Here is a 72,089-nt window from a genome sequence, read left to right as displayed (position 1 = left end):
CCATGGGTTCATCATTGTGATGGTGGATTCCAATTGCATCCTTCTTAGAAAAGGCGGTCATGGCTTTCTGGTGCTTTGGTCTCACCTTTGCCTTCGACATCGGGGAGGTCTTCAATACTCACAATTTGGCGAGCTTACCTTCAATATTCATGATGTAGACCCATATACCATTGTAGTGTGACGTCCCTGAAAATGCCAAATAACATCTTGCACTTTAGGGAGTCAGGCGCCACAATGATGTCAATTTGGGTGTTGATGGAGGAAACATGTTTATAAGGATGACACCACCCATCAATGTTAGCCAAAGAGGGAGCTTGAATCCCTCTGGGATAGGTGCTCCCCATATATCATCTTAGAGTGGTTGGGGATTCGTCACATCTATCTCCTATAAGGGATATGACTCTTGTTGGCGATGTCTAATATTGTGGACATTGTCCTCTAATGTCTAGTTTTGACGATGTAGTTTGTCAATGCCAACACGTATCTCCGCCAGGGCATCAACGTAATCGCTATCGTCGGTACCTTCAGGTGTGGAGGATGGAACTCTCATGTTAACCATGGTCGAAGGTGGCTTGGTGTAAGAATGGAAGGCAATAATGAGTAGGGTGATTATGATGAAGAAGGAGTGGCCCATGTTAGTTTTACCAGAGCCACATGGTGGGCGTCATTTCACTTGTCAAAAAGTACAGATGTGCATGTTACCCCTGCAAGGGAAGGGGCACTCAGAGGCCTTATTAGGTGTATAACCATACACGTGAAGGAGAATAGCGATCCAAAAATGCAGCGGAAATTAAAAATTTTCTCCTTTAGTGATCCTTACAAATGGGCATGATCAGTGATAGAATCGTTACCTCTTTTGGCGATTGAAACCTTTGATGCAGATCTTGTTGGTGTAAGCCCTAGAGGCCAATACTTTTGGTACTTGTATTGAATTATTTATTAATAATAAAAGGCTTTTTCTATATTATATTTGTCTAATAAAGTCCCTAGAATATATAGTCCATTTAATGTATCAAGTGTGACTTAATCATGAGATAACATTAAACATAAGGACACTATTCTTACAGCATCCATAGTCGAGCTTTATTATAAAGTGGGATAACATTAAAGCATTAATACTATTATGTATATAGACTGATGATCACATCTCATGGATCATGGATAAGGAGTTATCAAGTCTTAAACATAGGTATGAATATTAAGAGTAATATTTATACTGGATTGACCAGCTGATCAGTGCATTTTGATGCACGTTCTTCCATGTTTGTACTTAAGCATTTCTTTGGTTTGCTTTACTTATTTTTATGTTTTAATGTGTTTTTACAATTTATTTTATTTTTGCACTTATTTGTTTTTCGCATTATATTTTCAGCATTAGCAGCTTTCACGAGAAAAATCATATCTTGAGCTACGAGTATCAGATTGAGGCTTGTGAGTATGCGTTGTGTAGCACCTCAAATTTGCACCTATCATTATACATACATTTTCACATTAGGTCATGGCATATCATGATCCATTGCATAGCATTTTCATTGTCCCTCAGTTGCCTCAAGAGCAAGCAATCAAGAATTAGGTCAAACTAATCTCCTGATCAGTCAACCAAGCAAGCAAAGGAATTTCTCATTGAATCAAGGCCTTGGGGTTTGTCCAACAAGTTCACATGGCTTGGAGGTCTATTTGAAGTATTTTGGTCAAGGGTTAAGGACTCAGAGGTCAGCAGTTCATGCCCAGACAGTCAAAAACCCTAAAAAAGTCAACTGTCAGTCAAAGCAGTGGATGGTGGTCATTCTTGTGGAATTTGGGCACCATGGTCAATAATCAAGAGTTCATACAACTTGGGACATCATTTGAAGTCAAGTCCTCAAGGAATTAGGGTTTGGAAGTCATCAGTCAATGCACAATCAGACAGAAACCCTAAAAGTCAACTGTTGGTCAATTGTCCATTTAATCAGGGACTGGATGATTGGAATTGGTTTGTGAGAGTTCATTCATGTCCAAATAGTCATCATACATCATGCCAAACACCATCATGGAAGAATTTGAAGCCAGATCAAAAATTTCCCAAAACGGAAACTGGGCCTGTAACTGAAACTTACCAAAAATGGAAAGTTTTGATCCTCAAACTTACATCATGATACAAGCCTCAAATGAATTTTTGCCCAACATGAAAGTTGAAGATCTTGTTCTCCCATTTCCAAAAAGTCCTAGAACTCTCAATTCCCATGTGTGGTTGGCAAGTTATGATCGAATCGATTTCAGAAAATCTTGAACTTCAAAGGGCCATATCTCTCAAACCGTTTGGCCAATTTTGGTGGGGTTTTTTCCTACAAGTCACATTTGATCCCCTCTTTCCAAAAATATAAGTTTCATGAGCCAAAACTTCACCAATCAAAATGGCATATTTTGACCTTTTTCATTTAAATGTAAGTTTGACCAAGAGTTGACTTTTTGACTCAAACATTTTTTCAGCATTTGGCCAATTGGGACAGCTCATAAATATCATTTTAAGTGTGTTTGCAAAGTCAAATTATGCAGCACATGTGAATCTATACTTGGTTACTTGAATTGTAAGAAAGGTACAAATGCACCATGCTTGTCCATGCTTTCCACAACCATGCCTTGTACCAGCATCATTATGCAGCATTCTTGATCATTCTTCTGTCACTTTTGAGGCCTTGTAGTGCAGCCATACTCCAATAGTACATGTGGCCATGTTTGCATACTTGAATTTTGGAAGAAAAGTACAAAGCAACCTTCCACTCCATGCTTCAAACAATGCCTTGCACTGTCCATAGCAGATTTTGATCCACCTTTTCTGTCATGAGGACATAGCAGCAACAACACAAGAGAACACACGGCAGACTTCACCCATCCACTTTGCTTTTGCACTTTTGGAAAGACCTATCAAACTCCAAAGAAAAAAAACATTTTGCAGAAAAAAACAACACAAAACAGCAGAGGACAGTCCATATTTTTCTGTCATGTAAAACAGCCATCACACAAACCAAATACACTCATACTCAAAAAACCATTTTTTTTTGGCTATTTGAAAACAAGAGAAAAAACAGTAGATGAGATAAAACACACTTTTCTGTCATGGAGAACACTGCTAGCAGTGATCCAACAGCAAGAGTATAGATTCTCATTTGGCATTTGAAGAATTAAAAATTCTGTCTTGAAACCACTACTGGCCACACAACATAACTGATTTTGGGCATTTCTCAACACTGCACCTTGCTGTTGCAGAACTCATGCCTAAGAACTCCTGTGGTACATTTCCTCATTTTTGCTGTAAAAACAAGCCCTGCAAGCAACTTCCAACAGATTTTTCTTAGCCTCATCTTCCTGTCATGAGGAAGAGGTTGCAGCCACAACACAGCACAAGCAGCTTCTAAAAAAAAACTGCATATAGCACTCTCCCAAAACCTGACCTTGTTATTGGCATCCATCATTTTCTGTCATACACACACACATAGAACAAGCATTCACCCTGCCTGGCAACAAAAGAAATCACATTCATTCGAAACTGGGCCTGCTATTTGCATTCCAAACAGCTGCCACAAACCAACCACACTGCATACAGCATTATCTCAAACCCCACCTGGCCATTTTGCTTTGTACTTCAAAAACCCTGTCACCACATCCAACAGCAAAAAGCCAAAAGACTTCCCTTAACCAAACTGCTCACCCTCCAAACAATAGATAACCCTTGGCTCACTCTCTCATTGAACATGCTTTTCCTCAAAGTTGCAGCAATACAAGACAGCAGGAATGGATTATGGCCTGTCATGTGAAGTCTTATTAGAAAAAAAACTCCAAACCAGCCCACTCTCTAAAAAACTGATTTTGCTGTTTTGGCACAAAGAGATTTTTCTTCTGTCAAAAACAAAAAGCACCAAAACACCTTCACTCATTTTTCCAACCTCATCCTTGCTTGCTATTGGCATTTGATTTTTCTGTCAAAAAACATAGCAAGAGGAACAAAACCACCTTCACTCACTTCCTAAAGAATGGACTTGGCTTGGCCCTTGCTCTCCCACACAAACACATAAAACAGAACTTTCAACCCCCCATTTTTTTCTGTCATAAGAAACCACAACAGCAACTGCTAACAGCAGATTTTAAAACTTCATCTTTTTCCTGTCATGAACAAGTAACAGCCAAACCAGCAAAAAAAAACCTTGGTCCTCTCATTTTCTCTCAAGCCTCACTTTGGCTATTTTTCTAAAACCAACCAAAAGCCTCACTCACCTTTTTTGCATTTTTCAAAACCCTGTCCAAAACACCACAAAACCTAGCCTGGCCCTGCTTGACACCATATCCTCCATCAATTTCCTATCATGAGTAACAACAATCACAGCCACACAAAACCATTTTGGCCAAGGAAGAAAAGCATGGCTCACATTCTAAAAAACTAACCTTGCTTGGCAATTCTAATTTGCTGTCAAGAACCCCTAAGAATCAAACCCTGCAGCATCCAAGAGCAACATCCCACAGCAGGAATTCACCTTGCCTTTGCCTATCAAGAAAACCTGTCAAGGGCTTCCAAGAACCTGAGCCTTGCATTGTGTTTCCAACATCCATTCTATCATTTTCTGTCATTTAACAAGCCTTGCTAGTAACCATCCAACAGTAGAAAACCCTTGGCTCCCACTCTCTCAAAAACACACTTTGCATATTTTCCAAAAAACTCATGATGAACTAAACCTGGCCTTGTTTGTTTTACCATCCTTTCACCATTTGAGTACACTAAGAGCAGCCACACAAACCAACAGAAATTTCACTCATGCCAAAACTCATTCTTGGCCATTTTTCTCAAGATCTTCAAAAACTCAAGTAACCCTAGCAAGTTTTATTGGTTCTTCTCATCCAAGCAACATAAAGCAGCAAATTAAAACTTCATTTCTTGTCAAAAGAAACCAGCAGTAGCAGCCAAAATCACAGAAGTTATTCATCCTAAAAAACTGCATTTTCCTAACTTCTTCCAAAAACTTTCAAGGAACACAGCTTGGCCAGCCTTGTTCCATTATCCAAGCAACCTTGTGAGCTTGATGTCATTATGTTTTTCCCAACTGGAAGCAGCTTTTCCAACACTGTCTCCAAAGAAGCTCAGCCATGGCAGAAGTAGTTAGCATCCAAACCAAGCCATCTCTTCTTCATCATTCATCTTTTGAGGACCTTGGGAGCAACTGTTTCAAGCATTGGACATCAAACAACAACTGCACCACAGCTCTTCTTCAAATTTTGGTAAATTTCGAATCTCTCATTTTCCAAAACCAGGCCATGCTTATTGTAGTTCCTTGTATGCTGATTCTATTGATATTTGAATCGTGTGAAATGGCCTTGTATTGAGTGAGAACTTTGATTCTTAAGTTTCATGTTCAAGTATGTTCTTGGTCATTGCTTGTTATGTAGCTCAAATTAATGAAAATCAAGGCTAGATTCATGTTGTATGTTGTTTGATGATCACAATGGTATAGCCAATTGCAATTTTTAGGCAAGTTTGAAAATCACGATTTGGGATGCCACTGTTCATGAAACCCTAGCTTTGAATTTCCCAGATTTTTCCCCATTTTCGTGCTGCCTGGTTTAAACTCCCTCATCCAATCAAAACATTTCATTTTGTGCCCAAAACGACTGTGTTTGGTTAAGTGAATCATGATATTACAACTTTGCCATTCTTGCTCCATTTATTTCATTGTTATTTCACATTTTATAGCCAATCTTCCAAAAATCATAACTTGCTCATTTTTGATCCAAATTGAATGGGATTTTTTGTGTTGTGTTCATCATGATCTCTACTTTTTTATCATTATTTTTCCAGAATTTTGGATGAATGGTTTTCAAATGGCCTTAGGGTTTGTGACATGTGACCAAATTTTGTACACCTTGCCAAATCAATTGTGAAATGATGAGAATGTATCCAATGGCTCTCAAATTTTTTGTGCTTAAACTAGACACATTCATGGTGATTTTGGTATAAAGTTTGTGAATTTATCATTTGTGGTTTGTGAGATATGATTTTTTGAATTAGGGTGTGACAATTTGTGTCACACCATTGCAATGTCCAACTTCATGATTTTCATTGCCATGTTTCCTTACCTCCAAATGACCCCAAATTTTGCATGAACCTACTCTTGTATGTCTAGTTGACTTGTGAATTTTCTTGGATTTAATTGAACTATTTTCCATTTGTTTGAGATTTTTCTTCCCTGCCTAGTCAAATGTTGACCTTGTGTGCCACTTGTTCCCATTTCATTTGTGAAATTCTCATAATTTATTGGATGGACATGAAATTTTGCATGAGATAACTAGACATCCTCATCTTTGCCATGGCTTTAGTCCCATTCATTTATCATACACCATTCTTGACTTATGATTTTTCTAAGTTGATGCATGTTTGGTTGACTTCTTTGAGCATGTTCAAATGTGCTTTGACTTTCTGATTTTCATTGACTGCCTTCCACTTGTCCAAATGGGATGAAATTTGACATGCTTACCATGCTATGTTTTAGGAGTGACCATGATTTATTTGGTGATTTTTGGAAATGTTTTAGTTTGCTTTTGATGCAAGTCTTTCTATTGACTTCTGTGAGCTTCTGTTTGTCATGTTTTGACCTAAATGGTTCATGAAATGATGATAGTGATTGATATGGATGTGAACCCAATTGGTTGTGTTTTCTAATTGATTGAACATGATTTGGGATGCTTGCCCCTTGCTGTTTGGACTTTTTTATTCACTTTTGACCCTAGGCTTGCCCTAGTGGTCCTGTTACTCACCTTTGAGTTTGTGTTTTTCAGGTTGACCATCAAATGGCCATTGAGACCAATTCTTTTAACTGAGCTTGCTTGAATATTGTTGTCTAACCTCCTTGTTTTGTAGGTGGCTTGGCTCACATGCCTTAAGCCTTGTGCCTTGCACCTTCACTTGCTTGTGTTGACTGGTTGATGTTTGCTTCCTTTTGTTTTGTTTGAAGTTGCATACTAACATCTGCTTGACTGTTTCAGGTGCTTTAGTTGCTTAGTTCCTTGTGAACTTTTTGCTTTGCTTTGCTTGTATAAGCAATTTGCATTGAGGTATGTCTCTCTTACTTCATGTAGTCTGGAAGACCTGGCCTGTTACTTGGCCAGGCAACTGTCTGAAGCCCTCCTTAAGAGGCAATGTTTGTGGATGTTTAACTTTGTCCTTGCATAGAGTCAAAGACCTCAATGAGGCAATTGGTGGAAGGTAGGGATATGCAATCTATCCCCCACTATTCAGTGTGTCATCCGCTTTGCTCACACCACTGTGTTGATGCATTGCAGATACAAACCCAAGATCTTGTACAATTGTACAGTTGAGTCGGTTTTAATGTGTAGAAGGGTTCCCACTTTCTGAACCCACACATTCTTGTCTTGAGCTCTCCCAGGCCAGGGATAAGAGCTGTGAGGACTCATCCTCACTTCATCCTTTCATCTGCTTCACCTTAGCCCCTCAATGGCAAGGTTAAGAGCAACATTCACCCAGTTCCAGAGGTTTGTTTGTTGAGGTTGATATGACCCCTTGACTAAAACCTAACCCTTGTTTGAGCCACTTGTTTGTGTATAGCTTGCTTCCTGTGCAAGTTAGGATAGTTTGACTTGCTTCCTGTGCAAGTTAGGATAGTTTGACTTGCTTCCTGTGCAAGTTAGGATAGTTTGACTTGCTTCCTGTGCAAGTTAGGATTAGTTTAGACTTGCTTCCTGTGCAAGTTAGGTTTTGCTTGGCTTGCTTCCTGTGCAAGTTAAGTGTGTGTGTGGCTTGCTCCCTGTGTGAGCCATACTTAGGATAGGTTGGCCCTTGTGCCATTTAGCTAGAAACCTTAACTTAGGGATGATTTGCATGACAACATCTAGGCTCGAGTCGTAGTCTCCCTAGAGTTGTGTCTCCCTCTGTTATCTGGTTAGGCTAGGTCCTTTATCCCTGCGTAGGGGAACTACATCGCCCTGATCTTCACACCAGATGAAGTATGTAGGCAGGAGATTGAGCTGATCTCTCCGGGCGCCTTTTTCTTTTTTTGTGTGTGTTTGGCAACTATTAGGCTCGAGCTCTAGTCTCCCTATTAGTTTGTCCTTTCAACCTTTGTGTTCCTTCTGACGTCTCAGCGTCTCTTTTTGTTTGCGTGGCAACTATTAGGCTCGAGCTCTAGTCTCCCTTTTAGTTTGTTTGTTCGCCCTTTTTTTCCTTTTTGTGTGTGTTGTTTGACATTTGCTAGGCTCGAGTGCCTGACTCCTTAGCAATTTGCTGTCTGTCCGTTTGTGTGTGTTTGACAGTTATAGGCTGAGTCCCCGACTCCCTATTAACTTGTTGTGGTTGTGAGCTTGGAAGCCGATGTAAGACCATCGAGTGGCATTTGGGTTCCAGTGTGCGTGTGTTGGTTAGGTTCAGATGCTGATGTAAGTCCAGTGATTGGCATTCGGGCTCCACGTTTGCCTTTGTGTGTTTGTTTGTGTGCGTGTCAGCCGAGCTACGAATGCTCTGATTCTTCTCTCGTCCGAGAAGATACGTATGCATAGGATGCGATATCCTAGCGAGCATGTGTCGTTTCCCCAGTCCGAACTACTTCGACTCTGATGTCTATGCCTGATAGACTAAGTAGGCCCAGGATGCGACATCCTGCCGAGTCCAGTTTCAGTCAGTCTCTTTCGTTTCTTTCAGCCAGTGTGTGTGAATATTTGAGCAGTGTTTAGCAACCAATTTTCCTTTCTAGTGTGCGTGGATCCCGTAGAGTACTACGGATGCGTAGGGGTGCTAATACCTTCCCTTCGCGTAACCGACTCCCGAACCCATACTCTTTGGTCGCGAGACCATGTTCTTTCCCAGGTTTACTCTGAGCGTTTCCTTTCCCTCTTTTGGGATAAATAACGCACGGTGGCGGCTCTGTTGTTTCTTTCTTTTCCCGCCGGTTTTTCGCGCGATGCGACAGCTGGCGACTCTGCTGGGGACAAACAGAAGTTGACCTATGCTGGTCCATCTTCCCTGAGCGAGTCTCTCCTAGCGCTCTCTAGGTTAGGATTTTGGTTGCTGTTTGCTGTTGTATTTATTGCATTCATTGTATATATGTGCACTTACTGTTTGCATTTATTACTTGCATTGATGTTTGCATTCATATTCATTATTCATTACTGGCTGGCTGTCTGTTTTTCTCTGTGTGGGGGGGAGTCAGTTGAGGTAAAAGGTCCAATACCCAGACCATGAGTGAAAATCTAGGATGATTAGGAATAGAGTGATTCATGGGAAGCGCGGTGGTATGGCGCCACTTAGCGGAACATTGATATCACGAGCAGTTCAGACCCTGGTGGGATGTTATCGTTACATACTTCGGGTGTGTATATGATGACGTTCTGCGAAAGGTTATTTATGTTCTGCGTTTCTCTCGACCTTACCCTGGCCTAGATGACACCCGTGAGTGGGGAGGGTTTGATCATTACAGGTACAGTTGCTGATTGTTGGTGACTTGTTGGTGACTCTTGATACTGGTGGTGACTGTAAGTTATGGGCATTTATTTCTGGGACGCCAGAGTTCTGTCCATGGTTTATCAGCGGGTTCCGTTTATTTCGGATCCCCGGGCTGAGTTGAGAGTACTTGTTCAGAGGATCCGTTTGTCACCCGTTTAGTGAGTGTTCCTGTAAAGATAAGTGATATAATCTCCGGTTCCGTTTATTTCGGAACCCCCCCAAGTTGGATTTATGGTGACTTGATCCCACAGATTGACTGATTCAGAAAAGCAGAGGGTCTACAGTTGACTTGGTGGCACAAAGGCCTGCATTCATGCATTTGCATCATATCATCTCGCATTCATCTGCATTCAACTCATGTCTGTCCGTACTCAGGGTCCATTATTTTTAAATTAAAAACCCCGGTTGAGAGACATCCAGATGTCAAAATGTTGTTGATGAAATTTTATCTGTCTCGATGAAACCAGAAAAAAGAGGACTGAATATTCCTGGTACGGACAAACATTGCATGTGTGAGTCATACTAACCCATTTGCTGTTTTGTAGGTTTCAGTATTCAACCGGTGCGCATAGCTCGTCTGTTCAGATAACCTGCTGGGGGTCAACAAATCCAAGCTGATGGATCTTCTCAACGCTGACGTCCTTGAGCTGAAAGGGATGATGAGGGAGTTGTTCAGCGTTGTGCAAGGGCTTGCCTCGGGGCAGAAAGCCATGTCCGAAAGACTGGAAAGGATTGAGAAACGGTTGATAATGGAGAAAGTTCAGGAGAAGGCTCTGTCCTCCGAGGTGAACAAACCTTCTGGTACTGTAGCAGGGAAACCCTCCGACAGTGGTCCATTCAAGAAGAAAGTTGAGCCAGTTGGTGTGCCTGCAAAGAAAGAACATAGCAAAGATCGTTATCATCCTTATGCTGCCACTCCTGTCAGCAATCCCCCTGCTCAACAGCAACAACCGCCACCTCAGCAGAAGACACCAGGAGCTAAGAGCCAGGTGAAGAAAAAGAACGAGGACCGTCAGTTTGAGGAACCACCGGTGACTTACGCCCTTCTGTTCCAAAGGTTGATGGATCTTGCTTTAGTACGGCCGAGGATTTTGATTCCTGTAGAACAGCAGCGGAGGCCTGCCAACTATGATGAGAGTGCCAAGTGCGAGTTTCACTCTGGGGCACCCGGGCACAGCATTGAAGGTTGCAGAGCTTTTAAGCATATCGTCCAAGATCTGGTGGACTCCAAGGCTATTAGCTTGGCCCAGATAATGAACGAGGATGTCAACCCCGCACTCAGGCAGAGACCAGCAAAAGTCAAGATGGTGAAGAAGGCCAAGAAAGGAGTAGAAATGATTGAAAAGGGTCAGCTAAAAGGTCCAAAGGCTATGTTTCCAAAACTTCTGCTACAGGATGGAGCCTTACCTGCTGTTGATAATGCTTATGCCGCCGTCACTACAGAAGAGTGCGTATTGATGAAAGACACGACCCAGAAGATGAAGAAAGTAGAAATGGACGGTGTAAGATGTAAAGCACCCAGTCTGGCAGTTGAAACCGTCCAGGTGGAGAATGTCCGTGCCACTGAGAAAGAGAAGAAGCTGTCCATTTCTTCTTATAAACAAGCTCTGGAAGCGGTGAGGAACAAAGAGGCCCAAGGCTGGGGAAGGATCATTGACATCGTGGTAAAAGCAGACATGTTTGGAGTCGGTTATCATCCGGATTTAGAGTCGTCTAGACCAAATAGAGGATGTCGCCCACCATACACCTTCGTCAGTGCAGGGATGTTGGATCCTGGTCATGCCCGTTCAGTGGGTGAAGATGTTGACAGCAACCGCGAGCTTGAGGCGTGGATAAAGTCGTGCGTACCAGGCAACTGGAAGGCCTCCAAAAGCATCACTGTCACTCATTCTGGAGAGTAGTATTTCTGTGTTTTAATTTTGTTTGCATGAAAGCCATACGTGTTGCCCGACACGTAATGGTCCATTGTAAGGGCCATCTCATGTGTTTCATTATGCAACATTTTGCATCAGTAATGAATGGATGTTTTTGTAGTTAAAAGCAGTGTTCCCTGTTTTTCATTTAATTTTGCAATTTAAAAAAGAAAAAAAAAACAAATAAAAATGGCAACGTTTTTTCATTCTCTTTCCTTTTGATTTTGTCTCGTTCCAAAGTGATTACTCTCCTGATCTCACCGATAACGATTTGGTTACACCTCTGTATGGCTTCGACAATTCGACCTATCATGCCAAAAAAAGGGGCGAAGAAGATTGTGATTTGTTGGAATTAGCCAGGTCATTGAAACAAGAGGAGAAGGTGATCCAACCGCACGAGGAGCGATTCAAGATTGTTACCCCAACTCCGCCGAGGTTAGAAAGCAAAAGCTGAGGCCGACAAAGGATGAGAAAGAGAGAAGGTGTGAATGGACTATCAAGATGCGAGTAGAGCTAATCAGAAAGATGGATTCCCGGTACATCACAATGAGGTATTGGTTGATCATATAGCTCAGGTCTCAGTGTTTATCTTCATGGATGGCTTCTTGGCCAAGACCAGATTGAATTGTTTCCAGATGATATGAAGTAAACCAGGTCCATCACACGAGGGGTACCTTCTTGGTCTAAGTTGATGTCGTTCCGTCACATGAGGCCGGTCCCACGTATCAGAGGTCTACGGTGACTTTGTTTCATGATATGATTCATCGTGAAAGCAAATGCCATGTTGATGACATGATGACAAAGTCCCAAGCAGAACAGGGGCATCCAGTAGACTTGGGGCAAGTCGTTTGACCGTTTGAGACAACTCATACTGTTGAGTCTGAAGCAGTGCACTTATGGAGTGTTGTCCGTCAAGCTACCGAGGCTTGTTGAGAGCGAATCAGAGGAATCGAGGTCGATCCTGCTAAAAAAAAAAAAAAAAAAAAAAAAAAAAAAAAAAAAAAAAAAATTGCAGGAACCTCTGATTCTGATACCTCAGTGAAAGAGATAAATGTTAATCCGGTACTTGATAACCCTCGGGGGGTCTACGAGGTGCGTATTGAGTCAGCATGACTAGTCTTGTCGAAAAGAGTATGCAATTTACCCAAGCAAAAGGTTTATCGACCGTGAAACAATACACTCACTGTTCGAAAAGACTTGATGTACTTTGGCATAGGCTGCTCGCCGACTGAGACAGTATATGCTGATTCATACCACTTTGTGGATGTCCAAAATGGATCTGATCAGAGATGTGTTTGAAGAAGCTAGTAGCAACCCATGGAAAGGTTATCAACCAAGGAAGTTTGAGGTCCCTGATGAGGACATCTCGAGGTACTCCAATCGAAAGATTGAGAGTGACTGATCCCGGAGGAGGGGCCTGGCCTTGAATCCGAACGGATTCTGATGTCTGATGGGGAAGATGAGGTGAATAAGGTAGTGCTTCCCGGATCACAGTTGGTTGCACCAACAATGGTGGCTGAACATAAAGTCTGTATCTTGGATATTGGACCTAGGGATGTGTATCTACCTGGGGCAGTGTCTTCCTCGGGAAATATGAGAAATCAGAGAAGCCTGAATGGATAAGGACTCAGAATGACGCGTTGAGTCCAACTGAGGAAGAGGGCTGACAATTACTTGCTATGGGACGGTTGTACCCAGGGAATGAAACGTGTTGTTGACCGAGAAGTGTGACCTCGTGCATACTATATGAGAGAATTGGTTGAAAAGGATCCTTCCTCCTCAAGACGATTGTGGGGCAAATGGACAAACAGTTATAAATGTCCATTCGTGGTCAAGACGGTTTCCTCTGATAAAACCTTGTTACTGACGACCACGGATGATGACGATTTTTCATCCCCTGTGAATGCGGACGCAATTAGAAAATACTTCGTGAAAGAAACCCGCTGGACAAAAAAAAAATAAAGAGTCCAGGCAAAAAATGGGCATCCCGGCGAACCAAGAAAAAAGAGAAAAGGTTCGGGCAAAAGTTAGGGATAATAAAAGAAAAGAACTGTACACCCGGCAAGTCGAAAACCCGCGAGGGCGACTTGGGCAAAAAAGGGTATCCCGGTGGACTGAAACCCGAAAGGGCGGTCCAGGCAAAAGAGGGAATGAAACGAACAACTGCGTCCAGCATGACCGTGTGTGCTCTTGATGACTTGGCTAATCTCCGACAGAGACCGATCAGAAGCGTCTTGTTCAGAAGACAGAAGGTGCGGAAAGTCCTGAGGACATATGAGGTGTAACTGAGTTGGAACCCGATGAGATCGCAGTTTCACGTTGCCGTTAGGATAGATTTTTCTTTTATGTGCAGTCACCTCTTTCCAGGGTTTGCTTCCTGTGTTGCTCAATTGTGAGCCATCTTTTATTCCAGTCAAATAAAGCGTGTGTGTTCGGTCAAATAAATTTTGTTTTCGTGTCATTACTGTTTTGATTACGAAAACATCTATTCATTTTGATAAGAATATTTGCATTTTGAAACATAGAGGTCTCTTCCAATGCATGCTTGTGTGATTGAAATCTGGGAATCTTACTTGGAAGTCTGAGTGACCTAAGTGTTGACATATCAAAACACCTGGGGCATACCTGGGGCACGTTGTATCTGACGATCTTGTGCAGGTGCTGTTAGACATCTTCATTCACTTGCTAGTTGTAATATGAACCTTTTTGACAAAGAGATCCCCTCAGAGTCCAACCAGGGCAAGGGATGGATGAACCGTGAAAAGACAGTGAAGGATTACTACGACGATCCTGGAAATTTAATCAAGAAGACTCTTCAAAGTCTGATGATTGGAAAGTATGTATGAATACCAGGAGCTCGATCCCCGTGGAGTACGGACGAGATTTGGAATACAAGATGATGGAGCAGAAAAGTCCAGAAGAGTCTGGGAGTTCTTAAAAGTGGAAAGTCAACACTATGGGTGGATGATGAGTCGACCGACATCCCCGTCCAACAAGATGTATCTCCCCAGAGGATTGAGAGTGTAATCTCCCTGGTAGATTCAAGATCGTTGTCTCCTCAGCAAGCCTGAAGGTCATCACGTCCCCAGCCCAGGCCAGTATTGAAGCTATCAGAGTTATTTCCCCTGCAGAGATACCAGTGGACAGTACCTTCTTTCCCCAACAGATCTAAGGATTGTTTTTCCCCAGCAGGCATGTGCTTGCAGATTTCCCCAGTTGAGAATCCCCGCTGAGCGCCTGGCAGTTATTTTCCCCGGGAGTCCCCTAGTGGAGTTTATCAGTAGACTGTTGGTGTGTTCCCCAACAATTGGTCTTGTGATGCTATTATCCCCAGTATGGCCGTGAGTGCCTATCCCAAGCAGGTTTGTGGGAATTCATCTCCAGTATGATATGACGTGTCATCATCCTCAACAGAGTTGTTACTCTCACCACTATGGTTTTTCTCTCCAGCAGAATGGTGTGGTTTTTCCTCAGCAAGTTCCCCGAGTGGAGCGGGTCTCATGAAATACATCTCCAGCAGTGATTCTCCTACATATGGATTGGTTGGGTTTCTGTAGTAGACTGATATCTGTATCCCCAGCGGAGTTTACCTTTTCCCAGCAGCAGTGCTATTCTTCATGAGTGTGAAGTTGCTTTACCATTCCTCAAGCAGAGCTCCCCGCAGAATATTTCCCCAAGAGGAGTCTCCCCACGGAGTCAGAGTATCTGATCATTTTGGCTCCCTGGCCAGGGTTCATTTGCATTTTGCATGTAGTAATCATTGCATCTTCAAAAATCGCGTAGCATTTCCATTCCTAAATGGGGCATTACGCCATAGAAAAATTCAAACATATGCATTCATGTGTTCGAAACCCCATCAAACCGTATTCCCTGCAGAGACGGATTTTTGTTCAACCTGTACAACGCATTGGCTACAGTTACTCCAGTCAACATTTGGTGTTTATAATCCCCACAGAGGTTTATTTCCTCACCTGTTGGTGACAGAAAGTTTGTTTCTCCCTAGTAAGGCCCCCTGCAAGTGTTCAGCCTAGCCCTGTCATCTTGAGGATGTCAGTATACCCTGTCAGCACCCGTGTCTGGTCTTCTTTGGTGTCGGTAAACACCATCTTTCGGTGATTTCCAGTCATGCGTAAGTGTCTGGTCTTCTTTTGATGTCGGTAAACATCCTCTTTCGATGTTCGTAACGTCGCTATCCCTTCCCTAGTGAAGATTACTCCTCTCCGTTAGTGTCGATAAACGTCGAGTTTTTCCTAGTTATCCGGTGATGTCTAGTTGTACCCTCCCCATGTGGACTTACCTCTCCGTTGGTTTCGATAAACGACGAGTTTTTCCCAGTCGTCCGTCGACGTCTGGTTGTGTTTCTCTTATTCCCATTCATCTGTAAATGTCTGGTCGATCTTTTTGGTGTCTGTAAACATCATCTTTCGATGTCTGTAAAGGTCGAGTCTTCCCATTCATCTGTAAATGTCTGGTCGATCTTTTTGGTGTCTGTAAACATCATCTTTCGATGTCTGTAAACGTCGAGTATTCCCATTCATCTGTAAATGTCTGGTCGATCTTTTTGGTGTCTGTAAACATCATCTTTCGATGTCTGTAAACGTCGAGTATTCCCATTCATCTGTAAATGTCTGGTCGATCTTTTTGGTGTCTGTAAACATCATCTTTCGATGTCTGTAAACGTCGAGTCTTCCCATTCATCTGTAAATGTCTGGTCGATCTTTTTGGTGTCTGTAAACATCATCTTTCGATGTCTGTAAACGTCGAGTATTCCCATTCATCTGTAAATGTCTGGTCGATCTTTTGGTGTCTGTAAACATCATCTTTCGATGTCTGTAAACGTCGAGTCTTCCCATTCATCTGTAAATGTCTGGTCGATCTTTTTGGTGTCTGTAAACATCATCTTTCGATGTCTGTAAACGTCGAGTCTTCCCATTCATCTGTAAATGTCTGGTCGATCCTTTTGGTGTCTGTAAACATCATCTTCCGATGTCTGTAAACGTCGAGTTTTCTCCCATTCATCCGTTGATGTCTGGTCGAGTCTCCCCAGTCATTCATTAATGTCTGGTTACCTCTCCGTTGGTTTCGATAAACGTCGAGTTTTTCCTGGTCGTCCCCAGTTGGTTACCTCTCCGTTGGTCTTGGTAAACGTTGAGTTTTTCCCATTTCGTCCGTTGACGTATGGTTGTATCCCTTCCATTCATTCATTAATGTTTGGTTACCTCTCCGTTGGTTTCGATAAACGTCGAGTTTTTCCTGGTCGTCCCCAGTTGGTTACCTCTCCGTTGGTTTCGATAAACGTCGAGTTTTTCCTGGTCGTCCCCAGTTGGTTACCTCTCCGTTGGTTTCGATAAACGTCGAGTTTTTCCTGGTCGTCCCCAGTTGGTTACCTCTCCGTTGGTCTTGGTAAACGTTAAGTTTTTCCCATTTCGTCCGTTGGCGTATGGTTGTATCTCTTCCAGTCATTCATTTGGTTACCTCTCCGTTGGTCCTGATAAACGTCGAGTTTTTCCTAGTTGTCCGTTGGCATCTAGTTGTGATTTCTTTTCCCATTCACCGTCGTTGTGATGTCTGGATGTAGCCGTACCCTTTGAAAACAAAACCAAAAACAAAATACCCAGTAATAAATATCAAATCCCAGTGGACGTTTCCATTGGTGGACCCCTGTATTGTGCAAATTCTACGGTTCTTGGTATTCAATCCCTGTTTACCCTGAAAGTCTGACAGCCGTAGCTCTCATCCATTCGGGTTCCCAGCTGATTGAATAGGGGCAGCTGTAGCACCTCAAATTTGCACCTATCATTATACATACATTTTCACATTAGGTCATGGCATATCATGATCCATTGCATAGCATTTTCATTGTCCCTCAGTTGCCTCAAGAGCAAGCAATCAAGAATTAGGTCAAACTAATCTCCTGATCAGTCAACCAAGCAAGCAAAGGAATTTCTCATTGAATCAAGGCCTTGGGGTTTGTCCAACAAGTTCACATGGCTTGGAGGTCTATTTGAAGTATTTTGGTCAAGGGTTAAGGACTCAGAGGTCAGCAGTTCATGCCCAGACAGTCAAAAACCCTAAAAAAGTCAACTGTCAGTCAAAGCAGTAGATGGTGGTCATTCTTGTGGAATTTGGGCACCATGGTCAATAATCAAGAGTTCATACAACTTGGGACATCATTTGAAGTCAAGTCCTCAAGGAATTAGGGTTTGGAAGTCATCAGTCAATGCACAATCAGACAGAAACCCTAAAAGTCAACTGTTGGTCAATTGTCCATTTAATCAGGGACTGGATGATTGGAATTGGTTTGTGAGAGTTCATTCATGTCCAAATAGTCATCATACATCATGCCAAACACCATCATGGAAGAATTTGAAGCCAGATCAAAAATTTCCCAAAACGGAAACTGGGCCTGTAACTGAAACTTACCAAAAATGGAAAGTTTTGATCCTCAAACTTACATCATGATACAAGCCTCAAATGAATTTTTGCCCAACATGAAAGTTGAAGATCTTGTTCTCCCATTTCCAAAAAGTCCTAGAACTCTCAATTCCCATGTGTGGTTGGCAAGTTATGATCGAATCGATTTCAGAAAATCTTGAACTTCAAAGGGCCATATCTCTCAAACCGTTTGGCCAATTTTGGTGGGGTTTTTCCTACAAGTCAAATTTGATCCCCTCTTTCCAAAATATAAGTTTCATGAGCCAAAACTTCACCAATCAAAATGGCATATTTTGACCTTTTTCATTTAAATGTAAGTTTGACCAAGAGTTGACTTTTTGACTCAAACATTTTTTCAGCATTTGGCCAATTGGGACAGCTCATAAATATCATTTTAAGTGTGTTTGCAAAGTCAAATTATGCAGCACATGTGAATCTATACTTGGTTACTTGAATTGTAAGAAAGGTACAAATGCACCATGCTTGTCCATGCTTTCCACAACCATGCCTTGTACCAGCATCATTATGCAGCATTCTTGATCATTCTTCTGTCACTTTTGAGGCCTTGTAGTGCAGCCATACTCCAATAGTACATGTGGCCATGTTTGCATACTTGAATTTTGGAAGAAAAGTACAAAGCAACCTTCCACTCCATGCTTCAAACAATGCCTTGCACTGTCCATAGCAGATTTTGATCCACCTTTTCTGTCATGAGGACATAGCAGCAACAACACAAGAGAACACACGGCAGACTTCACCCATCCACTTTGCTTTTGCACTTTTGCAAAGACCTATCAAACTCCAAAGAAAAAAAACATTTTGCAGAAAAAAACAACACAAAACAGCAGAGGACAGTCCATATTTTTCTGTCATGTAAAACAGCCATCACACAAACCAAATACACTCATACTCAAAAAACCATTTTTTTTTGGCTATTTGAAAACAAGAGAAAAAACAGTAGATGAGATAAAACACACTTTTCTGTCATGGAGAACACTGCTAGCAGTGATCCAACAGCAAGAGTATAGATTCTCATTTGGCATTTGAAGAATTAAAAATTCTGTCTTGAAACCACTACTGGCCACACAACATAACTGATTTTGGGCATTTCTCAACACTGCACCCTGCTGTTGCAGAACTCATGCCTAAGAACTCCTGTGGTACATTTCCTCATTTTTGCTGTAAAAACAAGCCCTGCAAGCAACTTCCAACAGATTTTTCTTAGCCTCATCTTCCTGTCATGAGGAAGAGGTTGCAGCCACAACACAGCACAAGCAGCTTCTAAAAAAAAAACTGCATATAGCACTCTCCCAAAACCTGACCTTGTTATTGGCATCCATCATTTTCTGTCATACACACACACATAGAACAAGCATTCACCCTGCCTGGCAACAAAAGAAATCACATTCATTCGAAACTGGGCCTGCTATTTGCATTCCAAACAGCTGCCACAAACCAACCACACTGCATACAGCATTATCTCAAACCCCACCTGGCCATTTTGCTTTGTACTTCAAAAACCCTGTCACCACATCCAACAGCAAAAAGCCAAAAGACTTCCCTTAACCAAACTGCTCACCCTCCAAACAATAGATAACCTTGGCTCACTCTCTCATTGAACATGCTTTTCCTCAAAGTTGCAGCAATACAAGACAGCAGGAATGGATTATGGCCTGTCATGTGAAGTCTTATTAGAAAAAAAACTCCAAACCAGCCCACTCTCTAAAAAACTGATTTTGCTGTTTTGGCACAAAGAGATTTTTCTTCTGTCAAAAACAAAAAGCACCAAAACACCTTCACTCATTTTTCCAACCTCATCCTTGCTTGCTATTGGCATTTGATTTTTCTGTCAAAAAACATAGCAAGAGGAACAAAACCACCTTCACTCACTTCCTAAAGAATGGACTTGGCTTGGCCCTTGCTCTCCCACACAAACACATAAAACAGAACTTTCAACCCCCCATTTTTTTCTGTCATAAGAAACCACAACAGCAACTGCTAACAGCAGATTTTAAAACTTCATCTTTTTCCTGTCATGAACAAGTAACAGCCAAACCAGCAAAAAAAAACCTTGGTCCTCTCATTTTCTCTCAAGCCTCACTTTGGCTATTTTTCTAAAACCAACCAAAAGCCTCACTCACCTTTTTTGCATTTTTCAAAACCCTGTCCAAAACACCACAAAACCTAGCCTGGCCCTGCTTGACACCATATCCTCCATCAATTTCCTGTCATGAGTAACAACAATCACAGCCACACAAAACCATTTTGGCCAAGGAAGAAAAGCATGGCTCACATTCTAAAAAACTAACCTTGCTTGGCAATTCTAATTTGCTGTCAAGAACCCCTAAGAATCAAACCCTGCAGCATCCAAGAGCAACATCCCACAGCAGGAATTCACCTTGCCTTTGCCTATCAAGAAAACCTGTCAAGGGCTTCCAAGAACCTGAGCCTTGCATTGTGTTTCCAACATCCATTCTATCATTTTCTGTCATTTAACAAGCCTTGCTAGTAACCATCCAACAGTAGAAAACCCTTGGCTCCCACTCTCTCAAAAACACACTTTGCATATTTTCCAAAAAACTCATGATGAACTAAACCTGGCCTTGTTTGTTTTACCATCCTTTCACCATTTGAGTACACTAAGAGCAGCCACACACAACCAACAGAAATTTCACTCATGCCAAAACTCATTCTTGGCCATTTTTCTCAAGATCTTCAAAAACTCAAGTAACCCTAGCAAGTTTTATTGGTTCTTCTCATCCAAGCAACATAAAGCAGCAAATTAAAACTTCATTTCTTGTCAAAAGAAACCAGCAGTAGCAGCCAAAATCACAGAAGTTATTCATCCTAAAAAACTGCATTTTCCTAACTTCTTCAAAAACTTTCAAGGAACATAGCTTGGCCAGCCTTGTTCCATTATCCAAGCAACCTTGTGAGCTTGATGTCATTATGTTTTCCCAACTGGAAGCAGCTTTTCCAACACTGTCTCCAAAGAAGCTCAGCCATGGCAGAAGTAGTTAGCATCCAAACCAAGCCATCTCTTCTTCATCATTCATCTTTTGAGGACCTTGGGAGCAACTGTTTCAAGCATTGGACATCAAACAACAACTGCACCACAGCTCTTCTTCAAATTTTGGTAAATTTCGAATCTCTCATTTTCCAAAACCAGGCCATGCTTATTGTAGTTCCTTGTATGCTGATTCTATTGATATTTGAATCGTGTGAAATGGCCTTGTATTGAGTGAGAACTTTGATTCTTAAGTTTCATGTTCAAGTATGTTCTTGGTCATTGCTTGTTATGTAGCTCAAATTAATGAAAATCAAGGCTAGATTCATGTTGTATGTTGTTTGATGATCACAATGGTATAGCCAATTGCAATTTTTAGGCAAGTTTGAAAATCACGATTTGGGATGCCACTGTTCATGAAACCCTAGCTTTGAATTTCCCAGATTTTTCCCCATTTTCGTGCTGCCTGGTTTAAACTCCCTCATCCAATCAAAACATTTCATTTTGTGCCCAAAACGACTGTGTTTGGTTAAGTGAATCATGATATTACAACTTTGCCATTCTTGCTCCATTTATTTCATTGTTATTTCACATTTTATAGCCAATCTTCCAAAAATCATAACTTGCTCATTTTTGATCCAAATTGAATGGGATTTTTTGTGTTGTGTTCATCATGATCTCTACTTTTTTATCATTATTTTTCCAGAATTTTGGATGAATGGTTTTCAAATGGCCTTAGGGTTTGTGACATGTGACCAAATTTTGTACACCTTGCCAAATCAATTGTGAAATGATGAGAATGTATCCAATGGCTCTCAAATTTTTTGTGCTTAAACTAGACACATTCATGGTGATTTTGGTATAAAGTTTGTGAATTTATCATTTGTGGTTTGTGAGATATGATTTTTTGAATTAGGGTGTGACAATTTGTGTCACACCATTGATGTCCAACTTCATGATTTTCATTGCCATGTTTCCTTACCTCCAAATGACCCCAAATTTTGCATGAACCTACTCTTGTATGTCTAGTTGACTTGTGAATTTTATTGGATTTAATTGAACTATTTTCCATTTGTTTGAGATTTTTCTTCCCTGCCTAGTCAAATGTTGACCTTGTGTGCCACTTGTTCCCATTTCATTTGTGAAATTCTCATACTTTATTGGATGGACATGAAATTTTGCATGAGATAACTAGACATCCTCATCTTTGCCATGGCTTTAGTCCCATTCATTTATCATACACCATTCTTGACTTATGATTTTTCTAAGTTGATGCATGTTTGGTTGACTTCTTTGAGCATGTTCAAATGTGCTTTGACTTTCTGATTTTCATTGACTGCCTTCCACTTGTCCAAATGGGATGAAATTTGACATGCTTACCATGCTATGTTTTAGGAGTGACCATGATTTATTTGGTGATTTTTGGAAATGTTTTAGTTTGCTTTTGATGCAAGTCTTGCTGTTGACTTCTGTGAGCTTCTGTTTGTCATGTTTTGACCTAAATGGTTCATGAAATGATGATAGTGATTGATATGGATGTGAACCCAATTGGTTGTGTTTTCTAATTGATTGAACATGATTTGGGATGCTTGCCCCTTGCTGTTTGGACTTTTTTATTCACTTTTGACCCTAGGCTTGCCCTAGTGGTCCTGTTACTCACCTTTGAGTTTGTGTTTTTCAGGTTGACCATCAAATGGCCATTGAGACCAATTCTTTTAACTGAGCTTGCTTGAATATTGTTGTCTAACCTCCTTGTTTTGTAGGTGGCTTGGCTCACATGCCTTAAGCCTTGTGCCTTGCACCTTCACTTGCTTGTGTTGACTGGTTGATGTTTGCTTCCTTTTGTTTTGTTTGAAGTTGCATACTAACATCTGCTTGACTGTTTCAGGTGCTTTAGTTGCTTAGTTCCTTGTGAACTTTTTGCTTTGCTTTGCTTGTATAAGCAATTTGCATTGAGGTATGTCTCTCTTACTTCATGTAGTCTGGAAGACCTGGCCTGTTACTTGGCCAGGCAACTGTCTGAAGCCCTCCTTAAGAGGCAATGTTTGTGGATGTTTAACTTTGTCCTTGCATAGAGTCAAAGACCTCAATGAGGCAATTGGTGGAAGGTAGGGATATGCAATCTATCCCCCACTATTCAGTGTGTCATCCGCTTTGCTCACACCACTGTGTTGATGCATTGCAGATACAAACCCAAGATCTTGTACAATTGTACAGTTGAGTCGGTTTTAATGTGTAGAAGGGTTCCCACTTTCTGAACCCACACATTCTTGTCTTGAGCTCTCCCAGGCCAGGGATAAGAGCTGTGAGGTCTCATCCTCACTTCATCCTTTCATCTGCTTCACCTTAGCCCCTCAATGGCAAGGTTAAGAGCAACATTCACCCAGTTCCAGAGGTTTGTTTGTTGAGGTTGATATGACCCCTTGACTAAAACCTAACCCTTGTTTGAGCCACTTGTTTGTGTATAGCTTGCTTCCTGTGCAAGTTAGGATAGTTTGACTTGCTTCCTGTGCAAGTTAGGATAGTTTGACTTGCTTCCTGTGCAAGTTAGGATAGTTTGACTTGCTTCCTGTGCAAGTTAGGATTAGTTTAGACTTGCTTCCTGTGCAAGTTAGGTTTTGCTTGGCTTGCTTCCTGTGCAAGTTAAGTGTGTGTCTGGCTTGCTCCCTGTGTGAGCCATACTTAGGATAGGTTGGCCCTTGTGCCATTTAGCTAGAAACCTTAACTTAGGGATGATTTGCATGACAACATCTAGGCTCGAGTCGTAGTCTCCCTAGAGTTGTGTCTCCCTCTGTTATCTGGTTAGGCTAGGTCCTTTATCCCTGCGTAGGGGAACTACATCGCCCTGATCTTCACACCAGATGAAGTATGTAGGCAGGAGATTGAGCTGATCTCTCCGGGCGCCTTTTTCTTTTTTTGTGTGTGTTTGGCAACTATTAGGCTCGAGCTCTAGTCTCCCTATTAGTTTGTCCTTTCAACCTTTGTGTTCCTTCTGACGTCTCAGCGTCTCTTTTTGTTTGCGTGGCAACTATTAGGCTCGAGCTCTAGTCTCCCTTTTAGTTTGTTTGTTCGCCCTTTTTTTCCTTTTTGTGTGTGTTGTTTGACATTTGCTAGGCTCGAGTGCCTGACTCCTTAGCAATTTGCTGTCTGTCCGTTTGTGTGTGTTTGACAGTTATAGGCTGAGTCCCCGACTCCCTATTAACTTGTTGTGGTTGTGAGCTTGGAAGCCGATGTAAGACCATCGAGTGGCATTTGGGTTCCAGTGTGCGTGTGTTTAGGTTCGGATGCTGATGTAAGTCCAGTGATTGGCATTCGGGCTCCACGTTTGCCTTTGTGTGTTTGTTTGTGTGCGTGTCAGCCGAGCTACGAATGCTCTGATTCTTCTCTCGTCCGAGAAGATACGTATGCATAGGATGCGATATCCTAGCGAGCATGTGTCGTTTCCCCAGTCCGAACTACTTCGACTCTGATGTCTATGCCTGATAGACTAAGTAGGCCCAGGATGCGACATCCTGCCGAGTCCAGTTTCAGTCAGTCTCTTTCGTTTCTTTCAGCCAGTGTGTGTGAATATTTGAGCAGTGTTTAGCAACCAATTTTCCTTTCTAGTGTGCGTGGATCCCGTAGAGTACTACGGATGCGTAGGGGTGCTAATACCTTCCCTTCGCGTAACCGACTCCCGAACCCATACTCTTTGGTCGCGAGACCATGTTCTTTCCCAGGTTTACTCTGAGCGTTTCCTTTCCCTCTTTTGGGATAAATAACGCACGGTGGCGGCTCTGTTGTTTCTTTCTTTTCCCGCCGGTTTTTCGCGCGATGCGACACGTTGGAAAGATAAGGAAAAGATCTACAACTTTTGTTCAGAAGTCGAGAGCTGAATTGGACTGTAGCAGGGCCAGAAAGTCTGTTGAAGTTGCAAAATTTTATTTGTATTTTTGTTGGGTCATTTGTAGTGGGCTGGGTCGGCCCAGTTGAGTTGTAAAACGGGTCTTTGTTTTCCCCTAGGTCTAGCAGCCGTACACCATTAGGAATTGAACGGAAAAATCACTATTCATGTACGAATTTGAGAGCTTGCAAAGAATGACTATGGAGAACTAATTTCCCAAGAATCAATTCACTGTAATCGGATGCCACTTTGAGGTTCTTTTATAATTTTCCATTAATCTGTTCCTTTGAATTATATCTATAATCATAATTACTTGCTTAATTTAATTGTTTTTACATGATAGAATTCTTTAATTTGATTGTTGTCTGCTTTTGAATCAATTTCGTGATTAGTGTAGCTTTTGCATTATCGCGTTCGATCATATTGCGTTTGCTTAATTCGCAATAGTTTTAATCCGTTTGCTTTACTCAGAATTCAGGGGCATACTTCGTATAATTGTTATTGCGCTTGTCAGTAGCTTTTGTAATCGAATAGGATCAGACTCGTCTAGGGAATTGGAATTTTATAGGGATCAATGATAAGTCGGAAGATGATATAGTGGGTTGATTCGTTTCAGCTTATTCAAACAATCACTTTTCATAATCACTTATTTTCTGCATTTTTGTAATTGAACACCAAATCAACCCCCCCCCCCATTCGATTACGTTTAATTATTACAAACAAGAATCCTTGAGACGATATCCGAGTTTAATTGTCGCTGTATTACGTTTTTACAAAATTACGCCGTTTTGATCCGCGCGCGACAGCGGATCAAATTGGCGCCGTTGCCGGGGATTCTTGTTTCTTTTAATCGTTTTTAGAGTCATAGGTTTAGTGTCTAAGCGTATAGGTCCTAGTTTCCTCGCAGTTTCGTCCAACTTGCGTTCGGGTGTTTTTGCGGTTTAGGAAAAAAATCTGTTTTTAGGAAAATCGTGTCAGATTATTCCGATTTTTTGTCGATTTATTAGGGAAAAATCAAGGATCAAAAGCCTCTATTTAGGAATTAAATAGTGGACGACACCCTAAAAAATAGAAATTCCTTATTTTTCTATTTTTATGATTTTGTTTCTGTTTTGATAGTTTTAGAAAATTCCGAAAAAATTCTCAAAAATTTTAAATGACGTTATTAAATTAATTTCGGTGTTAGTTTATTTTTCTAAATTTATTTTAATCGTTTTCCTTCATTGTGTTTGTTTTTGACAATGGCTGATAATAGAACCTTAAGGCAGTTAGCTGCTCCTGATGTGAATTACAATGGTTTGTGTATTGAATATGATGTTGCTGCTGTTCCTTTTGAATTAAAATCGGGTTTAATACACTTGTTGCCAAAGTTTAGTGGTCTTGCAGGTGAAGATCCACATAGACATCTCAAAAAATTTCAGGTTGTGTGCTCTACACCGTTGAGGCCTCAAGGAATAACTGAAGACCATATCAAACTTCGAGCTTTTCCTTTTTCATTGCAGGGTGCAACAAAGGATTGGATTTATTATCTCAAGCCAAACTCAATTGCAAGTTGGACAACCCTGAAAAAAGTGTTCTTGGAAAGATATTTTCCTGCCTCCAGAGTTGCCTCAATAAGAAAGGAGATTTGTGGTATTAGACAAGGCAATGAGTCGCTGACCGAGTATTGGGAGAGATTCAAGCACTTGGTATCTAGCTGCCCTCAACACCAGATCATTGAGCAACTCCTTATCCAATACTTTTATGAGGAGTTGCTACCGATGGACAGGAACATTCTTGATGCTGCTAGTGGTGGAGCATTAGTCGATAAAACTCCAGCTGCTGCCAAAGCCCTTATTGAAAATATGTCTCTTAATTCTCAACAGTTCACCACTAGGCACAATTCTGTGCAAAGCAAAGGCGTGAGTCAAATTCAAGTTTCTTCTAACAAAGCCTTAGAGACCAGAATTGAAGAACTCACTGCCTTAGTCAAACAGCTGGTAGTAGCAAAACCTCAAACAACAACTTTGTGTGGCATTTGTACTTCTCCTGAGCACCCGACCGATACTTGTCCGATTCTAAGAGACGAGTCCATTACTGAGCTGCCACAAGCTTATGCATCCAACCTTTACAATCAAAACAGGTACAACAACACTCTTGACCTGTCCACCAACGAATACCATCCCAATTGGAGGAACCATCCCAACCTTCGATATGGAAACCCGCAAACCAGCCAACAACAGAACTCACCTCAAGTGGCTGCCCCTGCACCTTCCGGACCATCCTTGGAGGATCTTGTTAAGCAAATGGCCGTGAACAACCTCCAGTTCCAACAAAGAACCGATGCCAGCATTCAGACCTTGAACACACAAATGGGACAGCTTGCTACTCAAATAAATAACATGCAAGCTCAAGGTTCGAACCAACTTCCAGCCCAGATAGTTTTCAATCCGAATGGTCCTAATGCTAATGTGAGCGCAATTTCTTTGAGATCCGGAAAACTTACAGAACCAGCCCCTGAAAAAAATAAAAAAATCATTGAGGTAACTTCTGAACTTTCTCCTTCTGAACCTCACTCAGCTGAACTTTCTTCTCCTTCTTCTATTGTGGTCGAAACTGAAAAAATTAAAGAAAAGGAGTATGTGCCACCAGTCCCTTTTCCACATAGAGTTCTGAAAAATAAAAGAATTGAGGAGGGAGACAAAGAAAGAGAGATATTGGATGTTTTTCGAAAGGTTGCGGTAAATATTCCGCTACTTGATGTTATTAAGCAGATTCCTAAGTATGCAAAGTTTCTGAAAGATTTGTGTACCAACAAGAGGAGGATTAAGGGAAGTGAAAAAGTAAACTTAGGACAAAATATTTCTGCCTTTATTCAGCCCAAACAATCATCCAAACAGATTGTAGGCGAGCAAAATGTTTCAGCCCTCACTACTCAGGTTCTGCCACAAAAGCAGAAGGATCCGGGAACATTTGTTATTCCTTGTACCATCGGGGATAGTAAATTTGAGAATTGCATGCTTGATTTGGGAGCGGGCATTAATGTTATGCCTACTTCTGTTTATAATAACCTTTGTCTTGGTCCTTTGCAGCATACAGGTTTAATCATTCAATTGGCAAACAGGAGCAACACTCGACCCGCCGGGGTAGTCGAAGATGTTCTTGTTCAAGTTAACGATTTGATTTTTCCTGCAGATTTCTATATTCTAGACATGGAAGGAGAAACCAAGGCAAGCGGAGCTCCCATCATTTTAGGCAGACCGTTCATGAAAACGGCGAAGACAAAAATTGATGTTGACGATGGAACCATGTCCATGGAATTTGGTGACATTGTCGCAAAATTTAACATTTTTGATGCCATCAAACACCCTGTGGAGGAGCATTCCGTTTTTCATATTGAGCTGATTTCTGAATTAGTTGATGACTCTAGTTCTGAACTATTTGCGCTTGATTTTCCATCTCTCTCTGGTTTTGATGATATTTATTCATGTTCTGATTGTACTGACACTAACGTTTGTGTTGTCTATGCTGAGATTGATGCTGCCTTACAGGCTGATACATTTCCGACAGGTGAAGTTGTTACCAATAAACTTGTTTTTGTAGTTGATGCTCTTCCATTCCCGGCTGCCCCAAGCACTCCATCCACCGAGCAGCCCCCGTCCTTAGAGCTAAAAGAGCTCCATGAGAACCTGAAATATGCTTACTTGGAGAGTAATGAGAAACTCTCTGTTATTATCTCTTCTAACCTTGATTTCGATCAAGAAAATAAGCTTTTGCAGATTTTAAGGAAGCATAAAAAGGCATTTGGTTGGACATTGGCTAACATTCCAAGTCATATCACCTTCATGTGTCCATTTGACACTTTTACTTTTAGAAGATTCTTTGATCCTGGAATAAAAGGCGAAGATACTAATAAAAATTTCAAGTTCAATGGACATTACCCAAAGCTATTCCATGACAACCCCACTTTGGAAGAAGAAAATGTAGAATATATCTCTTTGGGAAAGGCTGCTTATGTGATCACTTATCCTCCTTGACTACTCGGGTGTGTTCTTTCCTCTCTCTTCTCTCTCTTATTTTATGTTTGTTTCTTTCATTGAGGACAATGCATATTTTAAGTGTGGGGGAGGGAATACTTTAGTTTCTTTGTTTTTGTTCTTGTTTTGTTTGTTTTGTTTTTTTTTCTTTCTAAAAAATTGCATCTTCTTGAAAGTTTTAGGCTATAGATTACTTTGAGTCGAGTTTGCGGAGACTTGAGAAAAATTCACAAGATCTGTATTGTTTTAACACCGTAAGTCTCCTGCATATGGAAATTGAGTTGAATTTTTATTATGTTTTAGCCTTAAATTCTCATTCTCTGACAGCTCTTGAGTAGTTTATTTCAGCAGTCAGCACCATCTCACACACACTCTACGCAGGGAAGCCGATGAATATAAGTGAGTGTTCCGAAAAAGAAAAAAAAAAGAGAAAAAAATAAAGGAATGCACCTTCTAAGTTTGGTGACCCTCACCCGGTCACTTAACCCAACGGTTGTAGAACCTTCAAAAAAAAGTTTTTGACTCGTTGTTAGTTGGTTCAGCGGTTTCTGGTGCTGAACTTGGTAGAGCGATTTACGGTCCGATCCCCCGCAACTACAAGTGAGTAAGCAAAGGGTTATGCCACTTAAGTACCAGAACCCCGTGCAGAAAAGGATCAGAGTCACTAACCGGTCACCTTGCTATGAGTGTGTGGAGATAACGGGCTTAATGTGATTGCGCCTGAATGAAAAAGAGCAAAAGAAGGATGAGTAAGTTAGACTTTAGTATAATAATATGATTCGAGTTGATTTGTGTATTCAGGAGGTTTATGACTGCATAACTGTGGATTAGTGTTCTTACAATATCCTTAGTGTGCAAGATTAGTACCTATCAATGCAAAGTTAACCGAAGATGACTTGTAGCCTAAGATGAGTAACTGATGATGTATTTGTGCTTTCTTTGTTTTGTTTTTCGTTTTGCTCGGAGTGCAAAAGTTCAAGTGTGGGAGAATTTGATCAGTGCATTTTGATGCACGTTCTTCCATGTTTGTACTTAAGCATTTCTTTGGTTTGCTTTACTTATTTTTATGTTTTAATGTGTTTTTACAATTTATTTTATTTTTGCACTTATTTGTTTTTCGCATTATATTTTCAGCATTAGCAGCTTTCACGAGAAAAATCATATCTTGAGCTACGAGTATTAGATTGAGGCTTGTGAGTATGCGTTGGAAAGATAAGGAAAAGATCTACAACTTTTGTTCAGAAGTCGAGAGCTGAATCGGACTGTAGCAGGGCCAGAAAGTCTGTTGAAGTTGCAGAATTTTATTTGTATTTTTGTTGGGTCATTTGTAGTGGGCTGGGTCGACCCAGTTGAGTTGTAAAACGGGTCTTTGTTTTCCCTAGGTCTAGCAGCCGTACACCATTAGGAATTGAACGGAAAAATCACTATTCATGTACGAATTTGAGAGCTTGCAAAGAATGACTATGGAGAACTAATTTCCCAAGAATCAATTCACTGTAATCGGATGCCACTTTGAGGTTCTTTTATAATTTTCCATTAATCTGTTCCTTTGAATTATATCTATAATCACAATTACTTGCTTAATTTAATTGTTTTTACATGATAGAATTCTTTAATTTGATTGTTGTCTGCTTTTGAATCAATTTCGTGATTAGTGTAGCTTTTGCATTATCGCGTTCGATCATATTGCGTTTGCTTAATTCGCAATAGTTTTAATCTGTTTGCTTTACTCGGAATTCAGGGGCATACTTCGTATAATTGTTATTGCGCTTGTCAGTAGCTTTTGTAATCGAATAGGATCAGACTCGTCTAGGGAATTGGAATTTTATAGGGATCAATGATAAGTCGGAAAATGATATAGTGGGTTGATTCGTTTCGGCTTATTCAAATAATCACTTTTCATAATCACTTATTTTCTGCATTTTTGTAATTGAACACCAAATCAACCCCCTCCCCATTCGATTACGTTTAATTATTACAAACAAGAATCCTTAAGACGATATCCGAGTTTAATTGTCGTTGTATTACATTTTTACAAAATTACTCGTTTTGATCCGCGCGCGACAGCGGATCACCCGCTCTGAGAATACTATATAGAAGGTTATGCAAAGTGTCATAAGTTATTCTCATGGTGATAATGGTGTATACCACCCTTCGACCTGAAACCACTATGGACCCTAGATGTAGAGTTGTGTGCCTTATTGTTGATCAAACATATTCTGTAACTAGATGACCATAAAGACAGTTGATGAGTACTCCACAAAGCATGCTAAGGGACATGAGTGAACTAGATGGAATTTGCCCATCCAGCGTAACAGGATAAATGTCTATGGGCCCAATATTGAACTGGACAAGGATGACACGGTCTATGCCTTGTGTTCAATATAGACATAAGGGGAAAAGGGTAATTATACACATAAGTATTATCACAAAAGGATTTGCCAGATCACATGACATTTTCGCGTCTTGGGTAGCAGTGATGTGTTGCTAGATACCGCTCACTATTTATTATGTTAAATGCATGATTTAATATAATTGTCAATGCCGCGAAAACCTACACGGTCACACACAAAAGGACGAATTGATGAGAGATAGAGTAATTAAGGAATACTGTAATGTACGGTGCACTTAAGTGAATTGTAGAACACCGTAAGGTACGATGTACTTATGTAGAATACGAAATATGGTAGGGTACCACACGCTTAAGTGATTTTGGAATATTATAAGATATGGGCCACATACACTTGAGTGGGCTTTTTAGCTTGCAGCCCACACAAGTGGTTCTATAAATAGAACCCTTGTGTAGAAGCATTTGTGCAGTTGTAATTTTGTTTCTCTCTCTCTCTCACTCACTCAAAGCCTTCATTCGTAGCAGCTAGCACTGAGATTGAAGGAATCCGTTCGTGTGGACTGAGTAGAGGCGTTGTCATCGTTCAACGTTCGTGATCGCTCCGTAGATCTGCATCAAAGGTTACAATTGCCACAAGAGGTAACGATTCTATCACTCATCATGCTCATTCATAAGGATCACTAAAGGAGAAACTTCAAATTCTGCTGTGTTTTGGATCGTTCTTCTCCTTCAGTGGTATCAGAGCCACTTACGAAACCATGCATTTAATAGCTATTTATTTTCTGTGTTTTCTGTATTAATACGATTAAAAGACAGAATGAATCAAAGAATAAACGAGTAATTAAATTTGGCATCATGTGTGTATGATTTGGATGATTGATGTTGACTATGCTTCGGAATCCGACATTATTATCGTGAAGCAGCGATACATTGATCATCCATAGGTTATGCAATTAAGATCGATCAAGTTATATCTATGATATAAGTAATTCTGATGCAAAATACGGTATATATGATATATTGTTTTTGTTTCGTTCATTCAAACACTTAATGGTTGTTTTCCTCTGAGCGATCAATGGTCGTTTGCTTCTTGATCTGACATTAGTATGGTGAAGCAATGACGTGTTGATCAATCATGTTGAATTAACAATCGAGGTGTGTTTGACGATCTAAAATTGGTGCATTAGGGTTAATAACGGCACAAGGGTTGTGTTGTCAAAGAGTTATGTGATTAGGGTTGTGACTGTGCAAGAGTTGTGCTTTAAAGTATCAAGTGTTGATGCGAAAAACGACGTCGAATTCAAATGAATTGTTCATTAAAAATTTCGGGCAGCGGACCCCCGGCTAACTCTGCATAGTGTAATCAGTCACCAAAATTTAATTTGGTTTTAATTAATTAAAATAATTAAAATTAATAATTATAATGTGTTTATTATTATTGTCTTGTGGTGATCAATTATGGCCTTAGTTTTCCTTTATTTTGTTTTGGGTTTTTAAAATACGACATGTGTGTCGTGCCTCTCTTTTAATCTCATAATGTAATTCCTTTTCTCATCTCACTCCCTCGTATGTAAAATGAGTTTCTTTTATGTAATGTAATGTTATGAAGAAAGAGAAGAATTCAATATCAAAGGAGGACAACCTTGAAGATCTTGCTTGGAGAAGCTTAGATCGTTATTAGGTTAGCTTAGGTTCTCTCATTAGCTTGGGAGAACAATTGCGCTAGGGGCCATAAGTATTTCATTATGTATGTTGATGCATGTGAATGTATGTTGATGCATGTGAGAGACGATTTATATGATAAATAAGACGGTGAGATTAGAATAATTGCAAATTCCCTCAAATTAAATATTAAGTTTATGCTTTCCAAGTTTTAGCACTCATCAAGACTAGTATAGGATAATGTAGGTTTCGCCTACGCGAGGTGCATGTTCTATATTGGTAAGGTGCGATGGGATAATTGTAATATCCAATTGCTAAAACAATGGGTAAAACTTAACTAAACAAATTATAATAAGATTATATATGTTTAGAAGCAAGAGTTGGAAATGCTCCATGTGATGGATTGGGATAAGGAGTTATTCACCCAACTAAAATATTCGAGAGTTGTATTAGATACAATTGGAAGAAGTTCCTGCCTAAATAACCTAATTTTGTGTAATCCGCCTACGCGGACTTAAAACAAAGTGAAATGTGGATCTCGACCCACTAGAAAATCTTCCAATGGGATTCTCCGAATCAAATGGTGAGGGTCATTTATTTTGAGTAAAATAGTGGGAGCATATTTAATTAAAGGCCTAATTAAATATGTTATTGATACTTATATTTTCATTATTTTCATGTAGATTACCATGACAACAAACACCTCTAACAACATTTTGCGATCAATCCTTGACAAGGAAAAATTGTCTGGGAAATTTTTTCTAAATTGGCATCGAAATCTGAGGATTGTCCTCAAACATGATAGAAAGTTGTATGTCTTGGAGAAACCTGTTCCTGAAGAGGAACCTCCTAGTTCTGCACCTAAGGCGGAAAGATATGCTTATAAGAAGCATGTCGATGATGCCAATGAAACTGCTTGTCTCATGCTAGCTACCATGAACTCAGAGTTGCGAAAGCAACATGAGAACATGGCAGCGTTTGATATTATCGAACACCTCAAGATGCTCTATCAAGAGCAAGCAAGGCATGAAAGGTTTGAAGTTTCAAAAGACCTTTTTCAAGGCAAGTTAGCTGAGGGAGCCCCTATAGGTCCCCATGTGCTCAAGATGATTGGGTATGTGGAAAACCTTGAGAGGTTGGGTTTTCCCCTAAAAAAGGAACTTGCGACTGATTTGATCTTGCAATTGTTGCGAGATAGATTCAGTTAATTTTTCCTAAATTTCAATATGAATGATATGGACAAATCTCTTCCTGAACTACTAGCCATGTTAAGAACTGCTGAGCAGAATCTGAAGTCAAAAGGGAAGTCCATTTTGATGATCGGAAATGGGAAGAGACAGAAGAAAAGACCCACCAATCAGGGTGATAAAGGGAAAGGCAAGGAAGTTGCCAAACCCAAACCCATTGTTGCTGCTTTGAAGCCTAGTGGAGGCATAGCAAAGGAAGGCACCTGCTTCCATTGCGGTAAGACCAGACACTGGAAGAGAAACTGCCCAAAGTACTTGGAAGATAAGAAGAATGGAGTAGAGACTTCAACTTCAGGTATTTTTGTTGTTGAAATTAATTTATCTACTTCTGCATCATGGGTATTAGATACTGGATGTGGTTCTCACATTTGTACCAATGTGCAGGGGATAAAAAGGAGTAGAGATTTGGCAAAAGGTGAAGTTAACCTACGAGTTGGCAATGGAGCAAAGGTTGTTGCTTTGGCCGTAGGAACTTATGTATTGACTTTACCTAGTGGTTTAATAATTCAGTTAGAGAGCTGTTATTATGTACCTGCAATTAGCAGGAATATTATTTTTGTTTCTTGTTTAGACAAGTTTGGTTTTTCATTTATAATAAAGAACAATTGTTGCTCAATTTATTTGAATGATATATTCTATGCTACTACACAAATGAACAATGGACTATATGTCCTGGATCTTGAAATGCCTATTTATAACATTAATACTAAAAGGATGAAACCTAATGAGTTAAATCCAACTTACCTTTGGCATTGTCGATTAGGCCACATAAATGAGAAACGCATTTCCAAACTCCATAAAGATGGATTCTTGGACTCTTTTGATTATGAATCATATGAGACATGCAGGTCTTGTTTAATTGGAAAGATGACAAAGTCTCCATTCTTAGGAAAAGGTGAAAGAGCTAATGATCTTTTGGCCCTCATACATATTGATGTATGTCGACCACTGAACATACCAGCCAGAGGAGGTTTTTAGTACTTCATCACATTTACTGATGATTTTAGTAGATATGGTTATGTGTATTTAATGAAACACAAATCAGAGTCCTTTAAAAAGTTCAAGGAATTCAAGAATGAAGTAAAAAACCAACTAGGTAAGAATATTAAAACTCTTCGATCAGAACGAGGTGGTGAGTATTTAAGCCTAGAGTTTGATGACCATCTGAAAGAGTGTGGGATCCTATCCCAACTTACTCCTCCTGGAACACCCTAGTGGAATGGTGTATCTGAGAGAAGAAATCGAACCCTGTTAGACATGGTCTGGTCCATGATGAGTCACGCTGATCTTCCAAACTCCTTTTGGGGACATGCACTATTGACAGCAGCTTACACACTTAACCTGTTCCATCCAAAAAGGTTGAGAAGACACCATATGAGATATGGAGTGGTAAGAAACCACATATGTCTTACATGAAAATTTGGGGTTGCGAAGTTTATGTGAAACGACAAATTTCAACTAAGCTTGAGCCCAAATCTGACAAATGCTTATTTGTGGGGTATCCTAAAGAAACAAGAGGGTATTACTTCTACAATCCTTCTGAGGGAAAAGTGTTTGTCGCTCGAACTAGAGTTTTCTTAGAAAAGGATTTTATTTCCAAAGGAATCAGTGGGAGGAAAGTAGAGCTTGAAGAAATTCAAGAATCACAAAGCATTGAAACACCTATGGAGGAATTAGAGCAGGAAACACAAGTAGTTCTGGAAGAGCAACCTACTCAAGTAGAACAAGACCAGCGTAGGTCAAGCAGGATACGTCACCTACCTAAGAGATATGGATATCTCATAACTGATCAAGGTGATGTATTACTCATGGATCAAGATGAGCCTGTGACCTACCAGGAGGCCGTAACTAGTCCCGAGTCTGAGAAGTGGCTAGAAGCCATGAAATATGAAATGGATTCCATGTACACAAACCAAGTTTTGACCTTGGTAGAGCCTCCTGTAGGAGTTAACTCTATAGGATGCAAGTGGGTCTTCAAAAAGAAGACTGACATGGATGGTAAGGTACATACCTATAAGGCAAGACTGATTGCAAAAGGATATAAACAAATTCATGGGGTTGACAATGATGAAACCTTTTCACCAGTTGCAATGCTTAAATCTGTTTGGATTTTACTTGTTATCGTTGCATATCATGATTATGAAATATGGCAGCTGGATGTCAAAACTTCTTTCCTTAATGGGAATCTTCTTGAGGATGTGTACATGACACAGCCTGAAGGATTTGACATACCAGAAGAAGCCCAAAAGATATGTAAGTTACAAAGATCAATCTATGGATTGAAGCAAGCTTCCAGAAGCTGGAATCTTCGTTTTGATGAAACAGTAAAATAATATGCATTCATCAAGAACGAAGATGAGCCTTGTGTCTACAAGAAGGTTAGTGGGAGCATGATCGTTTTCCTGGTATTATATGTAGATGACATATTACTCATTGGAAACGATGTCCCTACCCTGCAACAAGTAAAGTCATGGTTGGGGAAATGCTTTTCTATGAAGGACCTAGGTGAAGCAGCCTATATATTAGGAATTAGAATCTATAGAGATAGATCACAAAAACTGCTTGGCCTAAGTCAGAGTACATACATAGACAAAGTGCTAAGACGCTTTAATATGCATGATTCAAGAAAGGATTCATACCTATGCAACATGGCATGTGCCTATCAAAAACACAATCTCCTTCAACTAAGGAAGAAAGGGATCGCATGAATAAGATTCCATATGCATCTGCAATAGGATCTATCATGTATGCCATGTTATGTACTCGACCAGATGTCTCGTATGCTTTAAGTGCAATGAGTAGGTACCAATCTGATCCTGGTGATGCTCATTGGGTAGTTGTCAAGAATATCCTTAAGTATTTGAGAAGGACTATGGACTCATTCTTGATATATGGATGTTAGGAAGAGTTGACTGTAATTGGATACACCGATGCTAGCTTCCAGATAAATAAGGATGACTTTAGATCGCAATCTGGTTATGTGTTTTGCTTAAACGGTGGCGCTGTGAGTTGGAAAAGTTCAAAGCAAGATATAGTTGTTGATTCTACAACCGAGGCCGAGTATATTGCTGCCTCAAGTGCAACAAAGGAAGCTGTTTGGATCAAAAAGTTCATTAGTGAACTTGGCACAGTTCCTAGCATTGTGGATCCCATTGGTCTCTATTGTGATAACAATGGTGCTATCGCACAACCTAAGGAACCAGATCTCACCAACGATCCAAGCACATACTTAGGCGTTATCACCTCATTCGAGAGATAATAGATAGAGGAGATATGAAAATATGCAGAGTACCTACACTTGAAAATATTGTTGACCCACTGACAAAGCCTCTTGTGCAGCAGAAGCATGATGGCCATACTAGATCTATGGGCATTAGGGGTATGCCTGATTGGCTCTAGTGCTAGTGGGAGATTATTGGTGTAAGCCCTAGAGGCCAATGCTTTTGGTACTTGTATCGAATTATTTATTAATAATAAAAGGCTTTTTCTTTATTATATTTGTCTAATAAAGTCCCTAGAATAGATAGTCCGTTTAATGTATCAAGTGTGACTTAATCATGAGATAACATTAAACATAAGGACACTATTCTTAAAGTATCCATAATCGAGCTTTATTGTGAAATGGGATAACATTAAAGCATTAAGGCTATTATGTATATAGACTGATGCTGACATCTCATGGATCATGGATAAGGAGTTATCAAGTCTTAAACATAGGCCTGAACATTAAGAGTAATATTTATACTGGATTGATCCGCTATGAGAATACTATATAGAATGTTATGCAAAGTATCATAAGTTATTCTTATGGTGATAATGGTGTATACCACCCTTCGACCTAAAACAACTATGGACCCTAGATGTAGAGTCCATTGCCTTATTGTTGATCAAACATTGTCCGTAACTTGATGACCATAAAGACAGTTGATGGGTACTCCACGAAGAATGCTAAGGGACATGAGTGACCTATATGGAATTTTCCCATCCTGCGTAACAGGATAAATATCTATGGGCCCAATATTGAATTGGACAAGGATAACACGGTATATGCCTTATGTTCAATATATACATAAGGGCAAAACGGTAATTATACACATAAGAATTATCACAAAAGGATTTGTCATATCACATGACATTTTCGTGTCTTGGGTAGCAGTGATGTGTTGCTAGATACCGCTCATTGTTTATTATGTTAAATGTGTGACTTAAGTAGAATATGAAATATGGTAGGGTACCATGCGCTTAAGTGATTTTGGCATATTATAAGATATGGGCCACATACACTTGAGTGGGATTTTTAGCTTGCAGCCTGCACAAGTGGTTCTATAAATAGAATCCTTGTGTAAAAGCATTTGTGCAGTTGAAATTTCGTTTCTCTCTCTCGCTCTCACTCAAAGCCTTCATTTGTAGCAGCTAGCACTGAGATTGAAGGAATCCATTTGTGTGGACTGAGTAGAGGCGTTGTCATCATTCAACATTCGTGATCGCTCTATATATCTGCATCAAAGGTTACAATCGCCACAAGAGATAATGATTCTATCACAGATCATGTTCATTCGTAAGGATCACTAAAGGAGAAATTTTAAATTCTGCTACGTTTTGGATCGCTCTTCTCCTTCAGATCTAACGAGTGATCACGAACGGTGAATGAGAGAGAGAGAGAGAGAGAGAGAGAGAGAGAGAGAGAGAAGAGAGAGAGAGAGAGAGAGAGAGAGAGAGAGAGAGAGAGAGAAGCGAAATTTCAACTGCACTAATGTTTCTACACAAGGGTTCTATTTATAGAACCACTTGAGTGGGCTGCAAGTTAAAAAGTCCACTTAAGTGTATGTGGCACATATCTTATGATATGCCAAAATCACTTAAGCGCGTGGTACCTTACCATATTTCATATTCTGCTTGAGTACACCGTACCTTACGATGTTCTATAATTCACTTAAGTGCACCGTACGTTACGGTGTTCCTTATTTACTCTATCTCTCATTAATCCGTCCTTTTGTGTGTGACCCTGTAGGTTTTCGCGACATTAGATATTATATTAAATCACGTATTTAACATAATAAACAGTGAGCGATATCTAGCAACACGTCACTACTATCCAACACACAAAAATGTCATGTGATCTAACAAATCCTTTTGTAATAATACTTATGTGTATAATTACCCTTTTGCCCCTATGTCTATATTGAACACAAGGCGTAGACTGTGTCATCCTTGTCCAGTTCAATATTGGGCCTGTAGACATTTATCCTGTTACGTAGGATGGGCAAATTCCATCTAGGTCACTCATGTCCCTCAGCGTGCTTCGTGGAGTACCCATCAACTGTCTTTATGATCATCCAGTTACGGACAATGTTTGATCAGCAATAAAGCACTCGACTCTACATCTAGGGTCCATAGTGGTTTCAGGTCAAAGGGTGGTATACACCATTATCACTATGAGAATAACTTATGACACTTTGCATAACATTCTATATGGTATTCTCATAACGGGTCAATCCAGTATAAATAATACTCCTAATATTCATACCTATGTTTAAGACTTGTAACTCCCTATCTATGATCCATGAGATGTGATCATCAATCTATACACATAATAGTCTTAATGCTTTAATGTTATCCCACTTCACAACAAAGCTCGACAACGGATACTTTAAGAATAGTGTCCTTATGTTTAATGGGATATCATGATTAAGTCACACTTGATACATTAAATAGACTACCTATTCTAGGGATTTAAACACATAATAGAGAATAAGCCTTTTATTTTTAATAAATAGGTCTATACAAGTACCAAAAGTCTCTAGGGCTTACACCAACAATACGGTGGTTAGGGATTGCCCATGGTGTCGAGCAAACCTGTAAGGTGGTTTTGTGGTGGTTTTAGAGGACCTAATCGCGTGAGCTGATAGACTATGTTTATATATTTGGTGCTTAGGTATAAGAGTATGAATTAGGATATGTCTTTTTTCCTCTTTAAAGGAGAAGCATTCATAAAGGCCATTTGGGCCTAGGGTTTAGGAAACCCTTAGTGACAACAACTGCTTCCCCACTATTAGGGTAGAATATTAACTAGTTATTTCTCAAGGGGTCATAGTTATACTCCTTCTCTCATGACTATATAGCGATAGCAGTATTAGACACATCATCGGTCCAAATGCAAGCCCCCTGCATTCTATGTGGATGTCGCCTGGGTGACATCACTCTAGACGGGTACCCAAGAGTCACCCTTATTTAGGATCCTCGCAAATTTAACTATATATTATATATATATATATATAATATATATATATATATATATATATATATATATATTATATATTATATATATATATATATATATATATACTATATATATATATTATATATATTGTTAGATAATGCTTCTAAGTTGAATGAATCCAGGCTTGAATTGTGAACAAATCACTTTCCTTATAGTATTTCAAGCACTCTTAAATGTCTTAGAGGCAAGGCGCAAGAATACCTAAAATAATTTAGCCTATTTTGAGATTGCACAAGACCGATCAAAACTCGAATGTTGGGAAGATGAAATATGAAATTATTATTAAAGATGATGGACATTTTGCAATGTGATTTTCTAAATCCGGAATGATCAATTTGTTGGCCAAGTTATTATTTCACAAGGTTGTGACTGTTGATGAAACACACCATTTCATCAACACTTTTACTAAATATTATATTGTTTCGCCTACAACAATACTTTTGCTAAATATTATATTATTTCTCCAACAACAACACTTTTCAAACGTTGGCTATTGCATTCTGCAACATTTCACAAAGTGTTACCTATTTTCGAATTCAAAACTCAAACTTAGACAAAGACCATAAAATACAGGAGCAACAGTCATCGCCATATGTGGTAGCTTACCGCCACAAGCCAGCCTAAGGCAGGACGCTGTAATGCCCTATGTGCCATCATATAACTCCACGAGTAGTCTGATTACTCTAATGTATCTTGCTTAAGTTGTATTTATTGTCATGCTGAATAACATAGCCTTTCAGCATCACTTTTCTTAGATGTTATACTCTTTTACCTACTATAACACTTTTCAAACCTTGTACTATTTTTCTTACTCTCCACGAAGCGCTACCTATTTATGAATTCAAAAATCAAACTTAAGTAACGATCATAAAATACATGTCGCGCCTCTACGTACATGCCCTCAGACCTAGTCTTGGTCCCAGAGCCGAAGTCAGTGCCACTAGTGGCAAATCCAGCGAGGGTGTGTGCAGAGGAGACAAATGGCATAAGGCTTGGGACCACCATACTTATCCATGTAGCACTTTATCCACTTTATCTATTTTGTTGAGTTAATTAATGTAAATCTTTATAAAGGCTTTCAAAGTGAGTGATACTTTCAATGTGCGATTATTTCCCTTGCATTTTTTGTTCATTTACTTACTTGCATGTTTTCTTGTCATTTTGGGACACTCCCATGAATATTTATTGTTATTAATTACAACAAACTCCACTTGTTCTAATAATGAAAAGACCAATTCTAGAAAAAAGGAAACAAAGAATATCAATAAAGTTAAGTATATTTCGATTTGAACTTAACCTTAGTAAGTACAACACAAAGTGTAATGAGATTTTTTAGGTAAGAATGCTTTGAAACTGTTATCCCATGGGATCAGAATGACGTTACCTTACACACACTCTTAATGGTTATACGTCTACATCTCTTGCTAAGAACTATTTATGGTCATGTGCTTTTCCTGTTTCGTGAAGTTTTCATGAAAGAAACAACAACTCTCTCTTTGAGACGACAACGTCTCGAGTTCATATAGGTAAAGTTCATATTGCATCTACTTTAATTGAGATACATATTCTCAACATATAAATTCATTAAGAGTTTGAAAAATCTCATCCCTGCAAATGCAATAGTCAACATACATAATGTTTCATGATGATCCAATTTAACGAGTTGTTGTTATCCATTGAATCTTAGGTTAAGGTTTTCTTAACTTTAGATTGAGTTTCTACCCTTATTGGAACTCTTTTCAAGGAGTTTCAAACCCACACCTCTCGAGGTAGTATTTACTAAATCTCTATACAGTGGATTACTAAATGGATCAACTAAATTATAACTTGTTCGTATATATGTGAGTGAAATGATTATGTCCTTAATCAATTTTATCATGAAAGAATGTCTAAGACCTATGTATCTAAACTTTATGTTGTACACTTCACTGAATGCTCTAGCTATGGTGACTTGGCTATTGCAATGTATCAACACTTTTGAAACTTTTAACAGAAGGTCCCTTAACCATTCAACTTCTCGACCAACGGAAGCAAGAGCCACGAATTCCTTTTCCATGGTCAAGAGAGTAATCCATGTTTATTTCTTATTCTTCTAAGAAACTATACCTCAAGCTAGTGTAAATAGGCATCCATATGTAGATTTACGATCTCCAACACTCGATATCCAACCTACATCAGTATATACTTCTAGTATGGCAGGAAATCTACCATAATGAATGTCAAGACTTTTGGTTTTCAAAAGATAACCAAAAGTCCTAGTGATGGCCTTCCAATATTAACCATTTGTATTTCTATTAAATCTAATCATATTACTAATTGCAAATGTTATGTAAGGTCTAGTGCATTACATTAAATGCGTTATACATCCAATTAAACTTACATATTCCAATTGAGCGATAACTTTTCCATCATTACATTTGAAACTAGGATCAAATGGAATGTTTACTTCCTTAAAGTGCAAGTGTTTGAACTTATCCAATATTTTTTTTATCAATATAGTATGTTTGACTAAGTTCATAACCCCCACTATTTTTCTTTACTTTTATCATTAACATAGTGTTAACTATCCAAGATCTTTCATCTTGATTGTGGAAATTAGAAACCTCTTTATTTCTAGAATTCCATACACCTCGTTGCTAATAATCAACATGTCATCAACATAGATATAATGGAATATTAAAATGTTCTCACTCACCTTGGTATACAAACATTTTTCACGAGAACTGGGAATAAATCCATTAGAAATTATGACAGAGTCAAACTTTTGATGCCATTGTTTCGGTGCTTGTTTTAAACCATATATGGTTTTGATAAGTTTGCATACCTTTTGCTCGTTTCTAGGAAGCATGTACACTTTTGGTTGCTCCGTGTAGATTTCATCATCGAGATCTCCATTTAGGAATATTGTTTTAACATCCATTTGATGAACTATAAGGTCATTAAAAGAAGCTAGTGCAAACAATACTCTAATTGTTGTTGTCCTTGCTACTGGTGCATATGGATCAAAATAATAAACACCTTCATTTTGTCTAAACCCTTTTTCTACTAATATAGCATTGTAGGTGTTTAATCTACCATCACTATGATACTTCTTTCTAAACATCCACTTGCATCCAATGGCTATTGATTTGTTATGGAGATCGACAAGTTTCCAAAGTGTGGTTTGACATAATTGAATCCATTTCATCTTAGATAACATCCTTCCAAAAAAAATATTCCCTAAAAGATATTGATTCTTTATACTTTTAAGGATCATCTTCTACTTGAAGAATAATAGGAATCTTATGAATATCGTTCTCAAAATTTCCTTCCATTAGATAAAATGAAATAAGTTGAGAATCGATTTGATTTTGTTCTAGATCCTTAGCTTTTCGAGATCATTTTCTTATCCTAGGGTCGAGTTATGTTTCAAAAATCTATGGAGAATCTTCATCATGATATTCTGCATTTGTATAAATATCATATTCCTTATCCTTTGTAATAAGGTTTTAAAAGAATTCCACATCTCGAGATTCAACAATTACATTAGACTCTAAATTTAAAAGTGTATATACTTTGCTCTTAGGAGCATATCCCTCTTAGGTGCATATCCCTCTTAGGAGCATACCCAATTTAATTATTTTAGGATCCTTGTTACTATAATAGGCTACACACCCCATACTATAAACTAACTGATATTTTGCGCCTTGTCTTTGCATATCTCAATATGGAGAAATATTGTTTTTCTTCAAAGAAACTTTATTCATTATAAGACAAGCGGATAGTAATGCTTCACCCCTTAGATTAAATGGAAATTCATAATGCATTAACATAACATTTATCATTTATTGATATTTCTGATTCTTTCTCTTGGCTAGACCATTTTGTTGTGGTGTACAAGATGCAGAACATTAATGTATAATGCCATATTCTTCACAATATGCATCAAATTATGTTGAAAAGTATTCACCTCCTCTATCACACCTAAGGACTTTGATACTTTGTATTAAAAGTTTTAAAGGCACTAAGGATCACCTTTATGCTTTAAAGATATACATGTGTGAACATACAACAATCATTAATAAAGATAATGAAATACCTATTTCCCCCACGAGTTAGAATGTCATTAAATTCACACAAAATAGAATGCACAAGATCAAGCAAGTTTGTCTTTCTTTCTACACTTTTGAAATATTTATTAATTATCTTTGATTTAACATATGTTTCACATTTTTCGAAATCATTAACATCACATGAGATCAAACTGGATTTAAATAGTCTCTTCAGAGTACTAATACAAATATGTTCTAATCTAGTATTCCATAAAGAAACGTATTCAAGAATATATGCATAATTAGAAATTTTATTAATAATATTACCGGTAGTACAAATTTTGATCATTCCGTTAGCGAAATATCCTTTTTCTACAAATACATCAATATGGGTCAATATTCGTTTTCCCGATTCTTATATATATTTAGTGTCTGGTTTACCCAAAAGGTCCCCACTAAAAAGGTTCCTATTCATGTCGGGGACATGAAGTACATTGAAAATTGTAACTTTCTTTCTGGAAGTTAAGTTCAGTTCGACGGATCCCATTTCAACAACCCTAGGTCGTCCTTCATTTCCCATTTGAATTTATTGTCCATCATTTACTTCTAAATAGGTTTTTATGGGTGTTTTTTTATAAGAGACATGGATAGTAACACTTGTGTCATACAACCATCCTCGTAACTTACCTTTGATTGCCATAATTTAGCTCACTGTAGCGATTATGTCATCATTAGCAGGAATAACATTTTCGTCATTTTTGGTCTTATTGTACCTGCAATCTAGAGCATAGTTATTGGTTTTTCCTCACACATAGTAGCCGTGTTTGGTTTCTTTTGGTTCGCTAGATTTCTTGAACTTAATATGTTCCTTCTTAGGTCTAAGATGGTTATTCATGCCATCACATTTCTTCTTTCTTTTTGTACCCACAACATTGGCTTTAGAAAATCTTAAAAAAACCAGTGGATTTAGATTTCTCTTTATCCTTCGATTCCTCCTCGATTTGAAGGTGTTTATGGATTTTATCCTGTGATAAGTGTAACACCTGAGGCCAAAGAGGGAGGGGAGTGGTTGTAACACCCGAGGCCAAAGAGGGCAGGGAGTGGTCGCCCGAATTCACATCAGAATGATAGGATATTGATGTTGTGTAAGTATGGGACTGCATAATTGAAGGAAGACTTATAAGGATTAATTTATACTACCTATACCAACAATATTGGTATCCTAACAAATAAGAACTCCTTAGTTAACTGTGCTTAGAGTAGTATTTGGATTGGTGACCTTCTAGGAAATTTCTTAGAAAGCGTGTGTGTGAGGATAAAGCATGTTGGAAAGATATGTGTTCATTTGTAAGGTCAGTCAGCAATCCTAAAAGCAGTCTAGGGCATTAAAACTGTTATCAAAGTAGATCTCTCCCAGTACGATGTGGTTCGGGGACGAACTAAGCGAAAGTTGGTGGGCATAAAACACTCGAGGCCGAAGAAGACGGGGAATGGTTGTAACACCTGAGGCCAAAAAGGGCATGTAGTGGTTATCCGAGTTCAAATCAAAATGAGACGATCATGAGGTTGTATGGGTATGTGGCTTCAGGGTTGAAGGAATGATTATAAGGATTGATTGATACTATGTATATCAACAAGATGCATCTTCTTTTTGGTAGCCTAACAAATAAGAAATCCATAGTTAAGCGTTCTTGACTTGGAGTAGTATTTGGATGGGTAAACTTCTGGGAAGTTTTCCGGAAAGCGTGTGAGTAAGGACAATGCATGCTGAAAAGACATACCTTTTCCATGAGATGACAATTTTGCAATAACTTCACCAACTTGGAAAGCTTCAGGAATGTCTATTTTATAACTTTTATTTTTTTATGAGTACCTGTAACTCGTGTACTTTTGAAAGATTGGACTTTAAATCCAACATTTTAAAGTCAAAATATTTAATTAAAAACTTTTTAGTACCTTCCTCTTCTGCCCTGAATTTGAATTCGACTACTTTCCATATTTATGTTGCATATTGGGTATCAATTTACAGATCAGAGAGATGATCAGATAATGTATTCAGAATATGTCCACAGCATATCAATTCATATTGCTTTTGTTTCTTATCTTCCTTCTTGACTTCATCAGAGTCATCATCATTTGGTTCTGGAATTGGTGTCAACTCAGGATCTAAGACATAGTGAATCTTCAGGGCAGTGAGAAGAAAAATCATTTTATCTTGCCAACAAATGAATTTTGTTCCATTGAAATGATCCAACTTGATAAGGTCCTGATTCATCACTCTGATTCTTCAAACTGAAGCCTCGGTAGCCATAATTTGAGATATTATAAGAATGTTAGATAATGCTTCTAAGTTGAATAGATTCAGACTTGAATTGTGAATGAATCATTTTTATTATAGTATTTGAAGAACTCTCAAATGTCTTCAAATTAACACATATGAATAACTAGGATAATTCGTCCTATTTCGAGTTTACACAAGACCGATGAAAATTTGAATGTAGGGAAGATGAAATATGGAATTATTATTGAAGAGTGTAATACCCCAAAGTATTCCCTACCCTTTTGACCTTTTTCTTAAGATTTCATTTGCATACATTGAATCATATCAGGCATCATCATGACCATTGCATTTGGTCATTGGCTCATAAGCATGGCCACCTCCTATGGGTTAATTTTAACATTAGGGGTTTTCACTTTCTTTTTATTTTCAAACCAACCGAAACATCACAAGATATGGTACTTGTTTGTTCCTTTGCTAGTGTAGGTGATAATGCCTCAATCCAAGAGAAATAAAGGTCTTATGATCAAGGGAAATGCAAGTTTGTTTCATTTGATTCAAGAGTGGGTCATGTGTTTATTTCCATGCCACTTTAAGACCCTAATTTTGACCCTAAGATCCCTCATGGCATCATATCATTACTCATTGCATTGCCTCAAGGATCATAGCATGTGTGGCTCTTTTACCCTAGGGGTGGGACTTATGTGAGTTGGTTTGAGACCACCAAGCATGCTTGAATTGTATATTATTGCTTTTATTATTTGTTTACTAACCAAAAGCACAAAAATATGTCACTAACTCTTTTTTGTTTTGAAGCTCAAGTGGTCATGTGTGCCCTTGCTCCTAGGAGGCTCCTAAGCTCAATGAAGTGGCCATATGAAGACAAGGAAAAGCATGAAAATGGTCCACAAAGATCCCAATCATCATATATGTCACCCAAGGATCTCAATTTGCCAATTTTATCAAGATAACCCAAAGGGCTTGAGGATTGTTTCTCAAGGAAACCCTAATTCAATTGTGCTTTGACTGTGCCTTGCTCATGAAGCAACCTCAACCCATGATCAAATTAAATCAAGGGAAGTTATTTCATTCATCATTTTATGCATATATGATCCTATTTGAGTATCTACAATCATTCATTCATCAAGATTTGAAGTTTGGCCTTGAGAAGTTGACCAGTCAAGTCATCTGACTAAATTGAGGATCCCTGAGACCTAACTTCTAATGTGTTTGTCAAATGAAGATGACCCCAAGAAAAAACATGTTCTTAAGAACCATATGAACAACTTTCATGTTCATAAAAAATCCATTTGAAACTTGGAAGGTCATCATTCATTTCAAAACATTATAGGTCATTTTGACCGAAACCTTAATTTTTGGTAAACAAATTCAAAGGAAACCTAGACATGTTTTGCACCTCAAACTTCAAAGCCAGTTTTCATAATATTCCAAACTCCAAATGGATTTTTGCCCAACATAGCTTTTGTTCCTTATGTCAAGAGCTTTCCAACCATTACTGACATGACCATGATTGGATTTTCCATGTGTGATTTTCGAAGGGCTTAATGTTTATGATCAATTATGCAATTCATTTTGTAACTTGATGTGCAAACAAATACCAGGCCTTGTGCACATCCATTTCACTTCAAAATGATCTCAGCTTGCATTTCCATTCACTCTTGGGATTTGCACGCGCCTGTACAGGCCCATGCATGAAAGATCCAAGTTCCATGCACACGAGCATTGCACTACCTTGCCTTCATCTCCAGCTATAAATAGAACCTCTTCCTCATTCAAAATAAAACCTGAAGGAGATCTGAAACTCTGCTGAATTGAAACCTCACCCTCAATCAAAGGAATTTCAGTTTTCATTTCTCAATTTCAAGCTTGAATTTCAACATCCTTAGTTGATCTTCAAGTCTTAATTCCATAGCCTTGCATCATTATTACATCTCCAGATCAAATTGGGATCAAAAGCTTGAAGAGATCGTGTTGTTCAAAGCTGCATTTCAGAGGTATATCACTCAACTGTTTTGATCTGGATCTTGCTATACAATGTGAATTGCTTGAGTTTGAATTGTTTTTTGAAGTCCTCGAGCAAGAGGCAGGCCAGTGGTGGTCTTAATTTCATGAATCGTGCCATTTCAGTTTATGTACCTTGATCTTCAAGCTCTGATTTCTCATTAAATAGAAACATTGAGGAAGATCCAAGGTTACAGGGGTGATGTACATCACCCCAGTTTCATTTTGATATCTGGCATGTTTATTTTGGTTAAGTTTCAAAAACTTGCGCGTGGTGGCCGGAAACTGTTAGTTGGCCGGAGAAGATGGTGGTTTCCACCACCATCCCCACGTGGGAGCTTCCAGGCCATTGGATCTGGACAAAACGTTATAATCTCAGCCTTTGATTGTGTTGACTTGTTTTAATTACACATGTTGCGCGCTTGACCAAGGACCATGGTGTATCCGCGCCTCTGAGCCTTTGGATATGGGCCACGTCATTTAATGAACTCATCCAAGCGCCTTGGATTTTTGATATTTTCCAATTTCTGTTTTAATTTCTTTTAATTTCTTTTAATTCCTGATATTTGGCAAAAAAAATCTTGAAAAATCTAGTTTCACATTTTGATTTTTAATTATTTTTGTGACTTCATTTAATATTTTTTGTGAATTATTTGGTTTTTAATAGTTTTTAATTCATTTTAAATACTTTTTGATATCTAAAAAATCCAAAAATATTTTCTTAACACACATGGATCATGATAAGTCAATGAAAAATAGTCTCATCAATTTCTTAATTGATTTAAGATTTATTTGAGATTTTAATTCATTTGTGTTATTTTTCATTGTTTTTAATTGATTTAAAATAGTTTCTAATTTCAAAAAAAATTGGAAAATTTTGTCAAACCTTGTTTGACCATGTTAGACCTATGAGAATTTAATTGGACTTGTTGAAGTTGATTTGAATTGAATTTGAGGTTTGACCATATTTTGTCCATTTTAATTTTGCATTTATTTTAATTCCAAAAATACAAGAAAAATATGTTTGACTTGTTGACTTCTAATCTTCATTTCTCTTCTGTTTTACATTGGTTGATGATGATTTGATTCACTTTTGACCAATTGTGTTTGACACTTTATTTCTTTCTCCATTTCATTTCATCCTCAACTCACTTTTTATTTTATTTTGGCCAATGAGTTAATGTCTTATGGTTGGTCTTGACATATGAGAGGCTTAACCTTCTTTGATCCAAATCAAACTCAACTTGATCCAAGATCAAGTGAGTTGCTTTGTGTCGAAGATAGGTTCCTTCTTGGTCAAGTAAAAAACCTAAAGTCCCTACAAGGCCTTCCTCTTTTCTTTTGGCATGGAAAGTTGTAGGAGCTTGGCTTACTAGTCATGATCTCTAACTTGTGTTTATTTGCCTATAGTTTTGTTGACCGGTCTCAGATAGGTGTGACTACTACATTAGTCCACTTACGATTGCTTAACATAGCGCTAAATTGTCTTATGACACACTAACATTAACCATACTAACTACTAACTTTAATTTGAGAATTTAATTTCTTGCAATTTATTTTAATGCAATTTACTTTCTTGCTCATTTATTCATATTGCTTTTTTCCCTTTGCCCACTTGAGCACATATTTTATGTTTATGCCATTTTCCTTTTTCTCATTTGAGCTCATTATAATATATTGTTGTCTTGTGATTGTTTTGTCTTTGTTTGTGTGAACCCAATGCAAAAAGGAGAAAGGACTTAGAATTAGGACAATGCCTATGCTTAAAGGAGTTCAAGAGCAACTAGGCCTCATGCCTTTAGAATGCTAAACTTGTTGAAGAGAAACTAGGCCTCATTCCTTTAGAATGCTAAATCTTAAAGTTGACTTCAAAGGACCCCTAATCTAAACTCATTCTTTGTCCATTCCTCTTATTGTGTTGTGAACTTTTTGATGTTTGCTCTTGTGTGATAGGGATTCCATCTTGAGATAGTAAGAAGGACCATTGTCATGAGTAGCCAAGTTAAGAGAGACAAGCCAAATGGATATCCTAGGAGCTTGAATATAATATTTGTTTGATTGCTTGAGTGATTACTAAGTCCAAAGGAAAGGAGCATCTTGAATCATCTTTATGATTTCAAGAAAGGGAACTCCAAGGGTTTTATCTCTTCTCTTATCTTTGTATGCTTTAGGACTAGCCCTTCTCTTCTTCTCTCCAATCTAACTCAAGCCAAACTCATTTATGTGCAAACTTTGACTTTGTTTCAAAATTAGAAACCTAGGCCTTATGCCTTTGATTGTTCAAAAAAATTTCACTAATACTCATTGTGAATAAACCTTAATTCAACTTTGACCTCATTTTGTAAATAAATCTAACTTGTAAATATAACTCACTTCAAGTTGATTTTGTGGTTCAATGGCCACCTTTGTTAAACATTAGTCATTAGGTTTGAGTTATCATAGTGGTTGATGTAAACCTCACCTTATCCTTAGTGATTGGATTATAAGTCTTCCATACTTATTATAGGGTTAAACCCTCACTAGTATGTTGAAGCTCTCCTCACATGGTGGATTGTTGGTTTAGATTGAGTTTTCTCCCTTTGATAACAAAAGACCTTAAGGCTTTCGATCAAATCAGTTCACCAATCTCTGTGATTTTCTACCCCGAACTACAAGGTTTTGATCCTACCTCTGTAATGGTACGTAGGCAATGAGTTCATCCATTCAAACAACAAAATTGTAAATATAATCTATTCTTTTCTCATCCCCCCAATTTGTTGCACGTATTTTTTCAAAAATACCAACCTACAACACACATTTGCAAAAAGAGGTTCCCTTAGAGTACTAAGGATGTTTTGGGTGCTTAAAACCTTCCCATTTCATAACCAACCCCCTTACCCAGATCTCTGACATTTTTATTCGTTTTTTATTTGATAAAACTTCTTATTTGACTTTTGTTCGCTTTTTAGTCTTTCCTTTTGAAAAATAAAAGTGCGGTGGCAACTCGAATTGTATGCTTACTTTTGGTTTAGTCAATAAACCATAAGGAAACGAATACCCCGCTACAGAAAAGTGGCGACTCTGGTGGGGATCTCTACATTTCCTAGTGGGTTTAGCCTACTTTTTTCTTGTTGTATTGTATGTTTATATTTATTTGTGACATATTTTTGTGCAGATATGGGATGACTGTATTGTTTGTAATGTATGAATTGTTTGATATACTAATTACTTGTGTGCTTGGTGGTCTCTTGTGAGATGAGTTATATACCCGAAGTCGAGTGCACTTATGATAGGAGAATGGCATAGTCTTGTTGACTTGTGTGGATTTATTCCTTAGCAAGTTGACTTGCAAGCCCATTCACTTGGTGGAGGTCTTGATGGGATCAATAATGTCACACGAGTAGTCGTGGTTAGGCATTACTCTTTCCAATATAAACCTTAGAAGCCAAGGACCTTAGATTACCTAGCCCATCTTGGCCTATTTTAGGATGTAGTGCGAAGGTCGTTCAAGTTTCAGATTTGATACGATTGTTACGCGATACTACACTCGTAAGAGTCTCTCTTGAGAATATTTTTGGAATACGAGTAGTCGTTTATCCGATAATATCCAAAAGATGAGATGATGACTATGGAGACCTTTTTAGAACATGATTTTCAGGTTTAACCATAGAACACTCCCTTTGGGTGGTTCTTAACCGAGACTCCATGCTCGTGACTTGCAACAAACCCTTGATTCGTGGTTGATCCGTTCTCGTACATTCTCAATATCAATGGAACTTGGGTGTTGATAAGGTGTAAACCATAATCCACCAAAATGGATGATTGATATTGATGATGACGTGAGCCATCCCGTGACCTTTGTGTGGTGTGACTTGCTTGATCCTTGAGTGTGATTGTTGCATCCATGAATTCATGCATTCATTTGCATCCATATCATCAACAATGAAAATTTCAAGGAACTTAAGAGGTCTATTTGCAAATTTTCAGACATGGATAAGCAAAGAAGGAATACGAAGAAGTACAGTTTCAGACAACCCGACTTGAAAGAGTTAAGGAGTTTGACATCTTATGTATTAGAGCCTTTGGAGTTTAAAGCTCGCCATGGGAAGCTTCTATCTATTCTTTCTACTCAGGTGGATGAAGGTCTGATGAGTGTGCTAGTGCAGTTTTACGATCCTCTGTATCGTTGCTTCACTTTTCCGGATTTCCAGCTTTTGCCTACACTTGAGGAGTATGCCTATCTTGTGGGTATACCTATCTTGGATCAGTTGTCGTTCAGTGGTTTGGAGAGGGTTCCCTCTTCCCAAGAGATTGCTAACATGCTTCACATAGATGTATCTGACATTGTTGCTCATATGACTACCAAAGGTGGAATTCAAGGTCTCCCGTCTGATTTTCTCATTGCCTAAGCTACTTTGTTTGGGAAGGCCATGAGTGAGGACGCCTTTGAAGCCATATTTGTACTTCTCATCTATGGACTAGTGTTATTTCCCAACATCGACAATTTTGTGGATGTGAACGCTATTAGGATTTTATCTACCCTTAATCCCGTTTCGACTCTGTTGGGTGACACTTATTTCTCTTTGCATATGAGGAATGCAAAAGGTGGTAGATCCATTGTGTGTTGTTTGCCTCTGTTGTACAAGTGGTTTATTTCGCACTTGCCTCAGACGCTCGCCTTCAAGGAGAACAAGGGATATCTACGGTGGTCTACGAGACTTATGTCTCTCACTAATGATGATATCTTTTGGTATAACCGTGTGTATGATGGCGTTCAGATTATTGACTCTTGTGGTGAATTCTCCAATGTGCCTCTTCTTGGTACATGTGGTGGAATTAACTACAACCCTGTTTTAGCTCGCCGTCAGCTTCGGTTCCCCTTAAAGGATAAACCTAACAATGTTTTGTTGGAATGTGTGTTCTTTCAAGAGGGTAAAGATCCCCAGAACTTGAAGGAGAGGATGGTCCGCGCCTGGCGCAAGGTTCATAGGAAGGGAAGGAAGGAGCTTGGTCCAAAGAATTGTATTGCTTTGGAACCCTACACCGCTTGGGTGAGGAAGAGAGCTCTTGAGTACCGCATGCCCTATGATTATCCGAGACCTACCCATATGGTTATGGTTGGGCCTTCAACCCTCCCTGATCAAGGAGTAGAGGAGTTGAGAGATTAAGACCGGTTGCGTGCTTTGGTTCGTGAGCGAGAGGAACATCTTCAACAACTCATAGATAAGGATGCAGTGATAGAATTTCTGGAGCATCAGGTTATTGATGAGCCTGAAAGAAGAGGTTGCTAGGCTGACTGCCATGATGGAGTCAGTGCTAGCCGCTTAGAGCCAAGCTTCGCCTACTCCTACAACTCCTCCCCAGAGGACTGTCATTTCTGAGGTTGCTACCACAACTGTTACTACTGCAACGGCCCACTTTGCGCCATCTATGCCAGCCGGGTTCCCTTGGGGAATGCCTTCTAATTTTGTGCCTGAGGGTTTTTCTCCTACTCTCGCTTCTCTGTTGGCATCTAGCTCGGTCCTTTATATGCCACCTCCCGTTGTGCACACCTTACCAAGAGTTGAAGATACCATCTATCATTCTGAGCCATCTGAGGGCCCAGACGTTTATGAAAAGATGGACGAAATGAAAGACCAATTCCTTGAGATGCGCAAGGAACTGAAGACTCTGAGGGGTAAGGACCTCTTTGGTAAGAGTGCTGCTGAGTTGTGCCTCATACCCAATGTAAAGATACCTATTAAATTCAAAGTGCCTAACTTTGAGAAGTATAAGGGAAACACATGCCCGCTCAGCCATCTTGTGATGTATGCTCGCAAGATGTCAACACAAATAGATAATGACCAGCTTCTTATCCATTACTTTCAGGACAGTTTATCTGGTGCTGCTCTCCGGTGGTACATGGGTTTGGAGAGTTTGAACATCCGCTCTTTCAACGATCTTGGCGAGGCCTTCGTCAAGCAATATAAATACAATGTGGATATGGCTTCTGATAGGGACCAATTGAGGGCGATGTCCCAGAAAAAGAAGGAGACTTTCAAAGAGTACGCCCAGAGATGGTGCGAGTTGGCAGCTCAGATAGTGCCACCCCTTGAAGAGAAAGAAATGACAAATATCTTTTTGAAGACTTTGAGTTCTTTCTACTATGAAAGGATGATCGCCAGTGCTCCCTCGGACTTCACCGAAATGGTGGATATGGGAATGAGACTGAAAAAAGGAGTCCATGAAGGACGTTTGTCTAGGGATGAAGGCTCTTCAGCAAAGAGATATGGGGGCTTTACTAAGAAGAAGGAGGGAGAGGCACATGATGTGTCCTCCCATATCAAGAGAAGGCCCTCTGTAACAAGGAAGAACGTGCACCCTACCGTTAACCAACACCAGGTGGCTCATATAGCACCTACTTTTCGAGAAGTTCATCATCATCATCAACAACAACAACAATATGAACAACAACATCGTCCATAACAACAGGCCTACCAGCCTCGAAACAACAATAACACCAGCACCAGCTACGAGAGGAAGAGGGTCACTTTTGATCCGATTCCAATGACATATGCTGAACTCTATCCTTCTCTGATCGATAGAAAACTAATTACTCCACGAGACCCTCCCGCTGTACCAACCAACCCTCAGTGGTGGTACAAGCCTGAACTACATTGTGTATATCATTCTGGTGCTCCCGGACATGACGTGGAAAATTGTTATCCCTTGAAGACCAAGGTGCAAGACCTTGTGAGAAGTGGGATTTTGTTTTTCGAGGACGTAGGTCCTAATGTTAAGAAGAACCCATTTCCCGAGCATGGGAAAGCAGCTGTGAATATGGTTCAGGGTTGTCCTAGCAAATATAAAGTCATGTATGTCAATGACATAAGGCAGTCTTTGGTCGATATGCATAAGCTGTTGTATGAACACAGCCACTATGAGCATGATCATGATAGGTGTCAGGTGTGCACTATCAATGAAAGAGGATGCCGACAAGTAAGAAAGGATATCCAAGAAATGCTGGATCAGGGGATGATTGAAATACTTCAGAATCGTGATGAGGATGAAGTCGACGTTATCACCCCAGTATTTAAAGGTCCAGAGCCTGTTGTTGTCAAATATGATGGCAGCAAGAAGAAAGTATCTCTAGCTTTTGTAATTAAACCAGCGGGTCCTGTCTCATACTCATCAGACAAGGTTGTTCCCTACAGATATAACGCAGTTATATTAGAAGATGGGAAGGAGGTGTTGTTTCCCTCCACCTCTGTTGTGAGTATCTCATATGTTAGTGGTGTGACTAGTAGTGGTCGTGTTTTCTCGACACCGCCGAAACCCCATGAGGGTGTCGTGAGAAGAACTGTTGTTGTTAATCTTGCTGGTCCTGTGGGGACTTCTTCTTCTAACAATCTTATTCCTATTATGAAGGGTGTTGACCCTGTTGTTGATAAAACTGTTAAAGCTCCTGTCCTGGCTGGCCAGCCTGGCGCTTTGAGAGAGGACTGTGATGAGATGCTGAGGCTCATCAAGAGGAGCGAATATAATGTTGTTGATCAGCTGCTACAAACTCCATCAAAGATATTTGTCTTATCTTTGTTGATGAATTCTGAGCCACATCGCGAAGCTTTGCAGAGGGTGTTATACGTGGCATACGTGGACCATGATGTCACTATTGAACAGTTTGATAGCATTGTTACAAACATAACCGCTTGCAACAATTTGAGCTTCTGTGATGCTGATCTTCCCGAGGGAAAAGACCATAATTTGGCTCTACACATTTCTATGAACTACAAGGATGATGCCTTGTCCAACATGTTGGTGGACACAAGATCATCGCTTAATGTGTTTCCAAAATCCACTCTTGCAAAACATTCATACCAGGGGCCTCCCATGAGGCAGAGTGGAGTGGTTGTTAAGGCGTTTGATGGATCGCGCAAAACCGTGATCGGTGAAGTAGAACTTCCAATCAAGATTGGACCCGATGATTTCCATATCACTTTCCAGGTCATGGATATTCATCCGTCTTACAGTTGTTTGCTTGGCAGACCATGGATTCACGAGGCAGGCGCCGTGACATCCACCCTACACCAAAAGTTGAAGTTTGTGAAAAATAATAAGTTGGTGGTGATAGGGGGAGAGAAGGCTCTCTTGGTTAGCCATTTATCTTTCTTCTCCTACATTGATGCTGAGGATGAGGTTGGGACTCCGTTCCAAGCCTTGTCTATTGCTGAGCCTTCAAGGAAAGGACTTTCTTCATTTGTCTCCTACAACGATGCAAAGTTGGCCATTGAGCATGGTGCAACTACTGGTTTGGGGAAAATGATCAATCTGGAAGATAATAAATCCCGAGCTGGCATAGGGTATTCTTCAGGTATTTCCAATGAGCGTGGGTTGTTCCAGAGTGGTGGTTTCATCCACACAGTTGAAGATCAAGAGGCTGCTGCCATTGTGGAAGATGATGAAGAGGAAGATCTTGGCAACTTTGTCATCCCTGGAGGAATTTGCAATAATTGGGTCGCTGTTGATGTTCCAACAGTTATCCACAAGTCCACGTAATGTGTTCATTTTGTTTGAAAACCCTTCTCCCATGCCAAAAGGAGAAGTGATGACATTGTTGGTAATTTGATTAATACAATGATATTCATTCAATATTCACATGCTAAATGTTGGTTTTTCCAAATTATTTTCCCTTTTTGCTTTTTGCATGAAATTGGTGATCACCATAAAACCCTAAAAAGAGAATAAAATCAATCTTTTCATCTGCATAATGATTTGCTTTGTTTGAATTTTGAAATCTCTTTTATACCCAAAATTATTATGCAGATTGATCAACCCCATTGAACATAATGATCTAACACCATCTCCCAACTTTGAGTTCCCTGTATTTGAGGCTGAAGAAGATGATGTTGAAGAGATTCCTGATGAGATTACCCATCTGCTTGAGCATGAGGAGAATATCATTCAGCCGCATCTTGAGAATCTGGAAACATTCAACTTGGGGTCTGAAGACTGCATTCGTGAGGTTAAGATTGGGGAACTCCTTGAAGAGTCTGTAAAGAAGGGATTGATTGAGTTGCTACGAGAATATGTCGATGTCTTTTCCTGGTCGTATGAAGACATGCCTGGTCTAGATACTGATATTGTGCAACATTTCTTGCCGTTGAAGCCTGAGTGTGTGCCTGTAAAGCAGAAGCTCAGAAAAACTCATCCTGATATGGCAGTGAAGATTAAAGAAGAAGTTTAGAAGCAAATTGATGCGGGGTTTCTGGTGACTTCTACATATCCTCAATGGGTGGCCAATATTGTGCATGTGCCTAAGAAAAATGGAAAAGTCCGAATGTGTGTGGACTATCGAGACTTGAATAAAGCTAGTCCGAAAGATGATTTTCCTCTATCACATATTTATATGTTGGTAGACAATACAGCTAAATTCAATGTCTTCTCATTTATGGACGGATTTTCCGGTTATAATCAGATTAAAATGGCACCCGAGGATATGGAGAAGACAACATTCATCATACCTTGGGGAACATTCTGTTTTCGAGTGATGCCCTTCGGTTTGAAGAACGCCGGAGCCACGTATCAACGCGCTATGACTACCTTGTTTCATGATATGATGCACAAGGAGATTGAGGTGTATGTTGATGATATGATTGCAAAGTCGAAAATAGAAGTTGAACATGTAGAACACTTGTTGAAGCTTTTCCAGCATTTGAGGAAGTACAAACTCCGCCTGAATCCAAACAAGTGTACATTTAGAGTCCGTTCTAGCAAGTTATTGGGCTTTATTGTCAGTGAAAGGGGCATTGAAGTTGATCCTACCAAGGTCAAAGCAATACAAGAGATGTCTGCGCCCAAAACTGAGAAGCAAGTCTGAGGTTTTCTTGCCCGCTTGAATTATATTTCCAGATTTATATCCCACATGACTGCCACATGTGCGCCTATATTCAAGCTCCTCCGGAAAGATCAGTGTCATGATTGGACCGAGGATTGCCAGAAGGCCTTTGACAATATCAAAGAGTATTTTTCTGAGCCTCTGATTCTGTCCCCGCCTGTTGAAGGGAGACCATTGATTATGTACTTGACGGTGCTTGATGATTCCATGGGATGTGTATTGGGTCAGCAAGATGAATCAGGGAAGAAAGAATATGCCATATACTATTTGAGTAAGAAGTTCACTGATTGTGAGTCTCGGTACTCAATGCTTGAGAAGACATGTTGTGCTTTGGCTTGGGCCGCTAAGCATTTATGCCAGTATATGTTAAATCATACGAATTGGTTGATATCCAAAATGGATCCAATCAAGTATATATTTGAGAAGCCTGCTTTAACTGGGAGGATTACCCGTTGGGAGATGTTGTTATCTGAGTATGACATTGAGTATCGAGCTTGGAAGTCTATTAAAGGTAGTATCTTGGCTGACCACTTGGCACATCAACCAATTAAGGATTATCAGTCTGTGCAGTACGACTTCCATGATTAGGAGATTCTGTATTTGAAGATGAAAGATTGCGATGAGCCTACGCTCGATGAAGGGCCAGAGCCTGGTTCCCGATGGGGTATGGTGTTCGATGGCGCTGTTAATCAATATGGAAATGGTATTGGGGCAGTGATTATTACTCCTTAAGGCACACATTTTCCTTTTACAACAAGGCTAACTTTCAAATGCACGAATAATATGGTGGAGTATAAGGCCTGTATTATGGGTTTGGAAGAATGTATTGATCTTAGGATCAAACATCTTGATGTTTATGGTGATTCGGCCCTTGTTGTTAATCAAATTAAGGGTGATTGGGAGATGAATCAGCCTGGCCTCATCCTATATAGAGATTATGCGAGGAGGATTTCAACTTTCTTTACTGAGGTTGACTTCCATCATGTTCCTCGAGATGAGAATCGGATGGCAGATGCCCTTGTTACGCTTGCTTCGATGATTGTGGTGAAATATTGGAATGAAGTTCCCAATATCAATGTGATGCGCTTGGACAGACCATCTCATGTATTTGCAGTTGAAGAAGTGAAAGATGATAAGCCATGATATTATGATATCAAGTGCTTTCTCCAAAGTCAGACTTACCCGCCTGGGGCATCTGTTAAAGGTAAGAAGACTTTGAGGAGATTATCAGGCAGTTTTTACCTCAAGGGTGATGTGCTTTACAAGAGGAATTTTGACATGGTTCTGCTCAGATGCATGGATAGACACGAAGCAAACCTGTTGATGACTGAAGTCCATGAGGGTTCATTTGGCACTCATTCCAATGGACATGCCATGGCAAAGAAGATTTTGAGAGAAGGCTACTATTGGCTGATAATGGAGTCTGATTTCTGCAAATATGTGAAGAAATGCCACAAGTGTCAGATTTATGCGGATAAGATTCATATTCCACCGATACTTCTGAATGTTATTTCCTCACCATGGCCTTTCTCCATGTGGGGAATTGACATGATTGGCATGATAGAGCCAAAGGCGTCAAACGGTCATCATTTTATTCTCGTAGCCATTGATTACTTCACCAAGTGGGTTGAAGCCGCATCATCTACGAATGTGACCAGGAAGGTGGTTGTGAAGTTTATCAAGAATCAACTCATATGTCGATATGGTGTGCCCGATAAGATCATTACTGATAGTGGATCTAACTTGAACAACAAGATGATGAAAGAGTTGTGTAGCGAGTTCAAGATTGCACATCATAATTCTTCTCCCTACAGACCCTAGATGAATGGGGTTGTTGAAGTTGCTAACAAGAACATCAAGAAGATTATTCAGAAGATGGTTGTTACGTACAAAGATTGGCATGAGATGCTACCATTTGCCTTGCATGGCTATCGTACATCTGTTCGCACTTCAACAGGGGCAACCCATTTCTCTCTTGTATATGGCATGGAGGTTACACTCCCCGTGGAGGTTGAGATCCCATCAATGAGAGTCTTGATGGAAGCCAAGTTGACTGAGGCTGAATGGGTCCAGAGTCATTATGACCAGTTGAATTTAATTAAAGAGAAGAGATTAACTGCCATGTGCCATGGTCAATTGTATCAGCAAAGGATGAAGAAAACCTTTGATAAGAAGGTCAAGCCTCGAGTGTTTCAAGAAGGTGACCTCGTGCTCAAGAAAGTCTTGTCTTTCGCGCCCGATTCTAGGGGCAAGTGGACTCCAAACTATGAAGGTCCATATGTTGTTAAGAGAGCCTTTTCAGGCGGTGCTTTGATACTTAAAACTATGGATGGGTAGGATTTCACTCGTCCTATGAATTCAGATGCAGTCAAGAAATACTTCGCCTAAAATAAAAACAAAATAGCTCGCTAAGTTGAAAACCCGAAAGGGCGACTTAGGCAAAAATGAGTGTCTCGGTGGATTGAAAACTCGAAAGGGCGATCCAGGAAAAAGTTAGAGACATAAAAATGAATATATATCCCGCTAGATTGAGTACCTTAACCTGGGGCAATCTAGGCAAAAAATAGGGATTTGGCAAGTAACTGCATCCTGACAAGACTTTGTTCTTCAACTGTCATTTGTCAAAGATTCTCGCTCAGTCATCGTCAACTGAAGCTTCAAATATATTGGATTCAGAGTTGGTGGAGAATCGGTCATTATGTTCAATGTAGCCCTTTTTCCAATATATATCACCAATTTCAAATTTGTAAAGATCCATGGAGTCTCGCCATTTGCAGACTACCATTCTATCAAATAAATTTGAGCCTTTATCCAATTCTTTGCACTCTTATTTATTTCTGCTTAACAAATATTTGCATGTTTTAATTGATAAATATCATCGTTTTAAACAAATAAAATTTTTATAAACTGTTTTTAAAAAAGTCAACATTCACAAAGACTCAAAAAGATAGTTGGAATGTCTTCAGTGATCTCCCAAGGATAGTATAATCCCCCAAAAGGAAAGACATTTGTTCATATTCTTTCATGTTTGTATCCTCTTCAAGTTGTCTCCCCAGAGAGCGCAGAGAAGAGTGATACATCTTCAACTCCCCAGAGAGTCTGGAGTTTTGGCCTCAATCTTTTAGAGATGTGTATACCTCTATATCAGGCACTAGCATTTGTGTTTTATCAATTATATGGTTGTCATCCCTTGTGTGGACTGACCTAAAATCCCTTATAGATTGATAAAAGTTGATATGTTATTCATGAGGAAGTTTGTCTTTCCCCAGTGAGCAGAAATTCCCAGCATGAGTAGAAATCCTCGGCGGAGTAAGCATGTGTTCCCTGCAAAGCTATCTTTCAGATATCTCCTCAGTAGTAGTTGCCTAGAGCAGTTGGTGAAGGGTATGTTCCCTTTTCTTCCCCGGCATGGCACGTGTCGACATAGGATTCGTTTCCGATTCCCTCAGCCAGGACAGTTCCTCCGGAGGTACTTGTAGTTATCCCCAGTAGGATTGCTTGCAACAGACTATCCCCAGTATGGTCGCCTATAGTCCCTTCTCGGTGGAGTTGCCTGATCCTAGCTTGACGTTTGTATCCCCTCCGTGGTTGAAGATCTCTTCCAGTATTGGACGGCGATGAGGAAGATGTGTTATTTCCTTCCCCAGCGGAGCAATTGTTCTCTCTCTCCCCTAGCAGAGATGTCCCTCCAGCAGTTAGAAAGGAGTGTTTGATTGATGTGTATCTGTTTGGTGGTTGTTCCCCACGGAATCTCACATCATCTCCTGATAAGATCCCCAGTAGAGTTCTTCTATGACAGATCTTATTGATATCTATGCATGTTCCCCAGCTGAGACTTTGCCTGTCCTCAGCAGTGGTCCACGACTCTTGGTAGTTGATGTATCCCCACCAGAATTGATTTCTCCTGTGGGCCCGACCTTTCTCTTTTGAGATGTTATATCGGATGTTTGTCCATTGATTCTCGGACCTATTTGTGTTAGATATGTTTGTTTGTCAGCATTAATCATACATAAACCACGCATTTACATGCATAATTATAGCATTCAGATATTCATGTTGCATTCTTTGACATATATCTTTGCTTTGTTATCTCCTGCTATTGGTGAAACATTTTTCCCCAAGCAGATGTATGTGTCTGATCTCTCCATATAGAGTCAGCCCCATAGGCAGAAAGTGTATATCCTTCTTTCCATATTCCCCACTGAGTTATGTCCTCGTGGATGATTATTATTTCAGTTTCCTCCCCAATTATATATAGGGATGAAATTACTCCCCTGAGTTATATCCTCATTGGGTTGAGTCTTGTTAATTTTGTCTTTCTAGTTTGTTCCTAGATTGACTCCTTTTTTTGTTATTCCCATGCAGTTCCCTGTGGTTTAATTGTTCAATTGCTCAGTAACCAGTAATTGCCCATCTTTTCCCTAGTGGATTTTATGGCCTTCTACCCAGTAACCGGTAGTTGTAAGTCTTATTTCTGTGGCCTTCTACCCAGTAACCGGTAGTTGTAAGTCATGTTTCTGTGGTTTTCTACCCAGTAACTGGTAGATGTAATCCCCTTTTTGTTGGTTATCTTTATCCAATATTCGGTATTGATATTCCTTCGTTTTTTAGTATACCACCCAGTAACCGGTGATATATCTCCTGGATAATTGCTCGTATCAAGCAATTTATCCCCCGCGAGTCATCTTTCATTTACCTTTGATTGGTAATGATTGTTTCTCCTTTTGATCGGTCATCATTTTATACCCAGTAAACGGTATCCCGATGTCCTTTCTTTTCGGTCGATTTAGCCTTTATTAACCCAGTAACCGGTTGTGGTTAATCTTCCATGCGAGTATGTTATTTACGTTCTGACAGTAATAGATAATATATCTCATGCGCTCTTCAGTCGAAGTCTTTTTCTTCCCCAATCGAGTAAGATTCATATTTCCTTGTGGGATCGAATGCCCATCCTGTAAGTCGAGTTTACTTTTTCAGCCCTCCTTTTGGATGATGAGTGTCTTGGATATATTCCCAATTCACGCCTGGTTGGTCACCTATTATATGCCCAGTAACTGGTATCCCTGGTGTTCCTTCCTTCTGCTCCCTATTATGACTTTTTGTCCCCTGTGGAGTCAAATTCTCTGAATGCCTTATAGGTCCTCCTCAGATTTTTTCGGATGATTGATATCTCTCACCCTTATACCGATCTTAGATATTCTATCTCCCTGAGCGTGTTGATCTCTCACCCTTATACCGGTGTTTTGATAACATGTCCCCTTTTGATTTTATTACCCAGTGACCGGTAATATCTCGTTGTTTCTTCCTCAGCTGGTTCCTTTATGGATTTCCCCATCTGAGTCCGGATTGTTTATCCGAAGTATCCTTTAAGGATAGTTTTGCGGTATTGGCATATTCCCCAATACATGCATCTTTGCGTCAGCTCGAGTCTTTCCATCGATTTATTTTCGTGGAATCCCTTCGTGTCTCCCAACAAGTTTTCAAGTCGTGACCTGCTCACGCACTTTACCCTATTTTCCCCAGAGTCTCTGTCCCCCTAGTAAGTATGTTACTCCTATGGATTTTTTCAGTTTCTCCAGATTTCTTTCGTGGTAAATATTCGCCATGAAGATTTTATTTTGCATGCATACATCTGCATCATGAGATCTCTTAGGGACCAAAATTCATCTCTTTGTTATTATTTAAGCCCATTCTACCTCGTCGATACGAAGATTTTAACCTTCATATCTCTGGCTAGAATGACCTAAAATAGGGGCATTTGTAAGACCCTAATTTTGACCCTAAGATCCCTCATCGCATCATATCATTGCTCATTGCATTGCCTCAAGGATCATAGCATGTGTGACTCCTTTACCCTAGGGGTGGGACTTGTGTAAGTTGGTTTGAGACCACCAAGCATGCTTGAATTGTATATTATTTCTTTTCTTATTTGTTTACTAACCAAAAGCACAAAAATATGTCACTAACTCTTTTTTATTTTGAAGCTCAAGTGATCATGTGTGCCCTTGCTCCTATGAGGCTTCTAAGCTCAATGAAGTGGCCATATGAAGACAAGGAAAAGCATGAAAATGGTCCACAAAGATCCCAATCATCATATATGTCACCCAAGGATCTCAATTTTCCAATTTGATCGAGATAACCCAGAGGGCTGGAGGATTGTTTCTCAAGGAAACCCTAATTCAACTGTGCTTTGATTGTGCCTTGCTCATGAAGCAACCTCAACCCATGATTAAATTAAATCAAGCGAAGTTCTTTCATGCATAATTTTATGCACATATGAGCCTATTTGAGTATCCCCAATCATTCATTCATCAAGATTTGAAGTTTGGCCTTGAGAAGTTGACCAGTCAAGTCATCTGACTAAATTGAGGATCCCTGAGACCTAACTTCTAATGTGTTTGTCAAATGAAGATGACCCCAAGAAAAAACATGTTCTTAAGAACCATATGAACAACTTTCATGTTCATAAAAAATCCATTTGAAACTTGGAAGGTCATCATTCATTTCAAAACATTATAGGTCATTTTGACTGAAACCCTAATTTTGGGTCAACTTCCCAAGGATCTAACTTCCTTATTTTTTATGATTTAGAGGTGAGACCAATTTCATTGGAAAGCTTAATATGTATAATTCAAATTTTATGTTGGAAAAAATTTCATAATCCTAAAATAAACACATGTGATAATACAAAACATTATAGGTCACTTTGGACCAAAACCATTGAATCTGATAAATGTCCAACTTCAAGTGCCCATAACTTTCTCATTAAAAATCCAAATGATGCAAACTTTAAGTCCAAATTGATCATATTGAGAAGATCTACAACTTTGATGTTGGAGGTGTTTCCTTTTGAGGCTTGCATCATTGAAACAGAAGGGACTGAAGTTGATCACGTTAGGTAAAAAAATTCAAAGGAAACCTAGACATGTTTTGTACCTCAAACTTCAAAGCCAGTTTTCATAATTTTCCAAACTCCAAATGGATTTTTGCACGACATAGATTTTGTTCCTTATGTCAAGAGCTTTCCAAGCATTACTCACATGACCATGTTTGGATTTTCCATTGTGATTTTCGAAGGGCTTAATGTTTATGATCAATTATGTAATTCACTTTGTAACTTGTTGTGTAAGCAAATACCAGGCCTTGTGCACGTCCATTTCACTTCAAAATGATCTCAGCTTGCATTTCCATTCACTATTAGTCTTTGCACGCGCCTGTACAGTCCCATGCATGAAAGATCCAAGTTCCATGCACACGAGCATTGCACTACCTTGCCTTCATCTCCAGCTATAAATAGAAGCTCTTCCTCATTCAAAATAAAACCTGAAGAAGATCTAAAACTTTGTTGAATTGAAACCTCACCCTCACTCAAAGGAATTTCAGTTTTCATTTCTCAATTTCAAGCTTCGATTTCAGCATCCTTAGTTGATCTTTAAGTCTTAATTCCTTAGCCTTGCATCATTATTACATCTCTAGATCAAATTGGGATCAAAAGCTTGAAGAGATCGTGTTGTTCAAAGCTGCATTTCAGAGGTATATAACTCAACTGTTTTGATCTAGATCTTGCTATACAATTTGAATTGCTTAAGTTTGAATTGTTTTCTGAAGTCCTCGAGCAAGAGGCGGGCCAATGGTGGTCTTAATTTCATGAATCGTGCCATTTCAGTTTGTGTACCTTGATCTTCAAGCTCTGATTTCTCATTAAATAGAAACATTGAGGAAGATCCAAGGTTACAGGGGTGATGTACATCACCCTAGTTTCATTTTGATATCTGGCTTGTTTATTTTGGTTAAGTTTCAAAAACCTGCGCGTGGTGGCCGGAAACTGTTAGTTGGCCGGAGAAGATGGTGGTTTCCACCATCATCCCCACGTGGGAGCTTCCAGGCCATTGGATCTGGACAAAACGTTATAATCTCAACCTTTGATTGTGTTGACTTGTTTTAATTACACATGTTACGCGCTTGACCAGGGACCATGGTGTATTCGTGCCTCTGAGCCTTTGGATATGGGCCACGTCATTTAATGAACTCATCCAAGCGCTCTGGATTTTTGATATTTTCCTATTTTTGTTTTAATTTCTTTTAATTCCTTTTATTTTCAAAAATTCATAACTATTTCATTTGAAGTCACAAAAATATGAGACCAATGGCAAAAAAAATCTTAAAAAATCTAGTTTCACACTTTGATTTTTAATTATTTTTGTGACTTCATTTAATATTTTTTGTGAATTATTTGGTTTTTAATAGTTTTTAATTCATTTTAAATACTTTTTGATATCTGAAAAAAAATATTTTCTTAACACACATGGATCATGATAAGTCAATGAAAAATAGTCTCATCAATTTCTTAATTGATTTGAGTTTATTTGAGATTTTAATTCACTTGTGTTATTTTTCATTGTTTTTAATTGATTTAAAATAGTTTCTAATTTCAAAAAAATTGGAAAATTTTGTCAAACCTTGTTTGACCATGTTAGACCTATGAGAATTTAATTGGACTTGTTGAAGTTGATTTGAATTGAATTTGAGGTTTGACCATATTTTGTCCATTTTAATTTTGCATTTATTTTAATTCCAAAAATACAAGAAAAATATGTTTGACTTGTTGACTTCTAATCTTCATTTCTCTTCTGTTTTACATTGGTTGATGATGATTTGGTTCACTTTTGACCAATTGTGTTTGACACTTTATTTCTTTGTCCATTTCATTTCATCTTCATCTCACTTCTTTTTTTTATTTTTGCCAATGAGTTAATGTCTTATGGTTGGTCTTGACATATGAGAGGCTTAACCTTCTTTGATCCAAATCAAACTCAACTTGATCCAAGATCAAGTGAGTTGATTTGTGTCCAAGATAGGTTGCTTCTTGGTCAAGCAAAAAACCTAAAGTCCCTACAAGGCCTTCCTCTTTTCTTTTGGCATGGCAAGTTGTAGGAGCTTGGCTTACTAGTCATGATCTCTAACTTGTGTTTATTTGCCTATAGTTTTATTGACTGACCTCAGATAGGTGTGACTACTATATAAGTCCACTTACGATTGCTTAACATAGCGCTAAATTGTCTTATGACACACTAACATTAACCATACTAACTACTAACTTTAATTTGAGAATTTAATTTCTTGCAATTTAATTTAATGCAATTTACTTTCTTGCTCATTTATTAATATTGCTTTTTTCCCTTTGCTCACTTGAGCACATATTTTATGTTTATGCCATTTTCCTTTTGCTCATTTGAGCTCATTATAATATATCGTTGTCTTGTGATTATTTTGTCTTTGTTTGTGTGAACCCAATGCAAAAAGGAGAAAGAACTTAGAATTAGGACAATACCTATGCTTAAAAGAGTTCAAGAGCAACTAGGCCTCATGCCTTTAGAATGCTAAACTTGTTGAAGAGTAACTAGGCCTCATGCCTTTAGAATTCTAAATCTTAAAGTTGACTTCAAAGGACCACTAATCTAAACTCATTCTTTGTCAATTCCTCTTATTTTGTTGTGAACTTTTTAAGGTTTTCTCTTGTGTGATAGGGATTCCATCTTGAGATAGTAAGAAGGACCATTTTCATGAGTAGCCAAGTTTAGAGAGACAAGCCAAATGGAGATCCTAGGAGCTTGAATATAATATTTGTTTGATTGCTTGAGTGATTGCTAAGTCCAAAGGAAAGGAGCATCTTGAATCATCTTTATGATTTCAAGAAAGGGTACTCCAAGGGTTTTATCTCTTCTCTTATCTTTGTATGCTTTAGGACTAGCCCTTCTCTTCTTCTCTCCACTCTAACCCAAGCCAAACTCATTTATGTGCAAACTTTGACTTTGTTTCAAAATTAGAAACCTATGCCTTATGCCATTGATTGTTCAAAATCTTTTCATTAATACTCATTGTGAATAAACCTTAATTCAACTTTGACCTCATTTTGTAAATAAATCTAACTTGTAAATATAACTCACTTCAAGTTGATTTTGTGGTTCCAATGGCCACCTTTGTTAAAACTTTTTTTTATAAACATTAGTCATTAGTTTTGAGTTATCATAGTGGTTGATGTAAACCTCCCCTTATCCTTAGTGATTGGACTATAAGTCTTCCATACTTATTATAGGGTTAACCCCTCACTAGTATGTTGAAGCTCTCCTCACATGGTGGATTGTTGGTTTAGATTGAGTTTTCTCCCTTTGATAACAAAACACCTTAAGGCTTTTGATCAAATCAATTCACCAATCTTTGTGATTTTTACCCCAAACTAGGAGGTTTTGATCCTACCTTTGTGATGGTACATAGGCAATGGGTTCATCCATTCAAACAACAAAATTGTAAATATAATCTATTCTTTTCTCATCCCCCCAATCTGTTGCACATATTTTTTCACAAATACCAACCTACAACACACATTTGCAAAAAGAGGTTTGTAGCACCTCAAATTTGCACCTATCATTATACATACATTTTCATATTAGGTCATAGCATGTCATGATCCATTGCATAGCATTTGCATTGTTCCTCAGTTGCCTCAAGTGCAAGCAGTCAAGAATTAGGTCAAACTAATCTCCTGATCAGTCAACCAAGCAAGCAAAGGAATTTCTCATTGAATCAAGGCCTTGGGGTTTGTCCAACAAGTTCACATGGCTTGGAGGTCTATTTGAAGTGTTCATGTCAAGGGTTAAGGGCTCAGAGGTCAGCAGTTCATGCCCAGACAGTCAAAAACCCTAGAAAAGTCAACTGTCAGTCAAAGCAGTGGATGGTGGTCATTCTTGTGGAATTTGGGCACCATGGTCAATAATCAAGAGTTCATACAACTTGGGACATCATTTGAAGTCAAATTCTCAAGGAATTAGGGTTTGGAATTCATCAGTCAATGCATAATCAGACAAAAACCCTAATAGTCAACTGTTGGTCAACTGTCCATTTAATCAGTGATTTAATGATTGGAATTGGTTTGTGAGAGTTCATTCATGTCCAAATAGTCATCATACATCATGCCAAACACCATCATGGAAGAATTTGAAGCCTGATCAAAATTTCCCAAAATGGAAACTGGGCCTGTAACTGAAACTTACCAAAAATGGAAAGTTTTGATCCTCAAACTTACATTGTGATAAAAGCCTCAAATGAATTTTTGCCCAACATGAAAGTTGAAGATCTTGTTCTCCCATTTCCAAAAAGTCCTAGAACTCTCAATTCCCATCTGCGGTTGGCAAGTTATGATCGAATCGATTTTAGAAAATCTTGAACTTCAAAGGGCCATATCTCCCAAACCGTTTGGCCAAATTTGGTGGGGTTTTTTCCTACAAACCACATTTTTCATCCTCTTTCCAAGAATATAAATTTCATGACCCAAAACTTCACCAATCAAAATGGCAAATTTTGACCTTTTTCATTTAAATGTAAGTTTGACCAAGAGTTGACTTTTTGACTCAAACATTTTTTCAGCATTTGGCCAATTGGGACAGCTCATAAATGTCATTTAGAAGGTGTTTGCAAGGTCAAATTATGCAGAACATGTGAATCTTGTTTGGTTGCTTGAATTGTAAGAAAAGTACCATTTAACCATGCTTGCACCATACTTGTTTATGCATCCACCATACCATGATTTGTACTCTCAAAACAGAAGATTAGAAGGCCATTTTACTGTCAATTATGAATACATTCTGCAGCCAAAACCAATGGTACATATGACCATGCTCACTTGCTTAAGACTTGGAAAGTGAAAGTACAAAGCAACCTTCCACTCCATGCTTCAAACAATGCCTAGTACTGTCCAGCAGAGCTTTTATCCACCATTTTTTCTGTCAAGGACACTGATTGCAGCAGCAGCCCACATTGCACAGGACTCTCTCAAAGATTGCACCTTGCTATTGCATTTAAAAGGTCTGCCAAAAACTCATGATGAACTGAGTTTTTCTGCATAATAGTACACCTGTTCATCATTTTGAAATTCAAAGGGGCAGTCATCAAAAAAAAACACATGGCAATACAGAATGGACTCATGCTAAAACCCTCACTCTCTCTCATTTGACATTTTGGGACAAAATTGCAAATTCATTTCTAAACCACAAGCAACATAAAGCAGCATGCCTTTTCCTCACTTTTTCTGTCAATGAGCAGTCATTACTTGCAGCAGATCACAAACACATTCTCTCACTCATTCTCAAAAAGATTTCACCCTTGCCATTTCACAAAACCTGGCCCTGCTAATCTGCAACACACAAGCACACAATACTGCAGAAGAAGAAACAAAAACCTTGGCCAGTGCATTTTCAAAAAAAAAACAATAGGGCAATGACTTAGTCCCATTTTTTTTCATCTGTCATGAGAGGTCATTAGCAGACCAGCAAATATTCACTCATCTTGCTTGGCTCCAAACTTCCAAATGACATAGACTTTGCCCTCACCTTGTTTTTTTTCTGCCCCAAACTAGCAGCAACAACACATGACAGACCAACCAACTTTGCTCATCCAAAAGTCCACCTTGCTTTGGCATGTTTGGTAAAAAAAGACTGCCTTACAAAAACAGCAAAAAAAAACAGAACAGCAAACTGGACTTGTTTTCCTTTTTCTGTCAACAAGAGCAGCAGTAGACCAAAAGGAAAGCCCCTCTCTTTGCACTGAGGAAATCATTCCAAAACTCACAAAATGAGCTAAGCCTGGCTTTGATACCATCCAAAATGCATTTCCTGCCTTCAAAATAAACCAGTAGCAGCAGCCTCAAATCAACTTCACATTTCTCCTGCTTCACTTTTGATGCAATTACCAAACCAGTCCAAACTTCAAAGAACAAAAACCCTGGCCTTTGTTTTTCACTATCCTTTCCTCATTCTGAACTCACTTGCAACCATCACATAACATTGCAGCCAACATAATAGCATCACCAAACCAACATGACCTAACCTCATTCATTCAAGCTCATCCCACAAGAAACATCCAACTTCACTCATCACTCACTCACTCCCTCATTTTCAACCTTGCCTTCATTTTGCCATTTTCTGTCAGCAAGCATAACAAACCACACTGCATACAACCCTCACTCAAAAGATCCACTTCACCTTGGCCACTTGGAAAAGTGCTGTCAAGCATCCAACAGCAGACTTGAGCATTCTTTTCTGTCATAACAAACCAACAAAACCAACATAACACTGCAGCAGTTGGGATTTAAGGTCGAATGGAGCAAGTTTGAGCTCAACTTCCTTCATCATCCATCACTTGGAGCTTGGACCTTTGACTGTTTGAGCTGAATCATCCAAAACATTGTTGCATCTCAGCTTTTCTGCAGAAGTCAAGTAATTTTCGACCCCTTTGTTTTGATTAATTGTTGCATGTTTTGGAAAGATCTTTGGATGCTGGATTCACTGATAGCTTTAGTTTTGAGATTGGTTGATTCTATCAAAAGATATGCTGATTTGAAATTTAGTGCTCATGTTGTTTTTTGCTCGAATCCTGTTTGTTCATGTACTTTGATGAAAATGAATAGTGGGTTAGGCATGTATGAGGCTTAAGGATCACATTGCAATGTTCATTTATTGTTTCTGTGCATTTTGTTTTTAAGCACATGAATGCATTTTGCTGCTGTTTGAAACCTCCTGACCATTGCCCTGAAATTCATATGTTGATGTTTGTTATGTTTGGTCATAGGTGCTGGTTTA

The 72,089-nt window shown here is 39.1% G+C and overlaps 1 protein-coding gene across 1 annotated transcript; it reads left to right on the top strand.

Annotated features, from left to right (window-relative positions):
* Positions 1–25,957: 25,957 nt before the first annotated feature.
* Positions 25,958–42,611, top strand: LOC127079672 (uncharacterized). The gene is made up of 6 exons (XM_051020055.1): positions 25,958–26,012; positions 26,103–27,238; positions 27,470–27,634; positions 27,788–27,925; positions 28,073–28,423; positions 42,606–42,611. The coding sequence occupies exons 1-6, from the start codon at positions 25,958–25,960 to the stop codon at positions 42,609–42,611; spliced, it is 1,851 nt and encodes a 616-aa protein (XP_050876012.1).
* Positions 42,612–72,089: the final 29,478 nt, after the last annotated feature.

This window comes from Lathyrus oleraceus, chromosome 5 (genome assembly GCF_024323335.1).
Source record: "Lathyrus oleraceus cultivar Zhongwan6 chromosome 5, CAAS_Psat_ZW6_1.0, whole genome shotgun sequence".
NCBI lineage: Eukaryota > Viridiplantae > Streptophyta > Magnoliopsida > Fabales > Fabaceae > Lathyrus > Lathyrus oleraceus.
The sequence above is the reverse complement of the archived record's forward strand: the minus strand, read 5'-3'. Positions and strand labels throughout refer to the sequence as shown.

What these genes read in the sequence shown, in the direction of transcription:
- LOC127079672 (XM_051020055.1), top strand. Translation starts at nt 25,958, where the DNA reads ATGGCTGATAATAGAACCTTAAGGCAGTTAGCTGCTCCTGATGTGAAT. An exon ending in AAAATAAAAAAATCATTGAG is followed by an intron (nt 27,239 to 27,469) that starts GTAACTTCTGAA and finishes GTTATTAAGCAG; the next exon opens with ATTCCTAAGTATGCAAAGTT. An exon ending in ACATGGAAGGAGAAACCAAG is followed by an intron (nt 27,926 to 28,072) that starts GCAAGCGGAGCT and finishes CACCCTGTGGAG; the next exon opens with GAGCATTCCGTTTTTCATAT.